Here is a 72,089-nt window from a genome sequence, read left to right on the forward strand (position 1 = left end):
CAGTGACGAGTGCAGAAAAAAAAAGAAAGAAAGAAAGAAGGGAACTGATGGCACATGATATATCTTTTTCAATGTTTGCAAAAGATTTACGCAGAAACTTGGAGATAATAATCAAAGTCATCAACAGCCAATACAGCGCTGATATACAGTTCCATGACAACCAATTAGAATGTAACCGAAGAGGACCATTAACTGATACTGAAGAAAGGTTTCTAAGTTTCAACCTGTTTTTTTCCACATTCCATTTACCTCGACGTTACAAAGGTTGAGACAACATAAAAAAATAGGAAAGAGAAAAATACAGCGCTGGAAAAGAAACACAAGGAAGAAAGGGCGACCTTCAATTGGCGTTTACGGCTCAAGTTTTATGCACTACAGACGTTACCAATGCGTTACCTCGGTAGCGAAGACACATTCTTTAAACGGACATGCTTTGAATAAAAAGAAACATGTTTATTCTCAAATATTTTCGCAGATAGCTAATCTCTGTGCGGCTTAGTATCAGTCTCAGCCTTCGAGAATGCACAGATAACGCAAACGTATTTAATAGCCTCACTGTTGCTTTTTGCAGTTTTATCCACAAGACCTAGCTCCTAGCGGTCTTAAATACTTGCACATGGATACGAAGAAGATTCTCAGTTGGCAGCGATGCCACAAAATTAATTCTTTCTTCCCTTGGCATAGCAAAAGAGATTTTCAGGGCACAATATTTCAGACATTTCGCACATTTAACCACTGCGACGAACAATGTGACCCGGTATTTCTTCTCGTCCTTTTAACCTGGTTGCAGCAACCCCCTGCCTCAGTTATTAGCCCTAGCACTTCAAATGAACAGGGTTTGTATAAAGTATGGCTTCCTGTTGCTCGGTGGTATACCTTTCTCATTACCCACCAGCCGAGACTGCCGCTGGTCTCGCTGATAACGAAGGCGGAGCGCCAATCGGTCCACCGACCAAGCGCGAAAAGGAATCGCACCACGGAATGGAATCTTTACATTATCCCGGGCCAAATACACTGGAATTACTTGTCGCTGAGCTTGTGTGCCGGAGCTGGGGGCAGAGGCCTTTTTGGTTGTTTATGTGTGTTAGTTCAGGCATGTATGTGAGTGTGTTTTTTGCTATCGCAATTTAAGCTTTTGCCAAGGTTACTCTGTATGTAGCAGGTTTTTCAAGGCAGAAGTGAGCTCAGTGTTACAGAAGAAATTTTAGTACCAGAAAAAAAGTGCCAGTGAGTCCAAGGGAGTAAATTAACAAAGAAGAGCTAAATATTATTTAAAGCACGTGCCCTAGCCTATAAGGACCTTGATAGTCTTTATTTCGCATTCAGTCCTTACAAATAAAAAAAAAACGAAGAAAACAAGTAACAATGCTGAACAAGGGGACGTGATTGAGGCAGACGAAGCGCTTCGTCTGTCTCAGTCACGTCCCCTTGTTCCGCGCGGTTACTCGTTTTCTTCAAACATATACCAACCATCCAAAGTTAGCACGTTAAAACAAAGACGAAATGTCAAGGCCGGAGCAAGAACTTGCTTTACCAGCAGCTTAACAAAGGCTCCGGCCCTGATTGTATTTGGCAGTGGACATTTAAGGAAAGAACTAAAAGAAAGAAAATCGTACATGGCGTATCTTCAATAGCAACAAATATAAACCCAAAGTATGCAAACACGTCATACAATATACATTCACAAACGAGCACAAACGTACACACAACACCACAGCCGTAATCAAGTGAAGATTTCGCTTCTAAATGTCCGTACTTTTTCTTTGCATCCTCGTGTGTACTTGTGCATGAGCTAGTTAAGATGGATGACCGACTCGACCAGTCATTCATTAAAGTATCCCTGTCGAAAACATTGAATTGTAATACCACAATGATTCATTTCAAGCCTCCATCTTCCTGTGAATCTCTCCTGTTTCGGACGTTTTCAGTGGGTGGCACATGGCGTGTTGCTGCACTGCGGTCAATGCTCCGTTAAGTGCAGATTTGGCCGATCAAGAGCATTCAGTACAACAATGCTGTAATTTACATATCGAGTGAGGAGAGAGCATGGAGTGAGCAATGTACAAGGTGCGTGTGAAAAGTATCCGGCTTTCTTTGTTTTATGGAAAACTACGGGGCGCAGGTTAGGCCCTATACGCGTCGTGGAAGGAGTGTCCGCGGAGTGCTTGACCTGAGCAGGTGGCTTGACTTTCACTTGCGGCTGCTGTTGCGCAGGAGCGTCTCGGTGCCATACCAAGTGTGCAGAAATGACGGTGCAACTTCAGCAAAGATACTGTGTGAAGTGCTGCGCGAAGCTTGATGATAACCAATGACAAGCAATTCGGAAGATGCGAACAGCGTTTGGAGATGATGCTATGGCTATGAAGCAGATAACAATGTGGTGTAATCACTTCGAGGAAAGCCAGCTGGACATATATGTGCAGAGTGGGCCAGGCTTTCCGAAGCCTTCAAGAAGCCCTAACAATGTTTCTCTTTTTTTTGTGAAATGCAAATATAGAGAAATGAATTCGTCGGTTACTTATGAGGGAAAAGCTAGTTAGTAACAACAGAGACGCTGTGAATTTCACTTTAAGTATGGTCTGGGTACGCAGCGATTTAACAAACCATGATAACGCTCCTGTTCAAAAGCCTCATGTGATTCAGTGTTTCTTTATCACAGCACAGTATTTATTTGGTTCTTCAAGCTCCTTGCTCTCCGGGCATGGTCCTATATTACTTTTGGATCTTCCTGGCAATCGACGGCACTCGAAAGGAACGCGATTTCAAACCCGAGATGACGTCAAGGCAACGTGACGGCTGTCCTAACAGCAGTTCCCGAAGGAGGGTCCCAGGACTGTCTGGAGATGCCGAATGACAGAGAAGGTCTCGGCGTTTTAAAGCAGAAGGAAAACTCTGAAGAAGATTAAGACAACGAAAACTCTAGGCGACACTTCTTTTATCCAGGAGCATGGTCGGATACATTTCAGACAGACCTGGCATAGAGAGCGCTAGTTGTGCTTGTAGTCTGGTGCGCTCGTCTGATTTTCACTAAATACTGTGACAAACACGTGAAATAATGCCGCTCGCACCATTTGCGGTAAGTGTGAATATAGACAGCAGGGGCACGGAAACTATATGATAATACGCGGTGGCACCCGCAGTGAGCTATGCAGGTGTCTAGTGTACGATCTCTTCGCACTGCGCGTAATTCACAGCCAGCTACTGTCCAAGCTCACTGATGCTTAACGTCTTTCGTCGAATGATGCGTTGCGCGTTGATTGCAGTAACACGATAATTAAGAGCAGCGTTATTTGATTGTATGACACCCTCTCAGCTTGTGTGCTAATACAGGTTGTTATGAAGGCACACTTAAGTAACAAAAGTCAAGCTGGGACTGATAATGCCACCTATGGTTCTACATAGCGTTAATTTAAAAATACTTCTCACTAAATTTTGTGGATGACCGTCGGCCGAATCCACAAAGCAGTTCGCATGCTACAGTAGTTCAAAACAAAAGGCGCTGGTGAATAGGGGTAATGGACACGTTACTAGTGAATGCAACTGGTTCATCACTAAGACTAAGTTTTCGGCGATCGGCCCTTGCATCTCAGAGCACCGTCCATATTATTATTCTTCAAGCGTGCCCTTCAAATTTCCTACAGAAAGGGAACTATATCTACTGAAGTGGCCCTATTGGAAACAAAAGATAAAATTATTGCCACCTTCGAGCACAAACTGTTAACTTTAGGCTTGTTCCTTGATTTCCGTAAATCATTTGACTCGGTAAAGCATGACATATTATTAGAGAAACGGTATAAACATGGAGTTAGAGGAGTAGCTTTAGATCTGGTTGAAAGCTGCCTGAAAAATCGTGTTCTATACACTGCCATTAATGACTTCAAGTCGAGGATGGGGCATATAACATGCGGCGTTCCTCAGAGGTCAATTCTTGGGCCGCTTCTTTTTCTAATTTATGTGAATGATATCGTAAATGTACCGCACACGCCACATTTACCATTATATGCAGACGACACTAGCGCTTTCTTTTCCGGCACGTAATTAAAACCATTACATGGTCAGGCTAACGATTGGCTGCAGGAACTGTCAAAATGGCTTAAAATTAACAGTTTATAATTAAACATGAAAAAAACAAAGTATGTTATATTTAGACCTCATAATAAGCCAGCTCCAGACGAGAACTTTCTTCGTTTTCGTAATCAAGTAATCGACCGAGTTACATCATACAAATTTCTTGGTATACTTTTTAACGAATACCTAGATTGGTCTGTGCATACAAATATTGTCCGTGCAAATGTGTCGCGAGGGAATGATATTATATGTAAATTGCGAAGCTTAATTCCAGTGTGGTTAAAGAAACAGCTGCACTACACTTTGGTACACTCACACATTCATTACTGTCTACTTGTGTGGGGTGCCACGACAAACACTAACATGGAAAGTATACTGGTGCTCCAAAAAAGAGTATTACGTATTATCGAAGGTGAAGCATACCATTGTCACACGGCTCAAATATTTAAAAACCAACAAATCCTGACTATTCGTAATATACTCAATAAGAAAATAGCTACTCTAATATATAACCAAAGAGTATCTGATCCATCTGGTTTCACAAATAAATACCTTCGGAGAGAACACTGCCATAACTTGCGACATACGTTTTATAAAAAGGAAAAGCTGCGCACAAACTACGGCACCCACAAGCTTGATTACTTAATACCAGATTTCTTACACAAACATCGTAATGCATTGTCCATTCTCGAAAGAAGCACGTCTGTCCACGCCCTGAAAAAAACTATGCATACCTACCTATTATCATTTCAATTGGGACGGACTATGTAGGCAAATGATCGCCTTTGTTGTACAGAATTGTTGTTCTCATGTTTTCAATGTTGTTCGTTATATCACCTAGTGTTTGCATAATTACTCTTGAAGTCATCATATTTTACATATATTGTGTATCCTTGCAGTTATATGTGGTTTCCACTATTATAAACTATGAATTGCCGTTTTTTTACTGTTCTCTTTTTTGTTATTCTCACTGAGTGTTTGTGCTTATGGGTAGCTGGCGCTTTGTCAGGCATTTATTTGCCTTTTCCCCAGCGTCCACGGAAAATCTGTACATGATTGTCCGAAATAAACAAACTTCAACAAGTGTCTGGGGGAGGCTCAAGTATGGCACTTAAGCCAGCGTGGTACATGTCACATGGCGAAACACACAGAACAGTGCGCTATCACCTGAATCCTTATTCGGAGTCGCAGAGCATCTTGTCTCGTCTGTTTTAACCATCCTGTCGTCTTCGCTGTTGCGTCATGTGCAACGTAAACCAACTAGCCCAGCTCAGTACCCTTATTGTGTAGTGCTCGTCCTAAACTTCGACCTTGTGGCCTCAAACCGCTTTGTAACATTGTAACTTGCATTGAATAAGCACGTGCGCAAAAACTCGTTGCCATGTTGCGTTTGGAAAATTAAGATTTCTTGAAAATTTAAAGAAGTAAAGCGCATATTAAGTAACACCACAACCACGCCTGAAGGTCCACAGGCACGAATATTACACACATCCAAACGATCTCAAGGCAGATCGATTTCCTCCTACTAGTGCTGTCCCATGTGCACAGTAGGCGCTGGCTCGGCGGGCTGCGTGCTCGCCAACCGGCTCACGGCGGACGGCTCGGCGCGCGTTCTCCTGCTCGAGGCCGGTGGCCTCGAGGACGAGGCTGCCCAGGTGCCCTTCTTCTCGCCCCTGCTGCAGCGCACCGTCGCCGACTGGGACTACGCGAGCGAACCACAGAGCGACGCCAGTTATGGCTACGACGACAACGTGAGTCGGTGCGGTTCACGCTGGCACAAGTGCCCTCGGGCCCCCATACTGACTCATCGCAGCGGTAGGGCCAATGAAGAACTGAAAATTTTTTTTCATATGTAATTTCCTCGCATCAACGCCCGAACATGGCGTCGCTATGGAGACATATCAGTGCCGGTGCAATCTGCCGGCTAACATCTGCTGGAGGCTTATAGGATGAAGAAACATTTTGAGCGCCCTGGTTTGCCTGAACATGTGCATTAACGAGGATGTTGCGTGACATGACCACGCTAGTTCTATTGTACTCCTACCAAATCCAAGTTCTCCAAGCTGCGTTGCCTGTTACAGCTTGCTTCGTCAATTATGTAACTGGTTACATGTAACATCCTAACCATGGTTACATGGGAACTGGTTACAACAATCGATTAAATTACACTTAGCGTTAGCGAGTAAAAATGCAATCGATCAACTACAAAACAACCAGAAAATACAAATACAAGTCAGTGGGGGAATATGGCATAGGTTGTAGGAATAGCAGGGGAGAGTTATTAGTAGAGTTTGCAGAACGGAACAATATGCGGATAATGCATACCTTCTTCCGCAAGCGGGATAGCGGAAATTGAACGTGGAGGAGCTCGAATGGCGAGACTAGAAATGAAATAGAGTTCATACTCTGCGCTAACCCTGGCATCATACAAGATGTGGACGTGCTCGACAAGCTGCGCTGAAGTGACCATAGGATGGTAAGAACTCGAATTAGCCTAGACTTGAGGAGGGAACGGAAGAAACTGGTACATAAAAAGCCGATCAAAGAGTTAGCGGTAAGAGGGAAAATAGAGGAATTCCAGATCAAGCTACAGAACAGATATTCGGCTTTAACTCGGTAAGAGGACCTTAGTGTTCAAACCAATGAACGACAATCTTATGGGCATCATTAAGGAGTGTGAAATAGAAGTCGGTGGTGACTTCGTTAGACAGGATACCAGTAAGCTATCGCAGGAGACCAAAGATCTGATCAAGAAACGCCAATGTATGAAAGCCTCTAACCCTACAGCTAGAATAGAACTGCCAGAACTTTCCAAGTTAATCAACAAGTGTAAGACAGCTGCCATAAGGAAGTATAATATGGATAGAATTGAACATGCTCTCAGGAACGGAGGAAGCCTGAAAGCAGTGAAGTAGAAACTAGGAACAGGCAAGAATCAGATGTATGCGTTAAGAGACAAAGCCGGCAATATCATTACTAATATGGATGAGATAGTTCGAGTGGTGGAGGAGTTCTATTGAGATTTATACAGTACCAGTGGCACCCACGACGATAATGGAAGAGGGAATAGTCTAGAGGAATTTGAAATCCCACAAGTAACGCCGGAAGAAATAAAGAAAGCCTTGGGAGCTATGCAAAGGGGAAAGGCAGCTGGGGAGGATCAGATAACAGCAGATTTGTTGAAGGATGGTGGGCAGATTGTTCTAGAAAAACTGGCCACCCTGTATACGCAATGCCTCATGACCTCGAGTGTAGCGGAATCTTGGAAGAACGCTAACATAATCCTAATCCATGAGAAAGGGGACGCCAATGACTTGAAAAATTATAGACCGGTCAGCTTCCTGTCCATTGCCTGCAATGTATTTACTAAGGTAATCGCAAATAGTATTAAGAACACCTTAGACTTCTGTCAACCAAAGGACCAGGCCGGATTTCGTAAAGGTTACTCAACAATAGACCATATTCACACTATCAATCAGGTGATAGAGAAATGTGCGAAATATAACCAATCCTTATATATAGCGTTCATTGATTACGAGAAAGGGTTTGATTCAGTGAGAACCTCAGCAGTCATGCAGGCATTACGGAATCAGGGTGTAGACGAGCCGTATGTAAAAATACTGAAAGATATCTATAGCGGCTCCACAGCCACCGCAGCCCTCCATAAAGACAGCAGCAAAATCTCAATAAGGAAGGGCGTCAGGCAGGGAGATACGATCTCTCCAATGCTATTCACAGCGTGTTTTGCAGGAGGTATTCAGAGACCTGGATTGGGAAGAATTGGGGATAAGAGTTAATGGAGAATACTTTAGTAACTTGCGATTCGCCGATGGTATTGCCTTGCTTAGTAACTCAGGAGACCAATTGCAATGCATGCTTACTGACATGGAGAGGCAAAGCAGAACGGTGGGTCTAAAAATTAATCTGCAGAAAACTAAAGTAATGTTTAACAGTCTCGGAAGAGAACAGCAGTTTACGATAGGTAGCGAGGCACTGGAAGTGGTAAGGGATTACCTACTTAGGGCCTGTAGTGACCGCGGATCCGGATCATCAGACTGATATAATCAGAAGAATAACAATGGGCTGGGGTGCGTTTGGCAAGCATTATCAGAACAGCAGGTTGCATTATTTCTCAAAAGAAGAGTCTATAACAGCTGTGTCTTACCAGTACTCACCTACGGGGCAGAAATCTAGAGGCTTACGAAAAGGGTTCTACTTAAATTGAGAACGACGCAACGAGCTATGGAAAGAAGAATGATGGGTGCAATGTTAAGGGGGGATAAGAAGAGAGCAGATTGGGTGAGGGAAAAAACACGAGTTAATGACATCTTAATTGCAATCAAGAAAAAGAAATGGGCATGGGCAGGACATGTAATGAGGAGGGAAGATAACCGATGGTCATTAAGGATTACGGACTGGATTCCAAGGGAAGGGAAGCGTAGCAGAGGGTGGCAGAAAGTTAGGTGGGCGGATGAGATTAAGTTAAAGTTTGTAGGGACAACATGACCACAATTAGCACATGACCGGGGTAGTTGGAGAAGTACGGGAGAGGCCTTTGCCTTGCAGTGGGCGGAACCAGGCTGATGATAATATATATATATATATATATATATATATAATGGTATTTGGTTCTTTTACTCAAGCCGGCTCTGATTACCCAAACATTTTTTGCCACACCGTGCACATGTGGTTTAGCTGTGGTAACTTGCAGGGGATAGAATCAGAGGATCCTCTGTTCCTGTTCCTTGCATGAATGCTATGGAAGAAGCCAGAGCGTTAGGCTTCAAATTAATATTTGCCATTAAAAATTTTCAGCACACAGATATTTGTGCGTTCTCCACTCAGCAGAATGCGTCCGAAGTAGCTAGAACTAAATACTTTGACTTTCACAGCGCAGCTTCTAGGTTGAGTTGGTATTGTACAAATTAGGGTAAGCGCTGAACAATATTGACAAAGACGGCAGCATTCATACAATAGTGCTACCCATGACTGCGACAGCTATCACATTTCTGTAACAGTCTTAAAGGTTCTATTTTGAAATCATTTTATGCTGTCGTTGCTTTAAATACACATGTGTGCCAACTCATGAGTGAAGCACTTCCTTGCAGATAAACCGATATCCGCGAGGAAAAGTTCTGGGAGGCTCAAGCTCTATCAACCATCTGATCAGCGCCCGAGGAAACAAGCGAGATTACGACACCTGGAAGTCAGAATATGGCGCTGTGGGGTGGTCCTACGATGACGTTTTGCCATTTTTCAAAGATATTGAGTCTTCAGATTTAGGCTACGACGATGGTATGTTATACGTGTATAAAATATATTTGTGGTGGAAAGAAAACATAACGCATTTTTGCGCAGGTGATTTTTTGTTCCAGGAGAAAGGAATACATGTCTGAGCCAAAGCGTTGAAAGGAGCCATTCTGCGATAGCATCTACTCTCACCTCTGTTCACTGGCTGTTGTTTTCCAGCGCACTCAACGTCCGAATAGGCTGCACATAAGGATCTACCCCAAGATAACGTCAGGAAAGTGGCACTAATCGCGATGAAACTAGAGGAAAAGCTTTTGGAATGAAAACATGCCACACACACCACGGAAGTAAAAGCATAGAAACACTACACCAAAGCGAGGCAAAAAGAGGTAAAGAAAACCACAGAAGCGTCACTCAGCTCAAGTGTGCGCATGACTATAAATGCACGAAACATTGCACTAACACCAGCAATACTTGCAAACATTTGGGTCTTCAAGTTTATGAAAGATTTTATCAAGTAGTCAGTCTTAACTGCTTTCACAACCGAGACGGACAAGAAAAGTTGATGTAAATCAAGATGAACTATGATGAAGTTGTCCACGATACTGTTGCTGGTGTGCTAATTTAAAAACATGGACGTACCAGTGAATAGAAATATGCATTGTTTGAAGGTAATCATTCGGCTTTGATTAGAGTGCTGGAATCCATAAGAGTTTTCATCAAAACCTGTGTGCTCTGATTAGCTTCTGGAATTTCGAACATTTGAATTACTGGCTGATTGACTTACCATCTGACACTCGCTTAAATTCTGCGGAAACCCGCCAGGTAGAGGAAGTTTAATGAAACAGACTAGTATGTAGTTGGGAGAAATGCTGCGGAGGCAATGTGTATTCATGTATTCTACGTTGCGTGTTCCGATATGCTAAATCTGGTTCCTTTCCTTTCAGAGTACCATGGTTTCAGCGGCGAGGTTCCCGTGTCGTTTCCCACCTATCACACGTTAGCCAGCGACGTTTTCCTGCAGGCTGGCGAAGAAATCGGATACAAGCAGGGCGACTACAATGGCGAGAACCAGAACTGTAGGTGGCGCCTTGGTACATATATAGGCAAGGAATACACGTGGCGAAAGCCAGACCTTAGTTTGCTTACTGCTTAGCATGGAGCTGCGCAGCAAACCTGTCATTTACCCGTTTTTTGACGATTCATCATTCGAGCGCATCCGGTTCTCACCAGCTTGTCCGCGCTATGTCTAACATGTCCGTATACAGTCAGACTTATTTAGGAAAAGTCCTCGCTAATGTCCTCTCCTTTTTACATCTGCTGTCAGGCCAGCATAGAGATGGACGTTTACGGAATGCCTTATAGGTGCACATGCATCCGCGGGATGTAGTTTATAAAGTGCAACTTTGGTATAGCAATTACTGTCCCCTATATTTAGGTGAAGTCGCTGTTCATATATTGTTTCACTCTCCAATTTACCCGTTTTTTCTCTTTTTATAAGGACTTAAGGCCCAGTTGTGAGGAGCGATAGGATAATTGCTTGGTTACATATGGTGGGCCACGCGGAAAAAATTGACAGGATAAAGGAAACGTCAACACAGAAAACACGCCACAAACGCTGTCGAAAAAAAAGTGACAGTGCTCAATTTCAGACAGTTTTGTATTGTCGTGGCCATGTATTTTTAATGCATAATTTTTAGATGTTGGGGCCTATAAGTGGTGGTTGCCACTATTCACGTGGAATTGAGAGAGAGAGGCACAGGGAATTAATTCACAGTAAAAATGCGGGCACAAGGTGATACAGAATAAGTTAAATGCTACACCAATATAATAATAATAATTAAGAAAAAGGAGCTCACAGAAGATAATCAAACGTAAATTCAGGTCACATAAGTAGATATAAAGTTAGCTCACAATAAGGCAGACTTCGAACACGCGCACTTTCAAGGTGCAATAGTCCAATCCTAACTCTTGTACATCATGTATAAGCCTACAAGTGCCATGAGTTTTCTAGTGCTGACCGTTAAATCATGAATTCGGTATCGGTGGCCGGAAATTTAACGCACGACTTCGTGTTCTGCATGAGAACGCCATATTCGCCAAGCCAGCGTGGCGGGTAACCGAGAGTCGAGCTAATAAAGCATACGCCGAAATTAACTCAGAGGACGTGATTAATGAGTGTTGAACCAAATCTAAAGAAATAAGGCCAACAAAGAAATAACACCCGATATTTGGGTCACGTCAACATGTACTGAAAGTAGTCCAAAGCAAGCTCGACAGAAAAGGGGTGGCCCAGGAGTAGCCATCCAGAGATGAAGTTATTCGAATTCTATGTAGCAACTGTTTAAGGCTGTTTACAAGCCCTTCTGCAGCTTCTACAGCTTCTACACCTTCTACAGGCCCGAATCCTCGAAACAAAGGCAACAATCAAACGCCTGGCGAACGACATCTTCGCTCAACGTCGGCTCGAAAACCAGCTGCCCATCGAATTCCACAGTGTTCTACTTCACGCCAACAGCACTGCTGCCGCCACGCGGGAAAAAAGGTCAGCGTGCCAGGATTCCAAGTTCTCCATACTTTTACGAAGAAATGCCGATAGTTCTGGCACACTAGGTGTTCGCAACTTATCTTCATACAGGCTCGACCCGCCAGAACATGCTCTGCTCAGCTGTGGCCTTAAGTACAACATCGGCACACGGCCAAATGTCGGCCAGCTGACTTGCGCCGTGGAGCAAGCGGTACGACTTGTTGAGCCCAGTCTAAGGGAAGAAGCTCGCTCGCGTGCAATTGGGGTCATCTCGAAGGTTGCGAGGACAAATCCTACGACCCTGCCGGCTACAAGAAAACGGTTACAAGAAAACGAGGACATAGTCATCCTTCCCGCGGACAAGGGAAATGCCACTGTGATTTTGGACCGTGTGGACTACGTCAACAAGATAAATGAGCTGCTCCAGGACACGTCAACCAATGCCAAACTGGCTAGGGATCCAACGAAGAAGGTAGAATCGGAGCTCCAGAAACTGCTTACTGAAGTTTTCAAGTTTGTCTCCCCCGAAAGAAAGAATGTCTACTACAGTTTGCTTTGCCAGAACGGATCGGCTCCCGCGCTCTACGGACTGCCGAAAATTCACAAGCCGGACGTCCCGGTACGACCGATTGTGGACTACACGTGCTCGCCGCTGTACGAACTGTCCGGCTACTTGCACCGCGTTCTTAGGCCGCTTGTAGAACTCACGCCCACTTTCGTCAAAGACTCGGCTCACTTCATTGAGCTAATAAGAAGCACCTGCATTGGCGATGACGAAGTCATGATCTCCTTTGAGGTAAATTCAATGTTTGCATGTGTGCCTATTGACAACGCGGTCATGTGCTGCAGGAAACTTCTCGAGGCTGACTCTTGTTTGCCTGAACACACAGCATTCGAATCCCACGACATTTGCCGCCTTCTAAAGTTTGGCCTTGAGAATACGTGCTTCGTCTTTAACAAGCAGTATTACAAGCAAGTATTCGGCACAGCGATGGGAACCTCTGTATCCGTCGTTTGCGCCAACATTGCTCTAGAGGATCTGGAAAGTGCCGCCTTATCTTCATTCGGAACGCGGCCAAAGCTATTTATAAGATACATGGACGACTGCTTCTGCATTATCGCTCACCGGCACGCAGCACATTTCCTCGAGCACCTAAATTCCTTTAAGCCGAGTATACAGTTCACGGCTGAAGAGGAAAACAATGGGCGAATTCCCTTCCTGGATGTCCTCGTAGAGAGGACTTCAAGCGTCTTGAGGACTAGTGTCTACAGAAAGCCAACGCACACGGGAAAGTACCCGAGCTTCGACTCGGCGCACCCAATTGGGCAAAAGCGATCCGTCGCAGCAGCACTCTTCACCCGGGCATTCCGCGTCTGCTCCAGCCCCACGAAACGTAGGCAAGAGCTACAGGTTGTGAAAAGGAACCTGCTGAACAATGGCTACCCTCGACAACTGCTCAGAACGCAGGAGCGCAAAGCAGCGAAGCCCCGCCATGAAACGGCGAAAGAAACAGTGAAGCGGGCGGTGGCACCCTGCACAGTGGGAACAAGCGAAGCCCTTGCACGAATTTTTAAGGGCTACGGTGTTCAAATCGCCCACGTGCCTTCCCGTAAAATTGGCCAACAGCTGGTACGCGCAAAAGACCCTTTGCAACACACGGACTACCCGGGAGTGATATACAAGATACCTTGCAAGGAGTGCGACGTGTCATACAAGAGCGGAAATTTTAAACGACGCTTGAAGCAACACATGAATGACGTCGCCAAGGGACACACAGCAGCGAACGCCCTGGCGGAACATCACGAACTAACCGGACACATCATTGACTGGGACTCGGCAGCCATCATCACAAAAGAAAAACACTTATCTGCCCGTTTGCTTTTAGAATAATTGTACATCCAATCAACTAGACACACGATAAACAGGACGCGGGGTAATCTTCCCGAGATATACACCCGAACACTGCGCCACCTCACCCATAAATAGCCGCGCGCTCATGCTTACACCTTCATTGTGATCAAGGGACCCCTACGGGGCCCGAAACGTCGGTTCTTTATTTTTATTTTTATTTTATTCTTGGCGAGTGCACGTTTTTTGGCACCATATAAAAACTATATACTAGATCACAGTAAATCTATGAAAAAAGAAATAGTCAAGAGTTTTCAGAATCGCTTACATTCTACATCCATTCTACATACATTCTACATCCATACATTCTACGACATAGACTTCCATACGCTCCACGAATATATATAAAAAAGAAAGCTTGACAAAGTTGCAAATCTACAATAACCCTGAGTACAACAGAGTTAGTGTATGACCTATGACAAGCACGAGTAGTCTCTGCTCATGTTGAATTAGGCCCGTTTGAAGCAAAGCGCATAGAAGTCGCTAACGCAGGAAATATGCCAGGATAATGATTTGGAAAACAAAAAGAACAACATTCCAAAGCACACAGAATGTCGACGACGCGACACTCATCATGGCTTTATTGTAAGACAAACATTGCGTAACTCTAATAGCACAATTTACAAAATGATATAATACCATCATTGTGCACAAGAAAATCGCGCAAGGCTTTCACAGCTTCTCCTAGTTTCTAGGAGCAGGACCAGGGACCGCGCAGTTTTTTTCATAGGTAAGAGCTGCCTATCTAAGGCATCAAGATGATCTACAAGTGCTTCCCAATGTTTGTGAAAGTGTGGACATTCGATGAGGAAATGTTCTACAGAAGCTTTCGGGGTGCCACCGTGTATGCAGTCTTAAGGTGTCTTCCGTACGCGGCATAGAAAACGAGGTGCGCACTCCACGTAGATATGTATAAACAGTGTAATAGTTTGTTAAAATACCGTTATATCTTGAAGTTTGTTGAGAAGCGTAACAAAGGGTCTATGCTGTAAAAAGGCGATCTTGTCCGTTCATCTAACCACGTGGTTTTTGATTATTTGCACCTCGGAACTTGGAGGGCTCTTTTGGCATAAGATACAGTATATGGTATTGGTGTGAGTTTATTCAAATTATGTGCCGCAGCAGACATTCTGTCCGTTACTTCATTTTACGTTATTGTAATGTAGCTTGGGATCCACTGCAAACAGATCTGAGGACCAGAACAAGAGGCAATAGTCAATATTCTCTTCATTTCGCATCAAAGCGGATATTTGTCACATATATATAGTATTGCATTAATGTCAGCAGAGAGTCCTCGAAGTCAGAGTAGGTTACTAAACTATTAGTGCGTGTAATTTCGCCATAAATGTAGCAGCTAGTAGAATGCCTATTAGTTCTGGTGGCGTATGATTTGGTTTTGTAAGGAAGACGGTGACATTTTCTTACGTCACATGTCGAGATGTGAAACGCAGCCGTCGAACTGACATCCGTCGTAGATGAATCTGAGAAAGACGTATTGTTCTCCTGTAGTTGGCTCGTATGCTCATATAATAAATTTTGTCTCCAATAGATGAATTGGAGACTTCTTTGCCTGGAACTTTCAGCATTAGTAAAGGCGTAATCAGCCACTTTGGGGTATGATTTATGTTTGGCCGTATGTTGTATTTTTCGACAAACGAGCTAGGTAGTGTTCGCACCACATCACAGATACTGCCGCGCCTCTGCACGAGCTTTCTCTGCTCATAATATTCGCGCCAAGATGACAAACGAAAAAAAAGGGGAAAATAAAATAAAAACAGCCACATGTATCTTGTGTGCCAACAGTCTGGATGTATGGTTCTCTCGCTTCAGCTATAACGTGGAAACTTGGGGGCTTAACCTTTCACGTAGATCTCCAAGGTGTCTAGGCGATCACGTCGTGCAGTGATATAGCCAGCGTTTTATGGATATTGAGACAGACAGAGAGAAAGAGAGAGACAGAGAAGACAAAGCCTCGAGAAGCGTACAGTATTATATAGCCCTTAAAGAGAGGATCTTTACCTGGTCGTATTGGGTTCCGGGTTAGGGCCACCGGATTCGCCGTCTTCTTGCTACGCAGCGTCAAAAGAAGTGCTGGAGCACTAGCTGGAAGTGTATACACGGTAGACCTCTGAACGAAACGACTCCGAGGAAAACGCCAGCCTTGTAAGCAGAGAGGTTAGTTTTGAAGCGAAAGCTTGCAACAATCTCAGGGCGCGAGCTCAGCGAGATACCTCTGGTTCGTCTTGCTAAAAACCTCTTCTGACCTTGCTTCGTTAGCTGCGGTTGAACTGTTGTCACACGCTATCGCGTCCGTTGCGCAACGAGCTGAGGACAATGCGTGGCGGCTGTTCGTCGTGTTCTCATTGAGAAGCATAGTGCATGACTTTTACGTAATCAAGCATGACAACTGCGATCAAGTGTATCGCCATATGGGTTAAAATTGTACGGACATTTGTTGCCTCGATTTTGCACTTTTGCACGTGGACTTGAATCGGGTAACCTTGGTAGCGAGCCTCGACAGTTGCAGAGAGAGCTACGAATAAATGCTTATGACATTCACTAACCCAATCAAATTAGAGCAAACGCCAATCAATGTCCGACGTCGTGTTACTTTCCTAGCCACACGATGTTGCTCAGAGGGCTACAATGCAGATGAATTGGTTGATTGATTGATTTACAACCTGCGTCTGACATGCTGAAGCAACGCTGGGAAATGAAATGCGCAGCAGCGGAGAGCTTCGGATCAAATTTGACGGCCTGATGTTTTTTAACGTGCACCTAATGATCTTCAGAAGCGTAGACTGTTGGGCCTGTTGGTGCATCATGTAGTGTCGTTGAGCGGAAATACGGGCGGGAAGAAACAGAGTGGACAGGACAGACGCTCACTTACGACTGAAGTTTAATTAATGGTTTTCAAGGGTGCGGAGGGCCGCACATGCGCAGTCAAAAGGCTGATACAAATCTCCTGCATAATCACATGCAAAAATTGTAAAAAATGCTAACGCCCAATGAGATCTCTAATTTCTTTATCCGTCAAGGCAACTGACGGGACACTGATACACGTGGCAGATTGTGCGTATATCTGGCCAGCCTCAATCATTTCTCTCGCCAGTCTGTCATTAGACTTGTTTAAAATGTTTGCATTTCTAAATAGCGGAGTGCAACCCCAATCTTTGATTTGTGCAGGTAGGTGCATACCACCTGCAACAGCCTTTAAAGACGATGAGTGCTCCCTGAGTCGGTCGTTTACAAATCGACCCGTTTGGCCAATGTAAACTTTACCGCAGCGGAGCAAAATCTAGTAAACGACCTCAGTGGCGCAAGTCACAAGGGGGTTTACATGTCTCTCCACACATGCATTCTTTTGCAGTTTTCGCTACGATCACGTTATAGAGAGCACAACCTCGCGAGCATACAAGGGACTGTGAAAACTACGTTCACCTCATGCTTGCGTCCTACTTTCTTCAGGTTGTGCGAAACTGCATGTATGTATGGCATCACCACAACCTTCGTTGGTTTCCGCTTTCCCTTTATGTTCGATAAACTAATGACCATCACGTCTATATACATCCCCCTGAGTTATCAGCCCTCTAGAGAAACATTTTAGAACTTTATTTATGACCTGCGTCACCTTTACATAGTCGTCGGAGATCTAAACGTGCATAGTACACTGTGCGGCGACTCTCGTGATGCGAGGGGACAGCTAATAGAAAACTTCTTACTCTCCTCAATTGCATGCTTGCTTAACAAGAAGGAACGAATATTCTATAGTCTGGCACACAAAACAGTACAATCGTGGCGTGTCTTGAGTGGGAAGTGCTTAATAACCCCTATGAAAGTGACCATTTTCCTATCATTTTAAACGTTAAAAAACAGGCAGATTGCTCTACACACGTTCTTTGATGGAAAGTCGATTCGGCCGACTGGATGCGGTTTCGTGAAATAACACATTTGCCCTGGGATGATGTCCGTGCACTTAGTACAGACGATGCAGTAGCATACTTAACAGCATTTGTAATTGATGCTACATCAGTATGCATTCCCCAAACAAACATGTAGCCTTCGAAACGACGTATTCCGTGGTAGAATGAGGAGTGTAATGAAACGCGGCAGAAGTAAAACAGTGCTTGGAATCTCCAACGTAACTTCCCAACCGCAGAGTACCTAATTAATTTCAACGCGATTAAGTCACAAGGAAGAAGAACACGCTACTGTGCAAAACGGGAAAGTTGGGAAAAATACATCAGTAGCATCAATTCCTACACAGACGAAAGAAAAGCATGGAACAGAGTAAAGAAATTAAAAGGCCGACAGTCTCATCCTCTACCGCTAGTACATATCCAAGGAGATACCATCGCAGATCTAGCTGATTTTCTAGTTGCACTTTTCAAACATATTTCCAGTTCATCCCACTATTCTGACTCCTTCTTAAGATATCAAAGACAAGCAGAGCAACTGCACTTAGATCGAAAAAGCACGCGAAACGAACCATACAGTCGTCCGTTTAGCATGGCTGAATTTTAGGCTTCACTAAACTGTTGCAACAACTCTGCCCTGGAACCGACGGAACAGTATACATCACATGATTAAACACTTAAACCCTGAAGCTCACAAAACATTCCTGTCACTTTTCAATGCCTTGTGGTCTACAGGTCACATTCCGCCTGTAAGGTCGCTCTGATTGTTCGTGTGCTTAAGTGTCACGAATCGGGCCACGTGCGGTGTGTATAGAGAGGGGGTTCACTCCCCCCCCCCCCCCATGTCAGCGGGGCAACCGTTTCTGTATTATGTGGGGTCACGGACCGCGCGGTTTTCGGTGACGCGTCGCGGCAGAGGCCAGGCGGGCGAGTGCCGATTCCGGGAAGTCGGTATTGTGCGCAAGGGGTTGGCAGTCTGCCGACGGTCGCACGAGTCTGCACAGTCCTGCCTGGAAAGGGACCGCTGTACGCGGTATCGTGGGTCTGCCGCCCGAGTGCCTGACTAATTGGAGGCGCCGGCGAGGTTAAGAAGGGCTTAGCAAACTTGACCCCCTGCCGCATATACGGAGAAGGAATCTATTCTTCTACGCGTCCGGAACGCAATCGCCAGCCGTGTTGTTGGGTGCGACTGCCTGTGGGGTGTCGAAGGTCAGCTTACAGTGCACGCGGTAGGGGTGCGGTGTACACGTGAAGAGTGCATTCGGACGGCGGCGTCTTGTAAACACGCACTCGGAGAACTTTGTCTTGTAGACAATAAGTTTGAAGGACAAGGAGGGCCATCCGTCTCCCACACGGCCAAACTTGGTGTCGATGCCCCTGCTTCCGAGACATTTGCGGCCTAGACGCCGTTGGGATTTGAGGCGGTCTAGCGATAACTTGTTCGGGCCTGGCGTGTTTTGCTGAGCCCGTCACTAACTACGTAGAAACGAGAGGGCAACGGAGTTTTGGGGAAAAAGGAAAAGAGCTTTGTTTTCCAATATGTTTATGTTTAAGAGTAAGCCCATCCCTCTGGGTTGTGGCTTAACAAACGATTGACTCTGATTGGTAACTGAACCTGTGGGACGGGCCAACGGCCCTACCGCCTTTTTTTTCTTTGTATATTTGGGCTATAAAAATCGGGACGACATGCTGTCCCTCAGACTGGGCTGAAATCAGGATTGCTGATAGATCAGTGAGCCTCCGTACTATGTACGTTAAAACGAGTCTGGGCTCTAACAGTCATTGAGACAGTCGATGAGTGAGACTTTGTTTCTCAATTGTTCATGTTTGTAATGTATTTGTTTTACCTGCCATGTATATAGAAAAGTTCAACTATAAATATTTCTTGTACATCTGATCTGCATCGTTTCCTGCCTGCGTTTGATCAACAACTGCCGATCATCGTCCGAGAAGCTTCAAGTTCCAGCGGTGAAGCGAGGACAGAGAACGAATGAAACATTACTGGCGCAGTCGACAGGATCGGCAAGCCCCACAACGAGCAGCGAGCCAGGCGCAAGGCAACAGAGGGCCACCAGCCAATTCCGCAACGGTTGCAATTCATCTGGACGAGGACGTCAGGCGGCGCCCCCAGCAGCAACGGGTGAGCGGGATTCCTTGCGTTTTGTCTAGGTTGGCATGGCTGTGTTCAGTGAGGTTAATGGTGTTCACGCGCAGAACAGCAAATTTGATTGAGGCTGACGTAAACATTGATACGGCATCTGAACAAAGAGAGGGTCAGAGACGGCAGGAACTACAACGCGTCGGAGAGACCGAGTCTGAGACGTCGGATACTGAAATGGATAGTGAGACGCAAGGCGCTTCGCAGGCTCCGAGCACGACAGATCCAGAGGCCATGGCGGTGAGACGCCTGGAGATGGAGCTAGAAAAGGTGCGCCTACAGCTAGAGTGCGAGCGCATTGCTCTACGGAGAGTGGAGCTTGAGCAGTCGGGCAGGCCGCCTTCAGTGTTGGAAGGAAGCGATCGCCACCGTGACATCACGGATGGAATAGCGCAATGTGCTAAAGTGCTTAAGGCATACCGGTTGCCGTGTGACGCTGACGTTCCGATATGGTTTGATGAGGTTGAAAAGTTGTTTTTATCTTTTCAAGTACCGGAACACAGCCGTGTACATTTGATCATGCCTGCGCTGGCCGAGCGGGTCCGTTATCTGTTGCGTGGCCTCAACGACGAGGAATGTACAGATTATGGGACTGTAAAGAAGGCGGTATTAGATGAACTTAAGCTCACGCCCGCTAAATACTTGGAGAGGTTTGAAAAGGCATCTAAACGAAAGGAGGAAACTTTTGCTCAGTTCGCGTCCCGCGCTAGAACCTATTTGGCATATTACCTTCAGTCTCGCAATGCAAACACAAAAGAAGCTATGACGGAGCTTATGGTCGCTGACCGTATGAAAGCCAGTCTAAGCTCAGAAGCCCTTGAATATGTTCTTTTGCGGGAGGGCGAGGATTGGTTTAAGCCAGTGGAGGTGGCGAAAGTGCTCGAGACTTTCGAGCAAGCTAAAGGGAAAGGACGAGCAACTAAGCCAGCCGCAACAGCCTCATTGCCGCAGCACGCAAAACTAGCTGGCCCGCAGAGGACAAATTTAAAATGCCACGTGTGTCATATACAGGGTCACCTAGCCAGAGACTGCCCAAAGGCTTCCGATAAAGAACCGCAGGGGAAGGCGCCGACTGTGCCAAAACAAAGGGTACAGAAGGTTGCTGTTGTAAGTGAAGAACCTCCACCAGAGCAAGAAAGGGTGCTAAGCGCTAGAGTACAAGTCTTAGCTCAATATGCTAGTTCAGGGAGGTCAAAGCTGGACCTTATCCCTATCATGTGCGGGGGTATAGCAACAGAAGCTGTGTTGGACACAGGTAGTGAGATAACGGTCGTCCGTAAAAGTATGTTGCCCGTCGTTTTACAGGAGTCATCAGGAACAGTAAGACTCGAGTCGGCATTCGGAAACAGCGTTCGAGCTAACCTAGCTACGCTGCCCGTAGGCATGCATCGCCCGGGGGCTTCGATACAACCGCAGAGGATCGATCTGGTGTGCGCGGTTACAGACGAACTTGCAAAGGGGGTCGACTGCCTGCTGTCAAAGGAAGATTGGGAACTACTACAGGCGCAGGAAAAAGAGGAGTTTGGACGAGAAAATATTCTGCGGGTAGCCAATTCCGTTGGGGTCCGATCAGTCAAAATGGTCGATAACACTGAGCCAGACTGCGGTCTAAGTTGCGAAGAAACGACAGATGAAATCCCTAAATTGCAAGAGAATAGTTTCATACCAGATGTCACTGGGGTGCCCAGTCAGCGGGAGGAATTTCGAGCTGCTCAGCTTGCCGATGAAAGCCTAAAAAGGGCCTGGAATGATGCGAGAAACGACAAAGCTGGCATATTTGTGTCAGACGGACTTTTGTACCATTGGGATTCTCCATCGGGCCTACCAGATGAAAGACGCAATGAGGCAGTGCCGCTCCAATCCCTGACAGCGAGGGCCACATGCGAGGCTTTACTGGAAATTTTCAGTCATGCTGGAGTGCCGGGAACGATCTGTTCAGACCGAGGTACTAACTTTAAATCTCAACTGACACAGTTAATGTTAGAAAAACTGGGCTGTTCACCCAGGTTCTCCACTACCGAACACTCTGAGAGCAACGGAGTGGTTGAGAGATGGAACAGAGTCCTCAAAAATATGTTGTATCATGTAATGAAACGGGACCGAAGAAAGTGGGACAAGCTGATCCCATTTGTTCTATGGGCGTATCACGAAGTGCCGCATGATACCACCGGGGTGGCGCCGTTCAGGCTATTGTACGGTAGAAACCTAAATGGGACCCTATCAATATTGCAGCAAACTTGTACGGGTGAAATCGCGGTGCTCTCAACACGGAGAGAGAACTACGCCGACGTGGCGAGCCCGCTTACAGCTTTGACAAGGCGAGGGGTTCCTAATTCTATTCCATGGTCGGAAGATGCGCAGAGCGCGTTCGAAAGTCAAAAATTAGCTCTCTGTCAGGCTGTCGCCATGAACACTCCTGAACCTCATCAGCCTTACTGGCTATTCACTGATGCGTCGGCGACGGCGGTCGGTGCCGGTTTAGCTCAAATGTCAGCGGACGGAAAAGAAAAGCCAATCGCTTTTGCTAGCCATCGCTTTAACCCGACACAGGCGCGCTGGTCGACTATAGAGAGAGAAGCCTTTGCTATTATTTGGGCACTCAAGAAATTCGACTACTGGCTTTTCGGAGCAGTGGTGAATGTTGTCTCTGAATCATAACCCATTGTCATATTTGACAACCAGCACCCCGCAGGGGGCCAAGCTGGCAAGATGGGCGCTTTCACTACAGCGCTACAATGTAACGGTGCGTCACCGGAAAGGAACATGTAACGCCAATGCTGATGCATTATCAAGGCTCTCGAATCGTTCATGGGAGCCAATCGAGTAAAGAGCAGAAAAGAAAGGATAGACAAAAACAGCCATGCCAGCTGGGACAGGCGTGAATGTTCCCGTTCACCCGAAGGACGTGTGCGTGGGACAGTTCAGCCTTGATCAAACTTTTTGTGGTTGTTGTCGTCCATGTGTGTGAGGGTTATAAGACTGGACATACTATATATGTATATAACCTGCATATGTCACTTTTCTGCTGTTGTGCCGTGCAGTGCGTTGGAGTGTTACTGTACATACATGAGTATTTGTTTTGCATGCTCACTGCCATGAATGTGTTGATCTTTCGCCCTTTTCTTTTATCGCTGCGAGAAAATTGTTTTTTTTCTCGGTCCTTTCAGTTCATTTTCCTGTTCCTTACGGACTCCGCAGCACCCGTGTTGGGCAGAATATGTCAATTTTCTTTGACGGAACTTTCAGAGCCTAAATTCTAGGATACAGCGCCCTTTGGCTCTTGTAGTATAGCTGGGAACATTGTGAGCCCAGTATACTCTTTAGGAGGGACGTGTAAGGTCGCTCTGATTGTTCGTGTGCTTAAGTGTCACGAATCGGGCCACGTGCGGTGTGTATAGAGAGGGGGTTCACTCCCCCCCCCCCCCCATGTCAGCGGGGCAACCGTTTCTGTATTATGTGGGGTCACGGACCGCGCGGTTTTCGGTGACGCGTCGCGGCAGAGGCCAGGCGGGCGAGTGCCGATTCCGGGAAGTCGGTATTGTGCGCAAGGGGTTGGCAGTCTGCCGACGGTCGCACGAGTCTGCACAGTCCTGCCTGGAAAGGGACCGCTGTACGCGGTATCGTGGGTCTGCCGCCCGAGTGCCTGACTAATTGGAGGCGCCGGCGAGGTTAAGAAGGGCTTAGCAAACTTGACCCCCTGCCGCATATACGGAGAAGGAATCTATTCTTCTACGCGTCCGGAACGCAATCGCCAGCCGTGTTGTTGGGTGCGACTGCCTGTGGGGTGTCGAAGGTCAGCTTACAGTGCACGCGGTAGGGGTGCGGTGTACACGTGAAGAGTGCATTCGGACGGCGGCGTCTTGTAAACACGCACTCGGAGAACTTTGTCTTGTAGACAATAAGTTTGAAGGACAAGGAGGGCCATCCGTCTCCCACACGGCCAAACTTGGTGTCGATGCCCCTGCTTCCGAGACATTTGCGGCCTAGACGCCGTTGGGATTTGAGGCGGTCTAGCGATAACTTGTTCGGGCCTGGCGTGTTTTGCTGAGCCCGTCACTAACTACGTAGAAACGAGAGGGCAACGGAGTTTTGGGGAAAAAGGAAAAGAGCTTTGTTTTCCAATATGTTTATGTTTAAGAGTAAGCCCATCCCTCTGGGTTGTGGCTTAACAAACGATTGACTCTGATTGGTAACTGAACCTGTGGGACGGGCCAACGGCCCTACCGCCTTTTTTTTCTTTGTATATTTGGGCTATAAAAATCGGGACGACATGCTGTCCCTCAGACTGGGCTGAAATCAGGATTGCTGATAGATCAGTGAGCCTCCGTACTATGTACGTTAAAACGAGTCTGGGCTCTAACAGTCATTGAGACAGTCGATGAGTGAGACTTTGTTTCTCAATTGTTCATGTTTGTAATGTATTTGTTTTACCTGCCATGTATATAGAAAAGTTCAACTATAAATATTTCTTGTACATCTGATCTGCATCGTTTCCTGCCTGCGTTTGATCAACAACTGCCGATCATCGTCCGAGAAGCTTCAAGTTCCAGCGGTGAAGCGAGGACAGAGAACGAACGAAACATTACTCCGCCCCTATGGAAACAAGTCATCGTAATTCCAATTCTCAAAGAGAGCAAGGACCCTTTAGCCCTCAGCTACAGACCCATAGCGCTGACAAGCTGTTTGTGCAAACTATTTGAGAAAATGGTAAACTGGCGCTTGATCCATTATCTTGATAATAACAAAATACTAGGTCTCTTCCAGTGTGGGTTCAGGAAAGGTAGATCTACTATAAACCACCTTGTCCGTATGGAGACAAACATCCATGATGCCTTCATACACAAGCAATTTTTCCTATCAGTATTTCTTGACATGGAGAAGGCCTACAATGCTACATGGCGCTTTGGAATTCTCCGAGATTTATCTAGAATGGGTAACCGCGGAAACGTCTTGAGGATTATTGAAAATTATCTATCTAATAGAATATTTCGTGTGAGAGTTGGCAACGTCTTATACCGAAGATTCACTCTGGAGAGAAGTGTCCCCCAAAATGGAGTGCTGAGCTGTACTTTCTTCGTTCTAGAAAGGAATCCTTTGCATACCGTTATACTGTGCACAATGTTTTATTCTGTATATGTGGACGATGTGCAGATTGGATTTAAATCATTTATTCTTTCAACGTGCGAGCGACAGGTACAGCTTGGCCTAAACGAACGGTGTAAGGGGCTGATGAGAATTGATATTGTATAAACCCACAGAAAAGTACTTGCATGCTCTTCTTAAACAAGATAGGAATATTTCTCCGAATGGAGAACGTCTACCTGTAAGCACTCAGCATAACTTTTTACGTATTATCTTAGGTTACAAACTAAATTTCCTCCCTCACTGAAATGTGTAAAAGAGAAATGTCTCAAAACGATGAATCTACTGAAGCTTCTGTCACACACATCCTGGGGAAGTGACAGGTGATGCATCCTGAGTTTGTATAAGAATCTGATGCGATCACAGCTTTATTACGGCACAATAGTTTAGCACTCTGCTGCGCCTGGTGCATTAATGATTCTGGATCTTGTTCATCATGTGGGCACCCACCTGGCTTCAGGTGCCTTCAGGACTATATAGTCATGTAGAAAGCCTGCATGTAAAGTCCAATGAATAGTCCCTACATCTCCAAAAGACATATTTAGGTTTCTTGTACGTCCTGAAGGGAGAATCAAATGTTGAACATCCATGTCACTCAAATATTTGTGACGCATTCACTGCCAGGCTTTATCGCAACCGCCCAGCTTTGAGGATTCCTTTGTCCCTGCGTTTGGAAGCAATTGCAAAGGCAATGGGTGTCCCACTTACAGAAAGCGTCCTAATGGCCCCTACTCACTTTCCACCACCTTGGGAATGGCAGACTATCGAGTGTGACATCTCTATTGTAGAATTATCAGAACATGCACCTGAAACGCACATACGTTCTCACTTCCTTGAACGTCAAGTGAAGTACTGCTGCAAATTTTCGCTAAGTGTGCACAGCTGGGCTAGTTGCTTGTGATTGGCATTATGAAACATCGTTCCAGCGCACAATTGAACACGGACGAGAAGAGAAGGGCAAGGGTGTTTCATAATGCAAAGAATTTTGCACAGATGCTTCCAAGTCTCCCTCTCGTGTGGCTTATGCAACTGTGGGAGCGTCGTTTCAACATCGGGTGCTTTAATATCCACACACCAGTTCATTCACTGCGGAAGCATACGCGATGCTTACGGCCGTCAAACACATAAAGCAGGCCAATATCACTAAGTCTATTGCGTTCACAGACTCATTGAGCGTTATTGGAACCATGGTGAGCTTACAAAACCACAAGAACCTTACTTTTAACGAACTGTACTCATTGCTACGCGCAGCGTACGTGTGCAACCAAGTCATTGTTATTTGCTAAGTACCAGGCAACAGAGGCACAAAAGGCAATGCAGCTGCTGAAGAAAATGCTACATCAGTAGCCTTCAGTGATACAGATATAAATGTACCCATAGCAGCCCCAGGCCTCAAACCCTTCAAACGGTATCAGTTGAAGAAGCGTTGGCAAAACCGGAACATCAGTATCAAATATCAAATGAAGTATCAAATAAGCTGCACATCATAAAGCCAAAATTATGGAACTGGATAACCCAATGGACAGAAAGACACAAGGAAGTGTTTCTTTGTAGATTAAGGATAGACCATACCTACGGCACCCACTCTCACTTACTGATTCAAAGTGATCCTCCGACGCGGCGGCAGCCTTACACTTATTCTCGTTCTTCTTCAGTGCCCTGAAATAGAAGCAGAGAGGAAAAAGTACTTCCATTCCCTGTATCGTGAGCATGTACATACCCTTTTACCCAGCATGTTTTCTCCGCAATCAACCGCTTTTCAATTTTAACACCGTCTTAATTTTTTAAAATGAAATTGACACCTTAAACATTATTTGGCCAAGTTATTTATAGCACTACCTTCCCTTGGAGCTTGCAGCTGCAATGCAAGAACATATTTAGAGCATCTACATGCCTCCAGGCCTTTAGCATCCAAGGGCTCTGTTGAGGCACTAGTGCTGCTGTATCCCATAGGCCTCGCTTAATCATACTTCATGGCAAATATTTTATGATTATAGCACACATCACTAATCATTGCGGTTACTTTAGTATATCTTTTGCTGAAGCAATTTATAGACTTATTTTAGGCACCTCTACAGCCATGTTACATTCTTTGTCGCCATTAATCACCTACGAGTCTGGCTATATTGCCATTAATTGTTTGGCACTATAGTAAAAAAAGTACCTTAAATACAAAAGGTACATAAGTTAAAGAGATGTGTAGGTTTAACTCAAATTTTAGACAGTAAAAATAAACCTTCATTGGTATGTTCATAGCAAAAGCATCATGTGCTGGAATTGAATTTCGCACCCCCGGCGCGTCCCTTACATGTAAAAACTAATTTTGCCTGCAAGTTTGCGTGTTCACACATGTTACTGTGTATTGTAGTCCTTTTTTTACTCAATGGACGTCACCGTTTCGTTCTGTTTTCGCAGACTTCTCTCGTGTTCAAAACAATATCAGAAATGGAGAGCGTTGGAGCTCCAGCCGTTCATTTATCGGGCGCAAGGTGCGTGCACGAGAAAACCTCGATGTGGGCCTTCACTGCCACGTGACGAAGGTGAGTTTATTAACCTTTTGTGTCTGGTTAACGGAACAAATCGCCCCCAGAAATATAACACTCTTAACATAGACAGCGTAAACAAACGTCAATACATATTATGCCCATGTACGTTAGTGGTGGCTGCACTCAGCATTCAGCCATAGAAATATGTGGAAGACATCGGTGTTGCAGTGTCAATGAATGTCAATGTCAATGACTGCAACGTCAATGCTTTGCGCTGCTTTTAGCATCAATGAAGACGCTCTATCGGCTCATACTGAACAGTTACATCGCAATCACCATCGTTAAAACGTCACATGGCTACTGCCTCTACAATCTCTCTTACCAGCTGGCCATTTTTTCTGCTGATAATCTCAGTCTTTGAAAACAAAGGAGAGCAGCCTAAGCAACTACGGCAATGAATAGCCAAGTTCGACCTTCAAACAGCCCCCAGGGAACGTTCGTGCTCACGCAAGCGAATGTTAATGCACCTACCGGTTTCTCCAATGTAGTACCAGCCTCACTCTAGTGGAATGTTATATATGACACGTGTCGTGTAAGGCACATGCGAATTTTTATGCTTCGTTTCACAGGAGGTTTGCGTTACCTCGCCGTCAGTAGCGGTTTCTCAGAAAGAACGTTTGTTTCTTTCCATGTGATACACACTTGTTCGGTGCCTCAGTAGTCTGTCAGCGTTTTCTTAGTATTTGTATCGCACCCCTGTTTAAGGTCGCTCTGTGTTTTTTATTTGTTTTTAGGTTGCTCTTCTGGTGCACACATGTGTCTGATCTATAAAAGCTTGGCGTTTGTTTCATTAAATCATCAGTTGTTCGTGTTGTCACTTCCTTCAAGTATTGTGTTTTTCTTGCGGCAACTTCCCAAAATCATGAATCACCAACTGGCCTACACCCACACTCTGCTATGCTACTCCCCGTACGTGAGCCGATCCCAAAGATAGTGCAATGCCTGGCCGACCCGCGGCGGAGCTGAAGCAGGCGCTATGCACTTCCCATACGTGGGCCGATCCCGAAGATAGTGAAATACCAGGTCGACCCGTGGCGGAGGGGAAGCGGGCGTTAAGCACTCCCCATACGTGGATCGGTCCTGAATATAGTGCAATGTCAGGCCAACCTACGGCCGAGGTGCAGTTCGCCATCAAGAGGCCCACATACACAGCCTCACTGGTCATCCTTCTTCACAGAGTGGAAGGGCACTGAGCTTTACTTACCTATCCTATATACTAATCTTTGGCCCGTAAGCCGTGTTCAAATTATTATTTTCAGTCCATGCTTAGAAAAAATAAAAGAAGAAAAAGCTGGCGCGGTAGTTTAATTAGTGGTTGTATGGGTTTCACCAGTGCGCTGCTAAACTCGAGCTCGCGGGTTCAATACTGGCGGCGGAATTGGATGGTGGGAAATGAAAAAAATAAAGAAAGGAAAAACACTCGCGTACCTATATTTAGGTGCTCCTTAAAGAACTCCCGGTGATGAAAATTAAACCGGGGGCCTCATAATCATATCGTGGTTTTGTAGCGTAAAACCCCAGAATTTGTTTAATTTAAAGAAAGAACAATAGGTAGCTGAATCATTCGGCTTTTTTCTAGGGGCAAACAAAATGAAATTATTTTCGAATCTCATTTCCTAGAAAAACTGGTTATGTTTATCTTATATTTCAAACCTGCATGAAATATCTTTCCCAGTTGTACGTCCGCTCAAATGAGCAGCTTGTAATTTATAAAGGACGGCTTTCAGTTATCAGGTGCACTATCATAACGACAGTAATGAAGCAATTAAAGGAAGGGCATGTCTTACACGCCCGTAGAGATATATGTAGATCTGCTGTGTTCGCTGAAGGAGATAAGTGTGATACGTACACATGTACCACTCAGTAATGGGGCTATTGCTGAATTACAGCGCAGGTATAGACAAGGGCAGAAGAAACGAGGCGATTGACGAGCGCTCGTCTGTCATACCATTTCTTCTGTCCTTTTGTACATCTGCGCGGCAATTCAGCAAAATGTACCATTCAGTTTTAATGAGATGTAAATATCGTGACTGCCCCAAAAATAAGTTTCTTTTCGTGAATCGAGTTAGCAGATTTCAAGGCTGCCCCAAAACTGGGTGTTTGCATATTCAATGACAGCTAGGAAATTGTTAGGGAGAAGTTATCAGCCCCCATGCGCAACAGCCATGACTCTCCATCAGCAGAATCATTCCGAACAGTCCCTACTTGCATCTTTCCCTCGGCTTCGAGACTTCAAAGTGCTGTTATGCGTTACATCCGAAAGGAAACGACTATTCAATATTTCAAATAGTGAAGTCTGGAATCGAATACGATCTCGGCAGCAAATACTATGCGATTAGGCTTACATGTTTCTACCTAATTTCTTCTGCTGGCACGTTGAAGGAGATCGCCGAATCAATAATGAAGATTAAATTGGTATTTACTTCCAATTCTCCCCGATTAAGGCTGAGTGCATAGGTAACATCCTTTCTCTAGCACTGTTGTTCATATTAGCGTACAATCATTGCCGTGATTCCTTGTCTCGAAAAAAAAAACTCATTGGTCCACCTGGGGCTGGTTTTACCTAGAGCATCATCAATTGTCAGGTACTTTAATCATCAACTCAGACACGCTCGCTAGCAGAGACGCACTTCGCAATGGCAGCTAAAATTATATATATATATATATATATATATATATATATATATATATATATATATATACGAGAAGAAAGGCGGTTAACCGAGGGGCCCAATTTTTATTAATCATACCATGAAAGCCAACAAATATTGACACCAAGGACAACATAGGGGAAACTACTTGTACTTACTAAATGAATTGAATGATAAATAAATGGAAATTAAAGTGGATGAAAAAAATAACTTGTTGCAGGTGAGGAACGATCCCACCTTTTCGCATTACGCGTGCGATGCTCTACCAATTAAGCTACCGCGGCGCCGTTTTCCCATCCGCTTTCTTGGGTATTTATGTTTCCTACTAGAACCCTGGAACTGTTAGCCAGCGCCACCACTCTCAAACCTTGGCGGCGGATGTGGAACATCCTTTCTGCCGCAGGCGTCACGAGCATGCGATCTTTTTGGCTGAAGGCAACTGGTCAATAAACCTACACATGCTACCTGAAGGCATCAATGTTGGAGGATTCGAGACCCTCGTTATGTAATGAACGAGAAGAAAAAGATGAACTGAGGGGCCCGATTTTTTTATTAATCATATCATAAGAAGCCAACGAACAATGACACCGAGAACAACATAGGGGAACTTAATTGTACCTACTAATTGGAATAAAGAAATAATAAATTAATATAAATGAAAGTGGTTGAAAAAACGACTTGCCGCAGGTGCGTAACGGTCCCATGTCTTTGCATTACGCATGCGATGCTCTACCAATTGAGCTACCACGGCACCGTTCTCCCATCCACTTTCTTGGGTATTTATGTTTTACTAGTAGAACTAACCCTGGGAGTGTTAGTCAGCACCACCACTCAGAAACCTTCGCGGCGGATGAGAAACTTTTTGGGTGAAAGCAACTGGTCACTACACCCTCACATGCTACCTGAACTTCTGAAGGCATCAATATTGCCGTAATAAACGAGACGTTTATTACATCACGAGGGTCTCGAATCCGGTAACATTGATGCCTTCAGGTAGCATGTGTGGATGCCTTCAGGTAGCATGTGTGGGTTTATTGACCAGTTGCCTTCACCCAAAAAGAGCACCTGCGGCAGAAAGGATGTTCTACAACCACCGCCAAGGTTTGAGTGTGGTAGTGCTGGCTAACACTCCCAGGGTTCTAGTAGGAAACATAAATACCCAAGAAAGTAGATGGGAAAACGGCGATGCGGTAGCTCAATTGGTAGAGCATCGCACGCGTAATGCGAATACGTGGGATAGTTCCCCACTTGCGGCAAGTTGTTCTTTCATCCACTTTCATTTCCATTCATTTATATTTATCAGAGTGGGCATGTGAGCAGCATTCGTTGCACTATGTCTCATGCGCAACTTTTCTTCGCTCCACAAATTTTGCTGATGCTGGCCCTTGCTTCACCTTCTGCGCCCATCCACATCTGCCCTACCGTAGGTGTCTACGTTGATGCTGTCCAAGGTCGTCAAGAGCCCGTCACCCGCACGTGTGGTCTCCATAATCTTCCGTCCTTCCTAGATGTAGCGCTAGACGGACACCTCATCCCTTCTAGGACGACGGCACCAGCTGATTTACCGCCCTTTCCCAGCTCCTACAATAGCAGCTTGCTGGTTAGCTACTCCTTCAGTAAGCGTGTGAGCAGCACTTGTTGCACTATGCCTCATGGGAAACTTTTCTTCGCTTTCTCTTGACTGGTAACGACCTGTGGCAGATGTGGTGACAGGCTAACCACCCTCCAAGTCTTCCTGGGGTGTCGGGAAGCCGAAAGAGACAGGAGGAAACATTTTCCTTTTGCATACCGCTATTGCGTCCCTCTACATCCGGCTATGTTTCTTGGTGAAGAACAGTTTTTCAAGACCAAAGCAGTCCTCACTTTCTTGAATGATGTTGTGCTACATGTTACAAGCCCATGAAATTCGTAACGCATCCTCTTTTCAGAGGATGCCGCTACGATAGTTTTCTTTGTATAGCACATGCCTCTAGGCCCTTGGGTTTCAGTGGCTCTGGTGAGGCAGTAGTGCTATAGCCAATTTTAGCATCTCACATATTTTGTATATTGCATCATTCTTTCGCAATGCATTTTAATGTTCATAGTACATGCCATTATTCATTGCCATAATTTTATTACACGTAGATGTTATGCAATTTACGTCAACTCTTTTAAGCCCCTTTACAGCCATGTCACATTAACTTCACAGAACCCATCAGTCCACTGCGAACTCATTAACACTGGCATGGCGCTCTTCTGCCATACCTGGCCCATGCGCCATTAAACGTCTAACATTTACTCAACTTTTCTTCGCTTCACAGGTGCGTAACAATTTGACTCTGTATGCTAAACGGAGTGATAATCGCTTATTTTTTGTGCTTCCATGCCCCCTTGTCTTATATGGTACTGTGTGTGATTGTCTCGACGTGGGGCTGTTGTTGCAATGCGGTGATGTCAAGGAAAATCCGGGGACTCCAAGGGTGCAGAAGTCGGCTCAAGGTGACTCTGCCTCGAGTAGTGTTCCCGAATCCCAGTTTGATTAGATGAGTTCTGTCTTATTAATGCTTAAAGACATAAAGAAGACGACAGTCGAGCTTACTAAAGGTCAGTCCGAGTTGAAATCAAATACGAAGGATGCGAAAACTATCCAAAACGCAATTGAACGCAAGCGAACTGATATTTTCCGCCGTCTTGAATCACTTGAAATTAAATCTGAAGCACTAGACACTCTTTGCAATGATTTCGCCATAATTCAAGAAAGCGCGGAATGGTTGGAAAAGCAGCAGGGCAGCATAGTCTCGCGCTTAGATGACTTAAGAAGACAGATCAAGGCGCAATAACTTGTTTCTTTTTTTACGGCATACACGATTCGCGTGAGTCATGGCTGAAAACTGAACAGGAAACTCTGGATGCCCTGTCGTCAGCGGTGGGACATGCCTTGCCACCGAACTCATTTGAACGGGCGTATCGAATCTAGAATTTTTCAATTATGAAGTGTCGTCCGGTTATAATGATACTATCAAACTTTAAAATTAAGGAGAGTGTACTTTCGTCGCGTGGCCAGCTTAAAGGTATTAACATTTTAGTATCTAAGGACTTCTCGCCTGCGACAAGGCTCGCTAGAAAAAAGATTCTTAAATTCGGTAAAAACCAGCCTAATTCCCCCTCATTTAAACTACGTATTAACAAGCTTTTCATTGATAAGCAATATTTCATGTATGGTCCAACAAGTGACAGCGTTAAGCGAGTTAAAAGTGGTGTTCTAGATCACGCAAGCGTACCTGACAATCTGCATGATCACCCTACTACATAGCAATGCGCAAGGGGCAATGGCGTATCTTTAACACCACAAGCCTCCCTGCTTGTAGCTAACGCTAGAAGTGTGTTTCGCAAACGTGAGGAACTTGACTCACTCATCGATAACTGTGATGCTGGTATTATTGCATTAACGGAAACGTGGCTACAACCTCATGTGCAAGATAGCGAATTTTTTTACTTGTCTCGATTTTGTATCTTCCGTTGCGCTCGCACTGCTCGCAAAGGCGGAGGCGTGCTATACTCGCTATCTCAATGTCCCTGCAATGTCGTCAAGTCCACTTTCACTGTAACCTGAAAGTTGTGTGCGCTTGCGTTGATATTGGTTGCCGTAAAATTACGAAAATTGTTTGCTACCACACTCCATCCTACCCAACCACTTTCAGCGCTGAGCTTCACGATGTGCTTAACACCCTTATTTTGCGGCATCCTTCAAACGCCATTATATTATTAGGATATTTCAACTTCCCCAACATATGCTGGACTACTAATCCTCCGCACTGTTATTCGTTTTCTTCACAAAGTAATGACTTTCTTGATCTCTACTCTTTGTCTTCCCTAACACCATGATCTCAGACAGCGCTGCTAACATCCTTGATTTAATTTTATGCTCTCATCCTGACATCGTTATCAATATGTCATGCTTACTTGGCTTAAGCGATCATCTGGGTCTTTCGTTCAGCATATTATCTCGTGTGTTAAAATCAGTTGAAAAAAAATAATTTACCACTATGATAGGGCAAGTTTTGACGCTATTAATATTGAGCTATATGATTTTCTTGATCCTTACCCAAGCCAGTTTGATGATCGCACGGTTGATGAGAAATGGATCGTTTTCAAAAATAAAATGCATGAGCTCAGCGACAAGTTTATTCCGTCAAGTGTAATATGCTGCAATGTTAAGAAGCCTTGGTTAAACTCCAAGTTAAAAAAAGGCTTTTCAACCGAAAAAAAAGCAACTGTATCGATAATATTCCAAGCCTTTGCCGCTTCTTTCTGCTCAGGTGCTGTTCGAGGGAAGTACAGCCATTGGTGTCGAATATAATCGGTACATCGGAAGCCGCACGGTTAGGGCAAAACGTGAAGTCATTCTTTCTGCAGGAGCTATCGGCTCTGCTCAGCTCCTCATGCTTTCTGGCATTGGACCAAGACTGGACCTGGAAGCTTTGCAGGTGTGAAAACATATTTTATTTGAACACATATACACAGTTAACATGAAAGGGAAAGCGACGAGCAGGCTGGCAACTGCCACCGGAAGGGGCACAACGCCTGCCTACTCTTCTGAAGGGAGGTGACAGCAACTCAGAAATGGAAGATAGGAAGGAGGGGAGGAAAGAGGAAAGGAAGAGCAACAGGACAAATCTAAAGACTAAAGTAGAACACAGTACACTACGCACGTTGTTCTGGCGAGTTTCGACTCTGCAGCCGTAATTAAAGTGACGCCGCGTCAAACAGCCTCCACAACTATCAATCACATCCATGGCTAGTTCGCTATGCGGCTAATTGTACGCTCCACGATGAGACGCCAAATACAGCTGCACGCTATCACGATTTCACCGATAGTCGGTTCACAATATACACTACAAGGTGTTTGAACCCGCCACCTCCCATCTTCGAAGGAAGAAGCGTTAGAACATAGTACAGATCACGCACAGTAGGGCCGGTCACTGAAGGTCACGCTGCTACAGAATGTTGAATGTTCACGCTACAAACGTGAATCTAAGTTAGTTAACTCTGTAAACGTTAGTAGGGCGCGATGGGCCTGATCCCGTTTGGACGCACAACCACTGGGGTATAAACATTCCTCGAGTGTCGCACACCGCAGGCCAAGGAGATGATAGTTTCTCACTAGCGACATGCGCTGCGCACTGAAAGCGGGACACTCAAATATAAGGTGCTGAAGTGTCTCGTAGCAACCACAAAATGTACACAATGGACTTGTCACACGCCCTTGTCTGTATAAACGTTCGTGCACGTTCACGCAACCAACCCTCAGCTTGAGCAGTTGTGCTCTAGCGCGACGAGGCAAGCCTCGACCGCGAACACGGGGCGGGAACGTTCCATTTGCGACGCGCTGATCTGAATGCTGCTTGAGTAGGTGGCGACGAATCAACAGACGGGCGTCATCAAGCTCGCGCAAAATTTCTGGGCAGTCACAGTTGTTATGAGCGCAACTTGAAGCGAGCCGAGCAGCCTCTTCATTTCCGGCGATTCCTACGTGTGAAGGTATCCATTGAGCAACGAGAGATACCCCACGTGATGTAATTTTGCTCGCAGAGTTAGTAATGTTGCGCACAAGTGGACAATCAAGCTCACTGCGTTGTAACCTGCTAAGGGCAGCACGGGAGTCCGTAAAGATGACAACCTTCGATGTAGTTAACTCCTCTTGCACGTATTTCAGTGCAACAGTAATCGCTGCTAGCTCCGCAGTTGTTGACGAAGTTGGATGAAGCATTTGAAAGATACGTCGTACTTGAGTTGAAGGGCAGAAAAAAGCTGCAGAGGTGCCTTGACCGTCGTTGTGTACAGATGCATCTGTGAAAACTTGAAGATAATCTGGAAACGTTTCGAACATGTGAGACTGAGTCAATTGTGAAAACATCCTCGAATATACAAATATTTCAGTTGGCTTGTGCCAAATTTGGCCCCTTGTAGCGCTTCCCACAGGGGAAAAAGTGATGCCCAGAATAATAAACGAAATGCATTCTTCTTAAATTACCCTTGGTGAAATCAATGGCAGTGTTCAAATAAACGACAGTAAACCTACGCCGAGGTACGAATTTTGAACACTGTGCCACCTTGCATGCGCGCACTCTAAAATGAAAAAAAAAAAAGAGTACACGGGAATGCGCTTGACCGTCAGTAAAAGTGTATGCAGTCAAGAAAGTTTACACGAGCACTACCTAATTGTAATGCCGTTGATGGTGGTCTAATGGCACGATTCTAGTACCACTGAGGAGTTTCTTCGTTAATAAGCTGATGTTTTGTTTCCTGAGTGTGCATGTATAGCTTTGCGCGGGTTTATGTTCACGCTAAAATATAGCGACATTTCCGTCAATCAAACCAACTTAGACGTGTATGCCTGCATTTGTGAATATTACACCTTCACGGTATTGCAGAAAACATTGTCTCCATAGCTAGTGTTATGAGCAAACCGTGCTCTCGCAAATACGAAGGACGACGTTGCGCTTCAAGAAAAAGTCCCCGCAGCGGCGTCTACGCCAGCAGGCGTTTGGTGTGTTGCGACATCACGTGCCAGAGCACACGAGGGTTGGACGCACTTGCGTGAAGCCGCGCGTGGCTTAGCCATGTACGGGGTAAAGGGGATCCTGGGGGTTGAGCCGAAGCCGGGTGTTTGGACCTTTACGGCCCCTCGGTGGAGGCAACACGCCCCTTTGGCCTCAGCTTCACGTAGACGGCACTCCCAGACGGACCCACCCGGGGGAAATCGGTAGTTGCCTTTTCCTGTCTCTCTTTCCCTCCAACCTTCGTCTTTCTCTCACTTTCCATCTTTCCTGTCTTCTTCTGGCTTCCCCTTCCAATTTTTCCAGGCCACAAGGGTTAACCTTGTGTGGGTAGCCAACCTTGGTTATAACAGGTTTGGTTATAGCGACTGTGTACAGCTGGCGTTGGTAGGTCTTGCTTAAAAATAAATCCTGTCACGTCCCCTGGCACCACTGCCAAAAACTCGATTTTACTAATGGAAAGCTCTTTCCCCCCACTCCCTGATCGTCCTCAGAAAAGAGGGCGCACCGAAGGAGTATATAAATTTTTTGGTCGAAACACTGAGAACTTTCCCCGCTATCAAGTAATTCACCCTGATAAACCAGAAAAGACAGCGAGAATAATCTCACCTTTCCTGGTTTACAAATGTCTAACAGGAACTATTGGATCAAGACGGCAGGTTGGGCCAGTTGGTTAGGATTCATTGTAAGGTTCGGTACAGCGCAACACAAGACACGCACAAAAAGGAAGGTATAAAACGACGACACGGCGCTGACTCTCAGATGCTACTTTTATTGGAGATATGTCTAACATATTTATAGGTGCCAGTTCATAACCACGACATGCACGAGACGCATAGATACATCGAGGCAAGTGTGACCAACTTACGCACAATTAAACTTGACATAGGTAACGCAGTTACTTGTCATGAATAGCGATAGACGGTTCGCTGATACATGCCTTGTCCATAATCTTTATATTGTAAGCCTCAGCGATTTTTCTTGTCAATTGGCTCACGTGTTTATAAATGACATCAGCTTTTTTTAATAGAAGTGACAAACGCACGACTTGCAATGCTCCGGGAGATGAAGCAGCACAACCCCTTGAAGAGATAGTTCATGCTCCCCAAGTCGAACATTCACGCAGCACTTCGTTTGTCCCTCGTACTCTCTACCACAAGATAATAGAATCCAGAGAAAAGACGGGGAATGCGGGAGATGGAAATTCAAAACAATGAGCAAAACGTGAACAGGGTGAATGCAGGAGCCAACGTTTCGACAAGTGGACTTGTCTTCTTCAAGGCTCCTGCATTCACCTTGTTCACGTTTTGCTCAAGATAATGGAATGTCATACACAACCTGCTTAGCAAAACTGATGTACCCCGTTTACATGGTTGACAATGCACTTTCCCCTTACTTGCTTCTCTTTCAGCATATTATCGAATAACGGGCATATGCGACCCATCTTATGTTTCACACAAAAATGAACATCAATGCTGTGCCTTGAACTGACGTTCTTAATCCCATGCGCCAACTTGTGTACATACGGTACCACTGCTTTTTTCTTTTCTTCTCCTAATTTAGTTTTACCACCTTGCTCGTTTACACTCTTGACGCCACGAACCATGCTTTCACTCACAGATGAAATAATCACTTCGGGGTAACCAGCGTCCAGTAAACGATTTACCTAATCAGAAAAGGCAGCCTTCGACATATGAAAATATGACTTCTGTAATGCACCATTTAGGATAGTCTTCGCTATAGCCCGCTTCACTACCTTAGAATGACTGGATTTATAGTTGAAGCAGCACTTGAAGAATAAACAGCACTTGATGAACCCAACAATCAAACCCCGGCCCTCAGTCCCCAGCAGCTGCGAAGCAACTGACCACGGCGGCGGTCAGACCTGCGACGCTGCAGAGGGTGCTAAGAATCCCTGGCTCCGGACAGGCCGCCATTGGAATATGAACCTGGCAACGTTTAACGCTAGAACGTTATCTAGTGAGGCGAGTCTAGCAGTGCTATTGGAGGAATTAGAGGGCAGTAAATGGGATATAATAGGGCTCAGTAAAGTTAGGAGGCCAAAAGAAGCATATACAGTGCTAAAAAGCGGGCACGTCCTGTGCTACCGGGGCTTAGCTGAGAGACGAGAACTAGGAGTCGGATTCCTGATTAATAAGAACATAGCTGGTAACATACAGGAATTCTATAGCATTAACGAGAGGGTGGCATGTCTTGTTGTGAAACTTAATAAGAGGTACAAAATGAAGGTTGTACAGGTCTACGCTCCTACATCTAGTCATGATGACCAGGAAGTCGAAAGCTTCTATGAAGACGTGGAATCGGCGATGGGTAAAGTCAAAACAAAATACAGTATACTTATGGGCGATTTCAATGCCAGGGTAGGCAAGAAGCAGGCCGGAGACAAGCCAGTGGGGGAATATGGCATAGGCTCTAGGAATAGCAGAGGAGAGTTATTAGTAGAGTTTGCAGAACAGAATAATATGCGGATAATGAATACCTTTTTTCGCAAGCGGGTTAGCCGAAAGTGGACGTGGAGGAGCCCGAATGGTGAGACTAGAAATGAAATCGACTTCATACTCTGCGCGAACCCTGGCATCATACAAGATGTAGACGTGCTCGGCAAGGTGCGCTGCAGTGACCATAGGATGGTAAGAACTCGAATTAGCCTTGACTTGAGGAGGGAACGGAAGAAACTGGTACATAAGAAACCAATCAATGAGTTAGCGGTAAGAGGGAAACTAGAGGAATTCCGGATCAAGCTCCAGAACAGGTATTCGGCTTTAACCCAGGAAGAGGACCATAGTGTTGAAGCAATGAACGACAATCTTATGGGCATCATTAAGGAGTGCGCAATAGAAGTCGGTGGTAACGCCGTTAAACAGGAAACCAGTAAGCTATCGCAGGAGACGAAAGATCTGATCAAGAAACGCCAATGTATGAAAGCCTCTAACCCTACAGCTAGAATAGAACTGGCAGAACTTTCTAAGTTAATCAACAAGCGTAAGACAGCGGACATAAGGAACTATAATATGGATAGAATTGAACAGGCTCTCAGGAACGGAGGAAGCCTAAAAGCAGTAAAGAAGAAACTAGGAATAGGCACGAATCAGATGTGTGCGTTAAGAGACAAAGCCGGCAATATCGTTACTAATATGGATGAGATAGTTCAAGTGGCTGAAGAGTTTTATAGAGATTTATACAGTACCAGTACCAGTAACACCCACGACGATAAGGTGAGAGAGAATAGTCTAGAGGAACTTGAAATCCCACAAGTAACACCGGAAGAGGTAAAGAACGCCTTGGGAGCTATGCAAAGGGGGAAGGCAGCTGGGGAGGATCAGGTAACAGCAGATTTGTTGAAGGATGGTGGGAACACTGTCCTAGAAAGATTGGCCGCCCTATATACACAATGCCTCATGACCTCAAACGTACCGGAATCTTGGAAGAACGCTAACATAATCCTAATCCATAAGAAAGGGGACGCCAAAGACTTGAAAAATTATAGACCGATCAGCTTACTGTCCGTTGCCTACAAAGTATTTACTAAGGTAATCGCAAATAGAATCAGGAATACCTTAGACTTCTTTCAACCAAAGGACCAGGCAGGATTCCGTAAAGGCTACTCAACAATAGACCATATTCACACTATCAATCAGGTGATAGAGAAATGTGCGGAATATAACCAACCCTTATATATAGCCTTCATTGATTACGAAAAAGCATTTGATTCAGTCGAAACCTCAGCAGTCATGAAGGCACTACGGAATCAGGGTGTAGATGAGCCATATGTAAAGATACTGGAAGATATCTATAGCGGTTCCACAGCCACCGTAATCCTCCACAAAGAAAGCAACAAATCCCATTAAAGAAAGGCGTCAGACAGGGAGATACGATATCTCCAATGCTATTCACAGCATGTTTACAGGAGGTATTCAGAGACTTGGAGTGGGAAGAATTGGGGATAAAAGTTGATGGAGAATACCTTAGCAACTTGCGTTTCGCTGATGATATTGCCTTGCTTAGTAACTCAGGAGACCAATTGCAATGCATGCTCACTGACCTGGAGAGGCAAAGCAGAAGGGTGGGTCTGAAAATTAATCTACAGAAAACTAAAGTAATGTTTAACAGTCTCGGAAGAGAACAGCAATTTACGATAGGTAGCGAGGCACTGGAAGTGGTAAGGGAATACATCTACTTAGGGCAGGTAGTGACCACGGACCCGGATCATGAGACTGAAATAACCAGAAGAATAAGAATGGGCTGAGGTGCGTTTGGCAGGCATTCTCAAATCATGAACAGCAGGTTGCCGCTATCCCTCAAGAGGAAAGTGTATAACAGCTGTGTCTTACCAGTACTCACGTACGGGGCAGAAACCTGGAGGCTTACGAAAAGGGTTCTGCTGAAATTGAGGACGACGCAACGAGCTATGGAAAGAAGAATGATAGGTGTAACGTTAAGGGATAAGAAAAGAGCAGATTGGGTGAGGGAACAAACGCGGGTAAATGACATCTTAGTTGAAATCAAGAAAAAGAAATGGGCATGGGCCGGACATGTAATGAGGAGGGAAGATAACCGATGGTCATTAAGGGTTACGGACTGGATTCCAAGGGAAGGGAAGCGTAGTAGGGGGCGGCAGAAAGTTAGGTGGGCGGATGACATTAAGACGTTTGCAGGGACAACATGGCCACAATTAGTACATGACCGGGGTAGCTGGAGAAGTATGGGAGAGGCCTTTGCCCTGCAGTGGGCGTAACTAGGCTGATGATGATGATGATGATCAAACCCAAATTAGGGCACTGGATATCGGAGAAAACAACACGATACAAGGCAGTGCTCTTTTGTCGACTAAGAATAGGTCATACCTTCGGCACCAACTCTTACGTACAGACTGGAAGTGATCCTCCCTCATGTCGAAGATGTGGGGACATGCTTACCGTTGTCCATGTCCTCGTCCAGAGAAGGGAAATAAAATCTGAGCGTAAAAAGTACTCTTATTCTGCGTATAGTCAGCGTATTCTACTTCAGCCAGCATTTTTTCTTAGTAACGAAGCACTTTTTAACCTGGAAACAGTTTCTAGCTCTTTAAGATGAAGTTAACATCTGAGAAATAATTTGGCCGGGTCCCATGTGTAGCACAGTCTCACTATTGAGGCTCTAGCTGCACTGACACAAGTTTTTACAGACTCTCTGCTCTTGCTTTATTTCCTGAGCCCTGTGGAGGTAGCAGTGCTTGCATGCATCCTATTATGTCACTTCTTCATACCGAAATTTTTATGCCCTTTTTTACCATGAGTCATTGTCATTATTTTGATGCTTATATGTTTTACGTAGTTTACAGCGACCTGTTTTTAGGCCTTCTTACAGCTACATCACATCTATGTTTGCAACTCAATTTGATCATTTCATACATTTTACTTACACAGTTCCTTACTATATGTCGTGGCGCTCTTTGGCCATAGCTGGCCTTTGCGCCATTAAATGCCATACATCATCATTCAAGAAAAAAGTGGCTGGGGTTCAACGTGGCTTGAACCTAGTTATACGAGTGAAAGCTCTGGTCAGCATGATTAGACACGTTTGCTTCTTTGAATGTTTTATTGCACATCAAAGGCTTCATCACTGGCGTAAAAATCATGGAGCTGCTCACGGTAGTCAAAGCCTTGGTGTGCCATAGTCTATCGCACACTTCACACACGTAGCCAAACGGGTTGTCCGGGAAGTCTTTATGAAACTTGTTTGTCGCAGACGAACACTGTGGTAAACGGTTTGTATGGTCGATAAAGCGCTGGTTGGGCTCGACGTTCACCGATTCGGTCTCACCAGAAAGCGAAGCTGTCGTAGAAGACGAGGTCGATGCTGCGTTAACGGCAGCTGCTGCTACTGCAAAATTTCTAGCCTTCCTGTCTCGGTCGTATATGCATTTCGTCTCCAGTAGAGCTTCTCTCTCTTCATCTGTCTCTGTCGCTAATTTAGCATGCTTCTTCTTCAGTGCTTCTTCCTGGCGAGCTATATCGGCAGGGTGCTCAGACTCAGCCTGGCGCCTGCGGCAAACAGTTGACGCGCTCGCACCGGCACGTGCTTCATCCATGGCGAGACTGAGCGACCAAGCGCCGGCGAAGCAGCTGTAGAACCCTCGCCTAGTCACGTGGCACACAGCGGCGAAGCTCGAGCGAGCGCAGCTGCGACGCCTCGCCACAGCGGGTCGCGTGACGTAACGTCACACCTTCACACTTGCGCGCCGGCGGTTGCAGGTCTAACGCGCGCCGACATTGATCTTGGGAGTTGTACCTCGAGGAGTAGAGCTTTCGCTCTAAAAGAATTCAACTGTCTCTTGAAAGAGCCACTGGCGCTGCTTACAATATATATATATATATACATATTTTTTTTTCAGATACCGGTGGTTGCCGACCTCCCTGTCGGACGAAACTTAAAAGATCATATTACCGTCAATGGAATAGCAGCTACTGCTAGAGAGGACATCATCATAGACTATTACAAGCTGTCAACGATTCCCTCGTATGCCCTCCGAAGGACAGGTGAGTACTCGAGGCCAGACTGTTGCCATTTGCTAAGTGCATTAGCTCGAATAGAGCTCAGATGCATTTTAAGGTAATGACGGGAACAGGTTGTGCTTCATCGTCATTGGCAACTAACAAAGTTATCAGCGCTAAACTGCAATCACTACTTTAAATTAAATTAGGAGGTTTAACTTCCCTACATTGCGCAGTGGGTTATGAGGGACACCATATAGAGGAGGGCTCTGTATTAATTTCAACGAACTGGGTTCTTTAACATTCACTTAAATCTACTTGCAGAGGTGTTTTTGTACTTGCTTTCAGTGGAGTTTCAGCATTGTTAGTGCGGGCGGCTTCATGTAGCAGTGGCGGTTGTCTAAGGAGATGTGAGGCCCGTAAACAATGCACATGGCGGAGAGTTAATGTCGTACGGGGGTGGGGATCCATGGCTGACGGGGAGCGCGCCTAAGCTGGCTAATTGAGGCAGGACTTCCACCACCGATTCGCGGAAGCAGTGCCTTTGTTTAAGCCAGCTCGTGGCCACTTGACCGCACCCCTGCCGAGGCATTCAGCAAAGATGCCCAACCAGCGTAGAAGTGCTTTCCTTCGGGGACTGCGTCTTGCGCGGTGGTGAGACAAGAGGCCAGGCCCACTGCGGAGCGATGACCTATAGCGAAGACCTCACGACATTGGTACTCAGGACAGCCTCATCCTGGAGCCCCGTTGTTTACACCGCGGTGTGATTGGACACACGATAGGGCGAGGGTTATGTCAGTGGGTAATTTAAGCACATGCAGGACCATTGGAGGGGATTCGGTGTAAGTTCCGTTAATATGGGAGGAGACCAAAATTGTAACATTATCGGAACCTTTCTCTCGTAGTCTTTAGTTTAGATGTCTTTGTAAATTGTTTCCATTCCATCGCTTGCTTAATACATCTTATTAAACATTTAACTTCTTACAACCAACGTCACTACCTGGCCTACTGTAAGATGACCTCGCGACATCCACAGCACCTTCTTCTTTTCCTAACCGACATCGAAGCGAACACCAACTGTCTTCGTCGAAACGCGACCGCAGCAACCGGGAATCGAACCCACGGTCTTCGTGCTCAACAGCAGCGCTCCCTTTTATATTACCAAATTGCAGAGCTACTTTTTCTTTTGTTATTTACCTTAATTTATTGACGCGTTAAAGTGTTATAGGTAAATATATTTATAGAAGTCTCTTTTGCTGCACGACAATGGGTTCCAGAGAAATCAAACGAGACGGAACATGTGACTAGCCACTCTTTCATTTGACTAAGTACCCAGGATACCGGCAAGAAAGGATGCGCGAGAATTGTTGCTAATATAAAAAATAATTAAAGCGCCTGCTGCTGCATCGCAGACGTGTAACGAGTTTGAAAATACGGATAGCAGAAGACTCATACAACACGCACAGGAATTGATTAACTACCACCATTCTTGAGACTGACATAATTCCTGTCGATTGCCTTAGGCTATGCACTCGGAAAAAGAATATTTATTTCCAATGAAGCTTCAAACGCTCACTATTATTTATCTCTGATATATATACGTCGCCCCATTTGATATCATCAAGGGCTGGATGATTGAATACATTTGTTGTAAGGGATATTTGTGTATGGTACTACTTTTCTTTATCTGAGTTAAAAAGGGTGCGTGGAGAAGAAGGTGGGCACATTGTTTGCCGACAAGTCGCGTGTAGCCAGAGGCATCGAAACTTATTGCAACTGCGAGCGCAGTCAACTTGTGATTGCATTGTTATATGAGTAGTGTTGTAGTCGTCAAGGCTAAGCTGTGAGCTTACATTGACAACCCGTTACAATCTATTCTGCTCGTACAATTCATGGTTAACTTTCCATTTGTATGTCTTCTCTCGCATGTGCTCAAGGTCCGCTCACTCGAGCTTTCGGAGTTGAGTGCGTGGCGTTTCTGAGCACATCCCGCACGGATCCTAATTACCCCGACATTCAGTTTCTCCTGACGACGTTGAACCCCACAACGGCTGAAGCGGAATACTTGTCCCGTCAAATCGGCATGTCACAGAAGGTGAGCGAGGATGATGCCCTAGCCCGAGCATGAATTCCCCTTTCACAGAAACTAAGTATAATCAACGCTTTGCTATACAGTGCCTATAAGACGCACCTTACTGACAAAGCAGAATTGCTACACCTAAACTGCAATGAAGGCAACCAAAAGAAATTCCATACATGCGTTCCATATATTGTAAGGTGATTACCAGGTATGCGGCTTGTCGTAATGCCACTATTTCAACCCGCCGTGGTGGCGTTGGGACTAGGGCATAGCGATGCTAAGACCGAGGGCGGGGGATGAAATCCCGGGCTTGGCGGCCGCATTTCGATAGGGGCGAAATGCAAAAACGGTCGCGTACCGTGCATTGGGTGCTCGGTAAAGAACTCCAATTGGTCGAAATTAAACCGGAGTTCTCCACTACGGCGTGCCTCATATTCATATCGTGGTTTTGGCACGTGCAACCCCTGAAGTCGCTGCCGACTTCGCCATCTTGCACGTATACTGTCAGCCGAAAGAGGCCGGGTCCAAATAGAAACCGCCACCAGCTGCTGGCACGATTTCTGTTGACTTTCCTCTTGAAGCGGGGCGGCGACAAATAGTCATCTGGCTTGCTTGAGCTTGAATCTACATGTTGCTTATCTCTTGTTTATATTATTTCTATTCAATAAAACCTTCTTTCTCTCTTTCTCACACACACGCACGCACGCACATGCACGCACACGCACACAACGCCAGCAATAAAGTGCGGCATTCGAAGTCGTAAAGCCATAAGGCTCTGATACAAATGGGTGAAGCCGTGTGATGTCACCTCTCTTCCCGTGCTTACGTAGCGGCCCCGTGACTACGGCAACGCAAACATATATTCACGCATAAACATGACGTAACACACAAAAAAGGGAAAATGACAGCCTGACCGTAAACGCAATTGGCGTGCGAAGGACGTGATGGTAATATAGTGCTCTTCTCGAAAGCGCAGAAATAATGTACGGTAAGCCTGAGATCAATACATAGTAGATTCGCTGCTTTCAATCGCAACTGAGGCAATCTACCCCGGTATACACCCGATGATTACGTCACATCATGAAGCGTATATAACCAACCTTCACTTCATTCCCTTCATTGTGAACAAGCTGGCGTAGTGGGGCCGAAACATCATTTTTCGAAACTTTCTTGCTTTCAACGATTGATCAGCGCTCGATATTTCCCGCCATAGATTTGTTTGAATCAGTAACAAAACTATACTTGTCATTTTTCACTGTCAGCAGTTAGTGCGCCTTCAGGCATGTCGTGCGCACGCGATCATGACGGCAGCATTTTCCCTTTTTATAACACGACTTCTATCTCAAAAAGCTAAATATTCTTGAAACACAGAGCCAAGGCGTTTTTTTTCCTGCCATTTTCGTCCTCTGTTTCATCGAAAGAGGCAGAATATAGAGGACGCAGTTGTTACTGAGTGCATTGAGGTACAGAGGTACGGGCTTATAGAGGAGTGAAGCGGAACGAGGCGCGAGGTGGTTGCAGCATGAGAAGACGCTCAATAGTGACTTGCTGGGCTCAGCAACGCTTTGCTATGCTAATACCACAGAATGCACCACCAGCCAAACAGTCCATTCAAAGTAAAGCGTTGGTTCGGGCTAGTTGGCAGTCCATACAATTTTCTCGTGTCCCTTCGTGGTTGTTGTAAATTCTGCGCTTAAAGAGTACGTAGTCTGTTCAAGCCGTTCGGGTCGAGCAGATGTTTCAGAACAACATATTTAGCTTTTAGCTTTGAGCACCCTTGCGGCCAACTTGAATGGCTTGTCGTATGCGATAACTGATGGCAGGTAACGCATCTGTGACTTATCTTGTTCTCCGCCAAGAACGCCAACGAGATTTCAGTAATAATACTTAAAATAATGAACAGAACTGCACAGATGTCTTCACATGACAGGGGAACAAGCAGTGCTGTTACTTAGGTATATGAAAAATGCGAAAATTATCACGTGACTGCGGATCCTTTTGCCCTTGTGAACAGATGTATGACGGACTATACAAGAGGAAGAGGGGTGAGTACGTGTTTCAGGTTGTTCCTGTCCTGCTGCGACCTGAGTCAACCGGGTTCCTGAAGCTTCGCAATGCAGATCCAAAGGAGTATCCCATTATAGATCCCAAGTTTTTGTCCACAGACGCTGACCGAGACACTATAGTGGAAGGTAAGAATAAGTGTGCGAATAGTGAGCAAAACGAGAGCAATGTTAAACGGGAGCCAACGTTTCGACAAGTGGAGTTGTCTTTTTCAAGGGGGCATATGCTTTCCGCTCGCCTAAATTTGATTCAGTTCTTGAGCTCAAATTGTACTAACTCACGCTTCTTTTAAGACTGCGACATCTTTTGTTTGCATGATGGCAGAAATAGCACCGTTGCGTTGATCACTACGGTGCGAAGGTATAACAGCTAGAGCAAGAAAAAAAAAAAGAGATGTGTTGATTATTACGCTCGAATGGTCCCAGGTCTTGTTGAATGCTGCCCCAAACACTTCGAGGGAAATACACCGCGTCATTTCTCTTTTACTACAAAAATTAGTTACTAGCTTCCTCATTGCAGAAAAAGCTCAGTGCAGAAAAAAAAGACTATTATATTTCGTCCCTAAATGCGCATGATGACCCTTAATAGAATGGTTCGATATTCAAAATCAGAAGAGTAACTCTTTGTTCTTAGACAGTGGTCAGTACTTACAGATGTTACATATGTAATAGTTCACGTGAACGTTCGTGTGCCTTTTTTTCTATTGTAATCGATCATTTCGCATCTACTAATTGCTTTCGCCTTTCTGTACGTTTTGTGTATTACTCTTCTACAGTCTCGCATCCCTTCTGCCTAAACCAAAGTGCACCATAGTAAGAATGTGTAATTCATTTGACTTTAGTAATCTTAGTACCAGCGACGATGTTCAAGGCTTTGAACTAGACAGATAGAAGTAAGATGTCACTCATCATCAATCTTTAAGGAACCCGCCGTGGTTGCTCAGTGGCTATGGTGTTGGGCTGCTGAGCACGACGTCGCAGAATCGAATCCCGGCCACGGCGGCCGCATTTCGATGGAGGCGAAATGCGAAAACACCGTGTGCTTAGACTTGGGTGCACGTTAAAGGGTGGTCAAAATTTCCGGAGTCCTTCACTACGGCGTGCCTCATAATCAGAAAGTGGTTTTGGCACGTAAAGCCCCATAATTTAATTTTTAATATTTAAGGAGCTCGTCATGTTGTACCGAGGCTTGATGGGCTGATTTCTTGACATGCTCTTAGCCTGAGTACCAAAATCAGTATTAAGGTGCTGACATAGTCAACTGTCGTCCATTGTCACGCTGCAAACTGTGACGTAAACTGTCCATCTCAACTTATAAACTGGATTGGGTATGGCGCCTTTCTTCAACTATTTAGAGCATTAAATGTTTTTCAAATCCAAGATAAGCGTTCACGCACGTAATAAAGCACAAAACTTAATCTTCTGTACACATCGAGTGCATTGTGACGATATTTCAAGTTTTTCAAATCGTCCAAGGGCGAGAAGCCGAGGGACCGCCTGTTTTGCCACCCTTTGTCAACATCAGAAGACTGTGACGACACATTGCAGCTGTGGAGCCCGTAAACATGCAGCGTTCGACGTAGCTAAAAGGCACGCAGTGAAAGCAGCCCCTACTTCGGTTTTTTACATAGCAATCTTGATAACAAGAAATATGGAAACCAAGCTAACAGTGCCTTGAAACTGGTGGTGGCACCTACGTCTGTGTGCAGACATTTATCTCGATCATTCTGAATAAGAACCACCTTCGGTATGCAGTGACCGACGCGAGATTACGAGACGGGCAAAGAAAAACAGCGAATACAATGACAACAAAACAGACTGCTTTTCCGCAAGCAAAATATACGATGTGTCCCACTAAAGTGCAGCCCGTGTGGTTTCCAGAAAAGCTCGTTCTGGCCCTTGCTGGAGTTGAATTGTGCAGGCCTACTTTTGAGAACTGAACCTGTTTTAAATTCCCATCAAAACACCACGGGAGAAATAACCTGAAGAAATGGGGCTGTCGGGCCGCTTCACCTGCAGCGACAGTAAAGCTACGTGAAGGTAATGTCCCCTAGGATTTGGGTAATATGCAATATGCCGTGTTTTTGTCCGAGGAATACAGGGAAGTGCGCCCACAAGACACCGGGGTGTGTCTTCTGTTTAGGAGTCCGACTCGCAGTCCAGACGCTGAGTACCGAAGCCATGAAGAAGGCCAACGTGAGCCTGTGGCAGACAGCCGTTCCCGGATGCGAGGACACCGGGCCCGTGTGGAGCGACTCGTACTTGCACTGCTTCGTGCGGCAGACGTCGCAGAGCGGCTGGCACCCGTGCTGCACGGCGCCCATGGGCGCGCACCCGGAGGCTGTGCTGGACGCAAGGCTCAGGTGAACGTGCGTGCCCGCACTGGGTCAGCGTATGTGAAAGCTTCAAAAAAACTTTAAAGAGCAAACCGATGGAATCGCTGAATAAGCCGGGGAACGTGCTTGTCACAGCTATGTGAAAGCTACGAAGTTTTCACTTTCACTCAGTTTAGCCTTTTTATATAGTCATGACTTTTGGGAAAAAAGCTCGAGCATCCTCTACAAATCTATGTAAAACGCAAGATGTAAACTTGTTAACCTCTAGCACAAACGGTACTTAAGCGTGAATTTTTTTCATGCTTCCGCCGCTACATACAAGCTGAGATAAGGTGCAGGGATTACAAGAATCCTCAATATTGCGTACGCAGAAGTGAACATTTTGGTGTTTTCCTTGCCACAATCTCAGGTGCGTATTTGTCACAGATAGCCCTTACCTTACTATAATTCACGTACCATCTTCATAAAAGGTATTTCCTGATTTTTACTGTATTTCGTAGCGGCAGCTGTTTACCTCCACTTGAAATGATGTTGGTAGTATCATAAGAAGCCAACAAACATTGACACCAAAGACAACATAGGGGCAATTACTTGTACTTACTAAATGAATTAAAGAAATGATAAATGAATCGAAATTAAAGTGGATGAAAAAACTGCTGAATTGGTAGAGAGCATCACGGGCGTAATGCGAAGAAGTGGGATCGTTCCCCTCCTGCGGCAGGTTGTTTTTTCATCCACTTTCATTTCCATTAATTTATCGTTTCTTTATTTGATTTATTAAGCACAAGTTTTTTTACCCTATCTTGTCCTTGGTGTCAGTGTTTGTTGGCTTCTTATGATATGACTATAAAAATCGGGCCCCTCTGTTAACCCCCTTTCTTCTCGATGTTGGTAGTAGTCATTCGAAACAAAACAGGCCCGACTAGAGAACCAACCTAGGCGGTGTGCAAATTCACTACCCAGGTTGATGTACGGGTGTAGTTGCAACAAATCATGGTTTACTTGAAGGACGAATATGAGAAAATAGACTTTCAATCAAACTGATTTCTCTCTTAATTAGTAATGTTCCAATTACGTCCCTTGTACGTGCCGAATATGCTTGCGTAGTTTTTATTGCGATAGCAATTATATGGACACTCCAGGCGCATAGTTGCCGTCGGCGTAGCCGCTACCGTGATGTTCCGTATAAAATCCAAGAGCGACAACACCGTCGCCGCGCTATGTAGGCTGCGTGTTCGAGTGAAAGCACGCGAGTGTGAGCCGACGATCGCGGCTCAATCTCTCGCGCGCAAAGGAGGAAAGCGGGAAGTAAGCGCGCCGTCTTCCGTCGCGTGCAAGCAACCGGGGGAGGGGAAGTAGGGGGGGAAGGCGTTGTACTTCGGTAGCAACTGCGTATGGCGCGGTCGCTCGGGCTTTATCTTGAAAACGATCTGCTTTGGGTGCAGGGTCTAGGTGGGCTGACAGCCCATGGCCTTGCGTGTGCTGTGTTCTCGCCGCTAAGTTTCCGTTGAAGCGATAAACAGCACGAAGGTTACTTCGCTCGCGGTTGCTGCTGCCACGCTTCCTCACGCCAACGTTTTGACAGCAAGTGTCCGCAGTCATCGAGTGTGATGCGTGCATGTTTGCTTGTGCGCGCTGACACTATGCTTGCTAATTTAATTAGTAAGCGAGCGTTTACTAGTTTCTACGGCTGATAAAGCTACAATCTTTACTTATTGTGGCTGTCTACTAATTTGCTATCGCATTCGATGCTTCGCCTTCCGGGCGAAACTACGACGTTTTCTTTCTGCTGCTAGTTTTGCAGTTCGTGCTTTCTGGTCCATTTCAAATAAAGGAAATGTAATGTATTGGCTGGTGCCCTCTTAGTTTCTGTGTATGTCACACTCGAAAGGTCGTAATAATGCCATCGGAGGTTTCTTACAAAATTGCAGAATGCGTCGACGGGCTGGCTGGCGCGTATTCATAATATATATTCAATATATTCAACAAGTATATTCGACTGTATACAGATGAATACGCCTGTTGTATGCATTCGTCACGCGCACATAGGCATTGCCGCCATATATCTATCTGCGCACTCGAAAACTGTGAAACACGCTGCCTTGACGTGTTTAGAGTCTGCTCTAATTTAGCGCTCATATCGCAAGTGATAGCTTTTTGGCACAGTTAAGTAGGTTGCAGGCATTCGGCTACCAAAGCGTAGTGCTGAAGGCGATTTATGAAGCATTGCTTCAGGAACTGAAAGGCAAGCTGCGGAACAGTACTTGTGTCACGCAACTGAAGAAACCTGAAGCAGCACCCTATTGCCATAGGGTAGCTCTTAATTTCAAGAACGTGGCGACCAGGTGCCATGTTACGGTTGCTTTTTTGGCAACTCTGAACTGTCAAAATTGGGCCGTCATATATCACAAAGGACTAAATCTAGATTGCGAAAAGAAACACGCCAAGCTTGTAGAATGTCCTGTCGGTGTAGCTTACAAAATTCTCTTGGCGTGTAGCCAAATATGCCTCGACCAAATTGGCCGCTGTAGTAATGAACGCCTGAATGAGCATTATCAGTCTTTACCGACGGGCACCAGCTCACATATTACCCCTTCAGTTACGGATTGTGACTGAGTGTTCGGAGCTCGGGCTTCGAAATTTATATATATTTTTTCTGGAAACCCGGCTCAAATGTGGCAGAAAAAGTTTTGAATCTGTAGCACAAATATTAAGGTCACATCAGGTCAGTAGTAATTACAGAAATAATTGTTTGCATATGTTACCATCTTATAGATAATTCATTATATGATAAAAAGAACTAAAATATTGGTTTCAAGAAGATGCGCTCGTTGTTATTGTGTTGAAGGCTTTCTGACGCAAGAAAAAAGACGCAGTTTCGCCTGAAAGGCGAAGCATCGATTGCGATAGCAAATTAGCAGAAAGTCACACGAAGTAAGGATAGTACTTTTATCGGCCGTATCACCTTGTAAACATTCACTTGCTAACTAAATTAATAAGCATGGTGTCAGCGCTCACAGCAAACATGAACGCATCACACTAGATGACTGCGGACACTCGCCGTTAAAACGCTGGCCTGAGAAAACGCGGCAGCAGCAGCGAGCGAAGTGACATTCGTGCTATCATTTCAACGCAAAGCGAACACCGAGAAAACGCAGCAAGCACAAAGCTACGAGCCGTCTACTTGGAAGCTCAACGTTCACTGGTGGCGCGCGCCCAGGCAGCGGCCAACTCCAATTGCGTCCCGGACTAGGGGCTGCCGCTCATGCGCACAGCAAGCAACTCTCTTATTAACTTCTTTAGTAAAATGTTTCTACCACCACCACCACCAGCGTATCAGATTATGGCCCCAACGCAGATCGCTGTCAAGATACGGCCGCGTGACCGCGCGTAGCCGCCACATGCGCAGTAGAAGCCGGAGAGAACGCCGCCCCTATCCCCCAGGCGCCTCGCAAAGTTGGGTGTCTCGCGCACGAGAGAAGACTGCGCGCTTGATTTTCGCATTCGTCCCTTTCGCAAGGGCGCGATTGAGCCGAGATCGTCGGCTCCCCTCGCACGCTTTCACTCACACATATAGCGTAGGGCGTGCGGCGATGGTGTTAGCGCACTTGGACTATATACGAAGCCTCATGCCAACGCCGATGGTAGGAATGCTCTTGAGCGGCCATATAATTGGATGGATAGAATAACCTTACTGAAAGGTCCTGCGAGCTAAGGGGCGCAAGGCCCCATAGAGCTCTCGCATAATCGCATATAATTGCTCTCGCAGTAATAACACTGATTGACAGCCGTATTAAAGAGCAACGCGTGAAACATTTAGTGAAACCCAGGAGTGCATCTTCTAAAAGCGACTGTTTTGCATTTCTCTGCTCACTAAGTGACTTATATTTCTTCACAGCCTAAGCTGTTATCGGCTCATTCTAATAGCCATTTCGCTTGGCGATGTTGTCCGTCGCAGCTATTGCCAGGCTATGCTAGGCTACCCACTATGGGGATTGGCCACGAAATGGTTCGATTGTCTTGAGGAAAAAGGAAGTCACAGGCCAGCACCATACATACATGAAATACATGTACGGCATACCTAATTAAATCAAGCAGGCTGGGTGACCCTTTGTCGCCGCCCCGTTCCAAAGGGATGTCAATAAATCATCATCATCATTATTATCATCATAATGCACTTGTCACGCGATATGAGATGCGTGCCGCGTAGCGTCGATACATATGCACTTTTCATTGCATTTGCATATTATAACACCAAGTTGCACGCCATATAGCAATGCAATAGGTAGCGGTACAAGGTTTCTTGGGTTTCCTATCATGTATGTGGCTCTTACGCACTTTGGGGGCTTGGCGAACCAATGAATGGATTGTCTTGAGGTTCATCAGCATCCCAACGTGCCACTCGTCACGCGATGTGACATGCGCGCCGCGTAGCGTCGATACATGCAAACTTTGGATTGGATTTGCGTTGTATTACATCAGGTGTCCCGATATGTGGCTGCCGCATGTGGCACTTACATGTTGCATCTAGCCGGACCTATCAAAGGGGACGCTAATAAATAATAATGAGCATTATGTACATCACCGTATTGTGCCTTGGTACAAGGGATGCGATATGTGCACTGCGTAGCCTCGATACCTGTGTTTACCCTTCGGTACACGGTACTTCGGTACAAGCTACGAACCGCTGCTGAAGAAGCCAATCGTAGAATCCTAGAACGCGCGCGGCTACAACCAGGTAGCGCCAGGCTCAGCAGACCGCAAAGCAGAGAGCATCACAAGCCGTAGCTCGCCTTCGACACCGGGCGGACATATCAGATCGTTCTCGCGAAAGCGACGCAAAGAGACTTCACCGCAAGGACCCTCTGGTGCGTGCTGCTGAAAATGGAGCTGCTCCTCCTGCTTACGCTGTGAGTGTGCGGGTTGTGCCTTGCAGGTATGTAACCTTATTGGTTAGCTGAGGGCTATGTTTTCAGTCAGCACTCTGGTCAATATTACTATCTCGTCGCCACAAGTCAAAATATATTCAAAAGAAGGTTGCGCCTCCATTTGAAGGCACCGCGTCGGAAAGTGTGAACACAATACCGCAGTATGTGTGCATGTCAAGGTCTTTTCAAGGTGACTTTGACAACAAAAAGGAGCCGCGATATCACTTTCCGAGAATTATCATCGGCATTTTTGATAAGATCACTTGGATCAAGATGCGTTAAGTGTTGCTTCTGTTGATCCTTTCAACGCCGGATGTTGTTTTTAATGTATTTTGTATAATCTGCTCTTTCGATCTGCCTGTCATGATGGCTTCTTTGCGCATGCTCCTTACGTCTGCTTTCTTATAGGTAGGGGTGTGACATAATATATAACTCGAGAGTAGTGCCTTGTCTATTCTCCTTCTTGCCATCCTGATTGCGCTAAAATGTGTTATGTTATACATAAAAGTACGCAAGGGTCTGACGAGTTACCACAGCTAGGCTGCGACTTGACTGTAGTTAACGCCGGGCTTTAGGATTTTTTTTATAAGTCTCTATACAGTCTATTTAATTTTATTATAGAAAATGTTACTAAATGTGTTATGGTGTAACGCTACTGTTGTTTTCTTATTATTGTGCTACTTTCTGGAAGTTGTACTGGAACTTTTGTTAACCACGTGTCTCGATGTAACGCTGGCACTCTGCGTGTGACTGCGTTATCTATTCTTTATTCTCTCCCCCCCCCCTTTTTACTTCCTTTAACTCTTTCACTTTTCTCTCCCTCTTCTGCAAACGGGTGGGCGCGGCGTCCCTTTTATTACACAGTTGCAAACCTGCTTTTCTTGTGATGTTTCTATGTATGTTCACATGATTAATAATAATAATAATTCTGGCAGGGTTCGGGGCAACATCAGCCGGCTGCGTGTCGTTGATGCTTCTTCCATGCCGTCACTGATCTCCGGAAACCTCAACTTTCCGATTATGATGATGGGAAACAAGGCAGCCGTTATGATCATTGAAGAGAATGCGTGATATGGACTGGACGGGTGCTCCACCAATCCTGAGCGTGCCGCCTCGTGCAAAGAAGACCGCGTTGCTAGGGCGAACAACGTACCCATTCTGCTAAGTGCATAGTTTGTGACTTGGTAGTCTTCAAAACTCGAAAATTTATGTCAGTGTTTTCATATGAAATGGCATAAATTTTCCTTAACCGAGCACTGTTAAGCGCCTAAATATGATACTAATTTTGATATAAACCGGGCTCTCCGATGTTCTTGAACGGGTTCCATGGCTACATTTAATTCGGCGCTATGTTGCCGGTTGTGATTGCAAAATATATTCTACGTAAACACTTAGCAGTCATTAAACGCGAGAAACCAAGCTCTGTAGCGGCGCTACGTACGTGCGCCGCTTTGAGAAACCGTCGTCAAGATGGCGCCTGTGTAGCTCTATCTTAAGATGCAATATTGTGATGCACTATTCATAAGTCCTTGCTATTCACCCTCTTACTGCGTGTGAACGTACTGAAAACGGCGTCCGTTTTCTTTTTCAATTTTCTGCTTTTCCTTTTTGCACAGATCCGCATGGCAGTGTGAACGCTGCGAACATTGATGCGTTGCTTTTCTCAATAAGTTATCCAGCTTTCCTTGCTTTTTGTGTACAGCAGGGAGTACTCCTGTTTAACTCTCGCGCAGTTTACTAGTGGCGCCGCTTTTTTGATGACAGTGTTGAAACAAGTAATAAATGCAACAAACATCTTCAGATTTGACCAGAATGGTGATAACTTCTTTGGTTACAGCTTTTGGGGCCGTTCTGGCGAGCTAATCCAGGAATATCACCCTCAGCCTCTTCCGTCCTTTCATTGTAGCCAGATCTCGTTACTGCCCAGCAAGGGTCGCTTGTTGTTAGGTCACGGCACAATAAAGCTGCTGCCGTTCGTTTCTCTGTCCAGTTGCAAATTCACAGCGCGGGAACAAGACAAGGACGAGAAGAACGCGAACGTTCCTTGTCTTCTTCGTGACGTTCTTATCGTCCTTCTGATATACTGTAATATTACTTGGCTAGTTAGTGCATGTAGAACAGTAAATATTTTAGTGACAAAAACACGATCATACAAAAAAGTGGCTGGAGATCAACGCAGCTTGAACCTAGTTATACGAGCGAAAGCTCTGTTAAGCATGGTTAGACATGGTTCTTCAGTGCTTCCACCCGGCGAGACGTATCGGCATGATGCTCAGACTAAGCGTGGCGCCTGCGGCGAAGAGTTTACACGCTACCACCTGCGCGGGCTTCATCCATGGCGAGACTGAGCGACTAAGCGCCGGCGAAGCTGCCGTCAAACCCTCGCCTAGTCACGTTGTACAAAGCGGCAAGGCCGAGCGAGCGCAGCTGCGACGCCTCTCTGCACTGGATGATGATGATGATGGCAACTTTATTGTACCGTCGGATGATCACGTGACGTGACGTCACACCTTCATACTTGCACGCCAACGGCATCTGCAGCCGCGTGAGCGATCTTATCTGATCTTCCGAGGACGGGCCTGGGTGGCGCGAGTTGGGTGCTCGCTCGTCCGCGGCGTCAGCTACGGAGGTCAGTCCACGGTACCAGCGAGTGTGGCGAGAATCACTGCTCCTGCAAGGGGCCATGGCGAGCGGCTACGAGTAAGGCTCGATGTGACGCTCCCTTGGTTGTTATCGCCGCTAACGCTGGTGGCACGATTTCGCCGCGACGAAGGGCCGCTCTCGTCGTTAATGGAACCAAAGCGTGCGAAGAAAAGCGTAGTGCCGAACAAGACGGGCTGTGCGGCGACGATGACTATGATATCGCGCCAGAGCAGCGCGCGTCGTCTGTATGGAAACAAAGCGCTGCATGGCCTGCATCGCGGCTGCTGTGAATAGCGCCCACGTGTCACCTATGCACGGCCCCTCGTGATCTCCCGATTAGCGAGGCAGTCACGTCACACTTCGCTCCGTCTGCAATGTGCCGCACGAGACAGATGTCCACGCCAGCTACGCCACTCACAGCGTTCTCTTTATAATATTACCTATATACCTATATAATCAGCGAGAGAGAGAGAACAACTTTAGAGAAAATGCCTGCAGAGTCGGTGAGGCTCCCTCCACGCAGGGAGGACAAGCTTTTACCGCGACGCGGCCACTACGTCAATCTCGTGCATTGTGCTCCTCGAGGTCTTGGTTCCTCGCTACTTCCGCGGATCCGAGAGGGCCGCCGCCCCCTTCCTCGGGGTGCTGCCCCCCTTCTCCTCGGTTTCGCGAGGTCGCTGCCTCTCTAGAGCTGCCGAGACCTGCTGGACGGCCTTGAGTTGTGCATCTTGGTCATATCTCCTCGTTGCAGCCTCTAGCTGCGGCGGGATCGTCGTTCTCTCGCTGGCTTCTCGTACCTGCTCTTTTTTAATATAATCATAATACAAAATGTTCACACTCGAAAGGAAAACACGCATTGAGCTGCGCTCGAATTTCGCATTAGGAAGTATCGTAATCGTCGGTGAATTTTTAAATTAACTACTACAGACGCTCTATAGAACGATCGTATATTGGATCAGTGCTCACAGATAGGTGTGTTTAATGCTTTGTGATTGCCGCTCACTTTCATGAGAATATTGAAAAAAAAAGAGCAGGTACGTTTTTTAAGGCACATTCTGTTGTAAGAGCCATATTTTCGTGTCCTTTCAGTGCATGCAATTCCGACCCTTCCTGTTTTCACTACGGGTTATTTTGGCCCCTCGTGATCCCGGGATATACCGCGAATGACATGAAAATAAGGTAAAGGAAAACAGATAACATATTGCAAGTGACAGTGCAAGACAGTTCGGCAATCCTGTACCACAAATAAGGAAAGAAAGGGACACTGCTCTTCTCAATCTGCATATTACAGTGGTTTCGCAGTAGTTTGGTGAAGCATATCTTAAAATGGTTCTGTCTTAGATACGTCACATGGCTGCACCATATATAACATATGGGAAAACCACGTTCAGGCGTTTCCGTGTTACATTGAAATCATTCTACCCACTGAGATAAACCACTTAAATTGATTGCTAGATCTTCAAATAAATTTGGCCGGACATGTCCGGTGATCATTTTTAATTTTTATAAAAAAATATTTTGCCACCTGAATGCCAAGAAAGACGAAATAAATCTTAGTTTTGTAAGAAGAATCTGCCTTTGGGAAGAAAAAATACGGAAACACCCGATCACTCAGAAGTGGTTTTTGCGAATTTTGCCACATCCGCATTTTGGTTAGCTTTCAAAGAAAAAATGCGATGCCTTAGGCTCCAAAAATATTTAGTGAGTACAGGTCCATGCATAGCATCGATATTCAAGAATTATTACATAGTATCTTTGTTATGATGGGGAAAAGGAAATTGCGATAACGGGACTTTACACAATAAGAGCCAAAGTCCGGATGTTCTTTCTCTGTGTGTGTGAAAAGAACATTTTTTTCAAATTTTATTGGCCGGTTGCCATTAAAGTCGTTGAAATTCTGGGGCAATATGTTTGCTCTAGGCAGCGCTAGAATTTCACGAAAAGCGTTCAAGTTTAGGCCTAACGTTAAATTAGCGCCACTTTAAAGACCTTTTTCTTTTTTAAGAAGGTCATGCTAGATTTTCTTTGGTATTTCTCAAATTAGGTCTATTGTCTTGAACTAATGTAATCTGTAAAACAAAAAAAAAACATGCTGCATCATTTTATTTGTTTCGAAATTACAAAGTCGGGCAGAAATGTGACCAGTACTGCCGCTGCGACACAAGGGGTCTGCGAATGCTCGTGGTTGCAGGTTCCTTTATTTTGCGAAATGAAAATGCTCCTGGATGGTACAGAAAGCGAAGATTGACAAAACAGAAAATTTGGGGGTGAAAGCACTCCGCGCGTTTACGGACAGTAATTGCAAGAAGGATGGGACATTGTCACGTGGTTTGGGGCGCTTGCTCTCGATATCGGGCTTTTAGGATTATGTCCTGCCTACAGTTCATTAGAAACGGAACGGAGAGGATTGAAAAACACATTTTTAGCTCTACACAGGGTAGTAACTTCTTCAATGAGGGAGCGCGCAGCGGAAGTTCCAGTGAGCCCGCACCACATTGGAACCGCATCACATCGCAAACGGCTGGAATGAATAGTCTATGCACTGTTGTCGATGCAATCGAATTTTTATCCTCCCGGTGTCTATATTAGAGGCTCTGCTGTTCTCCACTCAAGAAGACCGTCTTCCTGTGAGTTTATTCGCGTCAATTACCAGGAATGCGTATATTGTATTCCATGCACAGGGTCGACTCTCAAACGCAGCTGTACATCGAAGACCACTTTTAGCTAGCTAAAGTCATAAACGGCTGTTGATGTTAGCTTTACCTAAACCTATCGAAAGCTGTAGCCACTGAAAGTGGCAATGAGAGCGGTAGGTGTGACGGCGACTTTTTGGCGTCACTCCGGGACTATTATTTTTTAACTGATCACCACCGATAAGCGCACTCCTTTATCTGAAGTAAACACCCTGGAATTTACCTTTTATTGCTCTAATTAAATTGTCGAAAGTTTGACTTTGAAGATTTTTGGGCACTGATAGCGTTTGTTGACATATGAACTAAACGAAACATCAAGATGGAGGAAAACATGTTGACAATATAGCTAGAGCTCGTCTACGGTACAAACAATATTGTTTGTTTTACTCTTAAGAGGAAGCTTTAGCTCGGGCCCAACTCCGACGCGGCCTATTAAAATACATGTAAAATGCAAAAAAAAACATTTTCCTGAGATAACACCTGGACCGATTTTAATGAAATTGGTTCCATTTGAGAGGGAAAGTTAAAATCTAGTGACTGTTGGAAGCGGAATTTCGATTTAGGACTTGAATTTTGTTAAAAAGACTTTCAAATGTTCGACCACTTGAGAAAAATAGAAGCATGAAGTTTACAAATTCATAGCTCTGCATCAAGAACAGATATCGCAGTTCTGTTAACGGCATCCATTAGATCATTCAAAGCGGAAACATTTGATATGTCATTTTACAGCTTGCGTGAATTTGTTACGTTGGTTACAAGGGTCCTGCAAAAGCTGTATTTCCATATTACTAATTTTTTTTATATTTATGTGTAACATATCAATTTTGTTCGCTTTAGATGTACTATTAGATGCGATTCGCAGAATTGTATTATCATTTTTTGTTGAGTTACAGAGTTGCAAACTTGATAGTTTCGTTTTCTGAAAATTTTCGATATTTGCCAACTTTTAATGAAAGTTGACGACTTAGCTAAAAAATTCGAAACCAACAGTGACTAGATATTATGTTTTTCTTTTAAATGCAACAAACTTCGTCAAATTTGGTGCAGTGGTTGCCGAGAAAAACAAATTCTCCTTTTACATGTATTTAGATAGGAGCACCAGAGCTAAAGCTTCCTTTTAAGCTCGCGCACGGCAACGACAGTCGAGCGACTTTATTTATAATAAACGTCCAGCTTACGTCTTCTGGCTCAACTTTCAGCTCAACTCAGCAGAATAATTGAATAGATTAACACGTAGGTGCTTAGTGAATTCCTACACAATTTCTGTTTTCAAATCCCCGTAACCAGACTGAAATATTCGGCATGAAAGATGCCGCTACCGGTTCATTAGAGGCATGAGAGCAAACAGCACATACATTCATGTTCCATCTAATTCGCCCTCCATAGGCATGCATTGTAAAAAAATATAAGGGTCAGCTTCATACTGTTAACAAACATACTTAGTGTTGGAAAACTATTAGCTTCGGCTTTTCAGTGAACTAATGGAGGCCTATTTAACTACCAGCGAGGTGGGCTAGTTACCACTAAAGTTTTTATTTACTTTTCCCACTGCCGATATTCAACCGCTGTGGCATAAATGGAACACGTGACCTCATGCTTCACAAAAACAGCATTAGTCTCTCGGAGCATTAGCAGCATTCTGTACGAGTCCACTAAGCGGACATGTCCATTTCTTCTGCTACTGAAGTGCTGATTGGCTGTGGCGGCCGGTTGCCGCAGACGCTCAGCCCAGCCCATCCAATCAGAACTTCAACAGCTGACGAAATGAACATGTCGAGTAGGTGGACTGCTCTCTTCCTCCACTGTCGACGACGCTTCAGAGGTGGCACTGCAAGAGGCGTTGGTGGAGTCTCCGGGCTTGGGCTTGGACTTGGGCTTGCATTCATATCCCTGAAGGCTGGCGCCAACGGGTGGAGCTTCTGGATCTTCTGAGTAAATCGATGAGCGACCGCCAGAGCTCCGTGGTAGCCGCGGTTATAATGGGATGGATTGGGCAGCCCCACTCTCGTAGCGAGCTATGCCTGATGCCTCTTTCAATTCTGGTGAGGACGGAGGAGGCCGCTAGGGGGCCGTGACGAGCGGACGTGTATCACGTCGGCTCTGTCTTCCTGCAGTGATTTCTAGCGGCAAATGTTGACGGATCGACCAGAGCTGGTTAAAATCATCAATCGGAAGCTGCGAGGACTCTGCGGACACCAGCGTTTGGTCCGTAAGTGGATTTTTCGCCACCTTAGAGCCACACGTCTGCCAGCCGTGGTGCCGACGCGCTAACACGAACGCCGGCCACTGGGCCTAACGTGGGCTAAGGCTTACCGAAGCCCCCGGTGCCGCCGCGTCAGCTGTGCGGCAGCCAACAGAAGGAATGAATATCACCGTGGAAGGTCGCAGCGCCGAACAGGGCGAGCTCGACGCCCCGGATTGGATCACAGTACTCAACAAATGCAACCTCGAGGAGAAATGGGCACGGAACGCCAAGCGCGTCTCAGAAGACACCCCACCACCATCAGCGAAGCGCGACGGCAAACAGCACGCGGAGAAATCGATCGCCTCGAACCAAGTCAAGCTTCCCGAAAATGGATGGAGAATCATTTTCCGCCCCAAGGGAGGCATGGTAGTCAAACAGTACGATGGACCAACCCTGACCGAAGCCATACATGTAGCTGCGAAGATTGAATGGAACAAGGCGTGCCAGCTTGTAAAGAACGAGAAGCAAGGAATTTCGGTCTTCTTCACCCCCAGCACGGAGGCAAGAGACAAGCTCCTACGCCTCACAAACCTGGAGATTGAAGGAAAAGTGCACGAAGTCACCGTTCACCTGGCAGTACCCGACGACTTCTCGAGAGGCGTCATCCACGGCATAGGACTACAGACCTCACTGCAAAAGATCACGCAGGGGATAGCAGAACATGAGGAGAACCCCAAGGTGCTGGCGATCAGGCGACTAGGACAGAGCAAGACCATCATGCTCACATTCGCCACCAAGGAGGTACCGAGGAAAATCAAATGTCTAGGTGCCATCCTGAACTGTTATTTGTACAAAAAAAAGTACGACGTATGCTATAAGTGCGGAGCCCTGGGACATCGTTCCGACGTTTGCGAGAGCAAGGAAGAGAAATGCAGAGGCTGCGGCATCCCCAACCCAAGCGAGGGACACGACTGCAACCCCACCTGCAAGCTGTGCGGCCAACCGCACCCCACTGGCGCCAGAATCTGCAAGGGGATCTTCAGAACGCCATACATCGTTAAGAAACGACAATGGGAGAAGCTGCAGCAACAGGAGGAGGCGGAGAAGAAACTACCAGAGCATCGCAGCCGGCGGGACGCTAGCAAGACGCGGGCCACGAGCAAGGAGCGCCGCCGGTCAGCATCCTTTCCGAGGCTACCACAGCAGGCCACCCCCACCCCGCCAAAGAAGCAAGGGACAACAACCATCAAAAAGGTAGGCTGGGAAGCGGGGAATTCCCATGACTCTGACATAGTGAGGGAGCTCAAAGAGCAAATGCAACAACAACACGAAATGATGAAACAGCAACAGGAACAATGGAAACTTTACCAGGAGCAAACAGTGGCTCAGATGCAGGAGCTCCGTAATCACGTTATCGAGTTGCAAAGGGAGAACACTGAGCTCAAGGCTCAACTCATTAGACAACCGGCAGCGCGTCAGGATGCCATGGCCGATACGTCGTCCGAATCAGAGCAAGAGGTATCTGCACCACCAAAGAAAAAGCGAGTTAAAAATACCGGTTCGGGCCTTGAAATCGCAGAGGGCAGGGCAGAAAAACTTGAGGTAGACATGCAGCAACTCAAAGAGGTAGTACAGCAGGCGGCCATAGCTACCCAGCGTAACGCGGAGAGGATAGACCAACTCTCAGCCCAGCTCAGCCAACTAGTCATCCCAATGGGAACTCGCCTTGATCAACTGGCAGAACAGCAAAACCAACTCTTTCTGCGGTTGAACCATGGCCAGACTCAACACTAGGGCAAACACAATATGGCAATGGAACTGTAGGGGCTTTATAAAAAAAAGAAACGTTCTCCAAGCCTACCTTGCGGGATGCGATGGTCCCGACATCATCGCGCTGCAAGAGTGTGGGAAAAACGCTAAACTCAGCGGATACAAAACATACCCAGGCCAGTCGCCAAACACTCAGACTGCTACCCTGGTGAAGAGAAATATCACCGTCATACAGCATGAGGTAGGATGCACGCAGATTGACTATGTGTTAACGGAGATTCTACCGCAGAGGCGGAAAGAACGCAGCCTGCTAGTCATAAACGTCTACAGCTCTCCTAAACTAAGGAAAGGCTGTGGCTTCAGGGAGCTCTTTGCCAAAGCGCAAGCATTAGCACGGGGTAAGCAGCGTCTCGTAATAGTAGGGGATTTTAATGCTCCCCACCAAGCATGGGGCTACCACTACTCCCAGATAAAGGGAAGGGAATTATGGGACGCTATGATGAAATGCAATTTAACACTCCTCAACGATCCACTCGCACCGACAAGGCAGGGGAACAGCGTGTCATTCGACACCTCCCCCGACCTGGCCATGGTCGGAGCGGACGTTGAGGCTACTTGGCACAACACGAGAGAGAACCTGGGCAGTGACCACAGAATCATAGAGATCGTTGTCCAAAACGGAGTAAACATCAAACGGGAGAGAAAAATCCTAAAATCTATCAACTGGCAGTCCTTCCGAACCAATGGAGCGGATTGTGGGGCGATCACCGACATAGTTGAATGGACCAATGGCATTAAGCGGGCGTGCAAAGAGGCTGAGGAGGAAGTCGAATTAGATGAGGAACAAAACTGGGTTGATAGCCACATGAGACAGCTGTGGCGGAAAAAAAACGAAGCAGAAACCGAGCTAGCCCAAAAAAGGGGCAACCGTAACCTGAGAAGAAGAATAGCAGCTCTCAACAAGGAAATTGAGAGCCATGCCCAAACCCTCAATAGACAACACTGGAACGACATCTGCGATAGACTAGACGGTCAATTAAGCTCCGTCACCACCTGGAAACTATTGAGACACCTCTTAGACCCAGACAACACCAAAGCTGAGACCAGGAGACAAATGCAACGACTAACCCACAATTTCCAGGGGTCGGAGGAGGATATGATAAACCAGATCAAAGACAGGTACATAGGAGAAACAAACACCGAAACATTGCCCGACTACAGTGGCGAAAACAACGAAGAGCTGGACCAACCAATCACCTTAAGAGAGGTCCAAGCTGCCTTAAACAGGCTCAGCGGAAAAACCGCGGCTGGCCCAGATGGGGTCACCAATAAGATGCTTCGAAACCTCGATGACCACTCCCTCCAGCAACTGACAGCATTCTTTCAAAAGTGTTGGGAACGGGGGGAGATACCCGGGGAGTGGAAGACAGCAAATCTAGTCCTCATCCCCAAATCAGGAAAGGAACTCAAACTTGAGAACCTTAGGCCAATCTCGTTAACCTCCTGTGTAGCCAAGCTCATGGAACACGTCATACAGACTAGGCTCAACGATTACTTGGAAAGTAAGGAACTCTACCCAGACAGCATGATTGGTTTCAGACAACAACTGTCCACAACTGACGTCATGCTACAACTCAAAGAACAAGTATTGGAACGGAAGACTAGCGACTCGAGAGTCATAGTCGGACTGGACGTCAGCAAAGCATTTGACAACGTCAAACACAGAGCGATCCTGTCACACCTCAGTCACCTAAATGTTGGAAGCAAGCTATACAACTATATCAAAAGCTTCCTCACGGACCGAACGGTGAACATAGAAATCGGGGGCACAATAAGAAAAAACATTAAGCTAGGCAACAAGGGAACACCGCAGGGATCAGTGCTCTCCCCTACCTTGTTCAATATTGCAATGATCGGGCTGCCAGCACGACTCAGAAAGATAGAAGGCCTCTGCCACACACTCTATGCTGACGACCTCACCCTTTGGGTCGACAGAGGGGGGAGCGATGGCCAAATAGAAGGCACCCTACAAAGGGCAATATGGGAAACGGAATGCTATCTGAGACCCATTGGGCTAAAATGTTCGCCGGAAAAATCGGAGATGCTCATCATGGGCAAGCAGCAGGTCAATATCCAGCTCCTGGTCAACAACACCCCGGTACCAAGGGTGGACAAGATCAGGATACTGGGTATGTGGATACAACAAAATGGGAAAAACACCGAAACAATTAACCGACTAGCCGCCACGACCAACCAAACATGCAGGCTTCTCAGGAGGATAGCAAACAAAAACGCGGGGATGAAAGAGGCAAACCTACTTCGGCTCGTTCATTCTTTCATCATTAGCAGAATCACCTACGCTATCCCGTACTTAAAAACAACTAAAGCAGAGAGAGACAAGGTAGACATTCTCATCAGGAAAGGTGTCAAAACAGCACTAGGTTTACCAGCATGCACATCAACCGAGATGATTCTGAACCTAGGAGTGTCGAACACCCTAGAGGAAATGTGCGAGGCGAAACTCACGGCACAATATATCAGACTAACTGGCAGCAAAACGGGCCGATCCATCCTCAGAAACCTGGGCTATCAAAACCCAGAATCACGTGATAGGATAACCGTCATCCCCAAAGAAATTGCTAACAAGTTAAGAATAACCCCTATCCCAAGAAACATGCACCCCATACACAACAAGGAACGCAGGAGAAGCAGGGTCCAAAGACTCCAAGGCTCCCTCCTCCAAACACAAGGGGTAGTGTACACCGATGCGGCAGAATACCCAGAGGGGCATTATGCTGCAGTAGTAGTGAGCGACAAAGGCGCGCTAGTCTCTAGCTGTAGCGTACGACACTCTTCACCAGATGAGGCAGAGATGGCGGCGATTGCCCTGGCAATCACACACCCATCAACTAGAATAGTCATCACCGATTCTAAAACTGCAATCAAAGCCTATGACAAAGGTAAGGTTTCCAAAGAGGCCGGCAAAATCCTGCAAGCAGGCAAGGAGAACGTACCTAACGACCTAATTAGGATAATATGGGCACCCGCTCATAGTGGACTCACAGGGAACGAGATCGCCAATGAGGTCGCCCGAGGACTCACACACCGGGCCCCAGCGCAGGCGGATTACTTCCTGTCCAAAAAGCGAGAGTTAACCACATACAGAGAAATTCTAGAACACTACAGAATGGGGAGGAGAACTCTGCCTCCCCCCCATAGATCTCTCACAAAGCAGGAAGAGGTAATATGGCGAAAACTGCAGACAGGTACCTTCCCAAACCCGTATATTCTGCACAAATGGCATCCTGAGGTGCACTCTCCAAAATGTAAAAACTGTGAAGGCACAGCAACGTTAAATCACATGCTTTGGGCTTGCCCAGCACTAAACGGCCTACATGGAAACAGAGAGTCATGGGAATCCTCGTTCCATAGCCAGGAAGAGCAAGCCCAAAAACAGGCCATCCGTCAAGCCCAGGCCGCCGCCGGAAGCCAACTGATTCCGGCCGACGTCTAGGGGGGAGGTGGACGGTGATAGGGAGAGCTGCGCCTCACCCGATCACCCATACTCTCTGACGGGTGTAAATAAAGTGCTATCTCTCTCTCTCTCTCTGGTGAGGACTGATATTGAGGGTATAGCGGCAGTCCCGTAGCAGGTGCTCTATATCTACCTTCACGTGACACAGCCTACATGATCCAAAAGTAAGAGTTTGTAGCTGCTTGGCACTACTGCTACTACTTCTGCGCTAGTTGCTGTGTCGCAAACGGTGCAGACGATACGGCATCCACAACTCCTGAGATTGAATTTGCCGTAATGTTACGCTCTGTCGGCGGGTGAGGTTGCGCGAGTGTGCAGGTGGTATGTGCAAAGGATTTGTCGCTGCCAAAAGGTAAGCTAGACAGTATTGCTTGGCCCTTACTACGTCTTCTAGTGGATCATCGACCAAAGACTCTGTATCCAAATCTCTCAGCTGAGCGACTTGCTGTTGAATGAGGGCGCCTCGAAACTGCGCCGTTGATACACGCACTCGTGCAGTGCGATGAGCCTTCTCGTTGCCTGGAACGCCACTGTGTCCTGGAGCCCAGTGTGTAGTGAAGTTGTGCCCGAGAGTGAAGTTGTGTCCGAGAGAATTGAGTCGACTAACGCACATGCGTAGTTGGCTGACTGCGGTGGACGCGTATCTTGTATTTGCGCATGTTCTGAGTGGTTCCTGCGAATCTGCGAAGACGTGATGGTGCGCGTGTGTGGCGGTAGGGCATGCTGCTTGTACGTACTTCGCGTACAAGCAGAAAACTGATCTGGCCTCCCGTTTATAGACATTTTCCCGTGTTCTTGCTTTTCTTTCCTATTTCTTTGTTTCCTATCTTCTCTTTTCATTCTCTCCTCCCGAAATAGTAGGCAGGCGTTGTGCCCCTCTCGGTGGCAGTTGTCAGCTTGCTCCCTCCCTATTTCCTTTGTGTGCTGGTATGTTTCCACAACTAATAACAATAATAAGCATAATCTAGAATGGCTACGACCTCTGCTTGCGCGCTGTGGATGGGACCGTTCGTTGAGTGGAGAAGTCTTCCCTGTTGGTTGTCAGTGGCATCGTACCATGCTGTTTAAGGCCACACGTGGGACATCGTGGTATGCTTTGGGTTAGGACAGCGCTCCTTCCGATGTCTTAATTTGTGGCATGCATCACATACCAGCGTCTTGGCTTTCACGAGTATGACATGCACTGCGAACGAGCACAGCCCAACCCTGTACGATAGGCTCGTGCCTTTGTACGCAACCAGGGCCGCACCTTTATCTCCAAGTGGCCTGCAATTTAATATTTCGCATTTGCGGCAGTGCAAGTTGTTTATAAGTTGCTCGGCTGTCATATGTCACCAGCGTTACGAACGATGCCTCTGATCTTTCTCTTGCCTATGGCCTCGTACGCGTGGAAAAGGACAGCCTGCCTGTCCATTGACTGGAAAAGAATGAGTGTGAGAAGGGAATCCTGAACGCGAGCTTCAAAGGCATCAACAGCTATTTGATTACTGCGGTCTAGGTATCAGCTTTGAAACACTGGACGTGCTAGTTCCTCTTCGGTCTGCATAAAGGCTCGGATGTGATTATTTATGGCCGTATCGATGCGAACAAAATCTTAACCATAATTCTACATGGATGCCATGGCTTGAGAATCACTTTATGCTAGTACGCGGGACTCTGTACTGCTGCATCTGTGTTAGTGCCCTCTGTGTTGGAGGACTCCTTGAGTCGGCGACTGACATCCTGCCAACCTGACGCGACTCGAGTGAAATCTTCAGGATCGGAATAATCATAACATAGTCGTTATTTACAGGCTATTTGTTCTGTGCACACGATTCGTGAACGCTCCGCGTTGGGTTCGGAGGAGACGCCACGTCGGACGCTTGTTGCTGGTGATGGTGGTGGTGGTAAACATTTATTACTTGAGCCTTTTTACAACATTACTTGTGAGGGGGCTCAGGAGCGCGTAGGGTGTCCGGGACTTGTTGCTGGCATAGACGCCGATGCTTGATTAGCGCTGGTCCTGTGTCCTTTCCCTCCGTCGTCGTCTTGTTCGCGCTGTTACCATTATGAACGGATATGGTGAGCTGAGTCGGTGTTAAGCCGATAGCGAACTCGCGAATATGGAACAATGGTATGGTTTTCGCCTTCTAAGAAGTCAAACGTGGAAGCATGTCGGGTTAACACTTGTCCCAAGTCGTCATGTTCACGTGTGAAGACAGAGACTTGCTGACCATGCATGATGATCTCAATTTTTCGTTCAAGGGGACAGATAGGTTGTTCATTTGGGTAATGCGTCTCATCGCTGTCGACCGTAACGGAACTGCACGTGTGGTCGTCGAAGACAGCGAACTTCATGTGTTTCGGAAGTAGTACGGGCATGGCAGAACAGATTAGTGCCCACAACGACGTGGTTCCATTGTTCATGGACACAGCCCTACTGGGCCTCCTTAGCACAGAAATTGGTGAGTGGTTGAACCATGGAGCTACATGAAGCGCTTGGTATCAGTAGAAGCGATGGAAGGAACAGGCCATATCAACAATGGAGGCAGCGTCACCTCATCAGCAACAACAAATGTATTTTGTTGACGCGGTAGTTCACCAACCATTCCTGGGACAAAGACGCTGCTGACAGAAGGCTCACCGGCACCGTTATCAACAGGTGCTCCAGATGTTTTCAAAAAGTCGATTTCCAGAATATCATACGTTGTTACGGCTGGCGTCTAGCACGTCATGCAGAAAGGACTTTCACCCACCATGCCTCGTCGAAATGAAGCGTGACTTCCTAATTAGCCATGGTCATCTCGAGTGTCTGCCGGTCTGGCGGTAGCCCCGCAGTGTTTACAGGCCTCTTTTGTGTGTGTGCGTGCGACTTTAGAGGGACCCTTTCCTCGAACTGTCAAGCTCTACAGGGGAATTTCCGCGAGCCAGCAACGCCCAAAAGAGAAGGACAAGCGTCTGCAATTCCCGGACCTCAGGCTTGGTATAACCGGAGGCTGGAAGCCCTCCTCCTTGCAGCAGGCTTGGTATAACCAGAGGCTCGGTATAACCGGAAGAGGAGGGGCCCTCTTTTCGCGAATCAGACTCTGTGCCGGTCACGTGACGTCGACGGAAGCAAGATCCCTCTCATGTTTGTAGAGAGCCTATTTAAGGGGCTCCGAAATGTACTTTTTTAGATCACTTCAGGCTCTTCTCATCTTTTTTCACCAACCTTTGAATAAACCGTGCAAGTTTCGCACTAGAAATGGTCTCGTCCTTGCCCGGTCGCCATGGTCTACCGGATGCCTGCAGCCCGCCGACAACGCCATGCTACCCAATAGTAACGTTGGTCGAGCTTCGATAGGTAGGCGTCGCTACAACTTGGCAGCAGTACGACACGCTACCCTGGAGTACGCAACAGCGTGCAACTTTCAAGAATCGCAAATTCGGTTATGAAACACTTTTCAGCCCGTGAAATACTCGCAGCACAAACACCAAGGGGATGAAGCATTTCGCCGCTTACACCATGAAATCTGGTATGACCACGTAATAAACACATAAGTTTACGACAGAGGCGATTCTTGAAAGAAAGGTTCATAACAGATATCGTAGTCACAGCGTCCACCAAGGCCATTAAATACCACTTCCAGTTTGTTTTGCAGTATCGTAACCGTTAGAGGCATCTGTTTCGTATAGTTTCCGGCGGCCTCACCTCCATCGGTCGCGCCTCCCGACGGTGATGGTGACGACAATGAACGTCACCGTGGCGAGGAAGATCGATGCTGGCGTGAAGACGGCGGGGTCAAGCTGTGGTTGCTGGTATGACCATCTAAAGAAAACGTAAGTTTACGACAGCGGTGGGTCTTGAAAGAAAGGCTCATAACAGATATCGTAACACAGCGTCCATCAAGGCCATTAACACTTACAGTTTGTTTTGCAGCATTGTAACCGTTAGAGGCATCTGTTTCGTATTGTTTCCGGCGACCTCACCTCCATCGGTCGCGCCTCCCGACGGTGATGGTGACGACAATGAACGTCACCGTGGCGAGGAAGATCGATGCGGGCGTGAAGACAGCGGGGTCAAGCTGTGGTCGGAAACAGGAGAATTACTGCGGTGATTGCGCCGAGGAACGGTGTAGGGGAAGGTCATTGCACATTATCCTTGAGACCAAGGACGGCCGAAGTTTCGACTGTCTGGCCAAGATGACATCGATGTTGGTGTATATCATCTTGGCATGTGGCGACGCTGGCGACAGAAATGACAGAATTTCCACAGACGGTCATCTGGCGGCCCATTGTAAAAAGTGTGTTGCACAACCGCCTTGCCATCCTTTGCTCGATAAGACGGTCATTTTGTATCGGCACCGAAATGACCTGACAAGGCAAATCAAGGAAGCATCCGAGATTGCACTGGCAGGTGATCTATCCGTCAGCAGGCCGTCTGTGGCATTATCATGTACAGAGCTTGAATTCATGGCATGACGGCATGTGGCGTTTTCTCTCAAGCTTTTATGTCCCTCTTTCCCTTAGCAGAATCAGTTGCGTATATATGCTCCTGTATCGCAATAAACGCTGTGTTGAAAGTTAGCGCTTGTCCTGTCTAGTCTTTGTGGATCGTCCTTTGCGCGCTATGCTTCCAGTGTAACTACGTTTTAACGACCAGCCCAAGCTTATACTCTTCTGAAATGAGAAATATG

General features: G+C 46.2%; 1 protein-coding gene across 1 annotated transcript; it reads left to right on the forward strand.

Annotated features, from left to right (window-relative positions):
• The first annotated feature begins 5,606 nt into the window (after positions 1 to 5,606).
• LOC140218596 (4-pyridoxate dehydrogenase-like) lies at positions 5,607 to 55,926 on the forward strand. Its single transcript, XM_072288403.1, has 10 exons — positions 5,607 to 5,819; positions 9,177 to 9,363; positions 10,266 to 10,397; positions 11,680 to 11,863; positions 11,957 to 12,641; positions 34,467 to 34,634; positions 47,296 to 47,473; positions 49,295 to 49,384; positions 49,488 to 49,707; positions 55,544 to 55,926. Exons 1-10 carry the CDS (start codon positions 5,607 to 5,609, stop codon positions 55,677 to 55,679), a joined length of 2,193 nt encoding a protein of 730 aa, XP_072144504.1. The 3' UTR covers positions 55,680 to 55,926.
• Positions 55,927 to 72,089: the final 16,163 nt, after the last annotated feature.

Source organism: Dermacentor andersoni, chromosome 5 (genome assembly GCF_023375885.2).
Source record: "Dermacentor andersoni chromosome 5, qqDerAnde1_hic_scaffold, whole genome shotgun sequence".
NCBI classification, from domain to species: Eukaryota; Metazoa; Arthropoda; class Arachnida; order Ixodida; family Ixodidae; genus Dermacentor; species Dermacentor andersoni.

What these genes read in the sequence shown, in the direction of transcription:
- LOC140218596 (XM_072288403.1), top strand. Translation starts at nt 5,607, where the DNA reads ATGTGCACAGTAGGCGCTGGCTCGGCGGGCTGCGTGCTCGCCAACCGG. An exon ending in CAATGGCGAGAACCAGAACT is followed by an intron (nt 10,398 to 11,679) that starts GTAGGTGGCGCC and finishes GCTGTTTACAAG; the next exon opens with CCCTTCTGCAGCTTCTACAG. An exon ending in TGGACCTGGAAGCTTTGCAG is followed by an intron (nt 34,635 to 47,295) that starts GTGTGAAAACAT and finishes CCTTGTGAACAG; the next exon opens with ATGTATGACGGACTATACAA.